At 43.2% G+C, this 71424-nt stretch overlaps 3 protein-coding genes across 7 annotated transcripts in view; 1 reads left to right on the top strand and 2 right to left on the bottom strand.

Annotated features, from left to right (window-relative positions):
* The window catches only part of LOC134496342 (paired box protein Pax-6-like), a 7124-nt gene extending 1224 nt beyond the window's left edge, over positions 1–5900 (bottom strand). The window contains exons 1-6 of the mRNA XM_063302074.1: positions 5882–5900; positions 3616–3849; positions 1536–1618; positions 1266–1425; positions 850–950; positions 579–720 (exon numbers count right to left, since the gene is read on the bottom strand). Of these exons, the coding sequence (XP_063158144.1) occupies positions 579–720; positions 850–950; positions 1266–1425; positions 1536–1618; positions 3616–3849; positions 5882–5900 (739 nt within the window). The remainder of the gene's footprint in view (positions 1–578; positions 721–849; positions 951–1265; positions 1426–1535; positions 1619–3615; positions 3850–5881) is intronic.
* A 36923-nt stretch (positions 5901–42823) lies between these two features.
* Positions 42824–54454, top strand: RCN3 (reticulocalbin 3). 3 transcript variants are annotated; one of them, XM_063300900.1, is made up of 7 exons: positions 42824–42936; positions 46051–46290; positions 48181–48374; positions 48943–49115; positions 51429–51489; positions 51741–51940; positions 54289–54454. In XM_063300900.1, the coding sequence occupies exons 1-7, from the start codon at positions 42839–42841 to the stop codon at positions 54397–54399; spliced, it is 1077 nt and encodes a 358-aa protein (XP_063156970.1). In that variant the 5' UTR covers positions 42824–42838; the 3' UTR covers positions 54400–54454. The 3 variants fall into 3 exon arrangements, with proteins under 3 accessions (XP_063156970.1, XP_063156971.1, XP_063156972.1); XM_063300901.1 differs by having other exon boundaries at positions 53536–54454; XM_063300902.1 differs by lacking the exon at positions 42824–42936 and adding an exon at positions 43013–43035.
* Positions 54455–54674: 220 nt separating this feature from the next.
* NOSIP (nitric oxide synthase interacting protein) lies at positions 54675–66451 on the bottom strand. Of its 3 annotated transcripts, none has more exons than XM_063300903.1 (9): positions 66088–66451; positions 63769–63874; positions 62797–62902; positions 61040–61121; positions 59395–59536; positions 57712–57818; positions 56666–56853; positions 56399–56507; positions 54675–54929 (listed from the first exon to the last, which is right to left on the bottom strand). In XM_063300903.1, exons 2-9 carry the CDS (start codon positions 63836–63838, stop codon positions 54858–54860), a joined length of 876 nt encoding a protein of 291 aa, XP_063156973.1. In that variant the 5' UTR covers positions 63839–63874; positions 66088–66451; the 3' UTR covers positions 54675–54857. The 3 variants fall into 3 exon arrangements, with proteins under 3 accessions (XP_063156973.1, XP_063156975.1, XP_063156974.1); XM_063300905.1 differs by having other exon boundaries at positions 66435–66450; XM_063300904.1 differs by having other exon boundaries at positions 66359–66429.
* Positions 66452–71424: the final 4973 nt, after the last annotated feature.

The following is a 71424-nucleotide window of genomic DNA, read 5'->3' as shown; positions in this document are numbered from 1 at the left end:
AACAATAATAACCATCCCTTCCCATCTAAACTGGGATGAAGTAGCAAATTTGTTTCTCAAAAGCAATTTCTCTCTTTGCCCAATTTCTTTTAGCAGACTTCGACTTTTCTTGTTCACTTCTTTTCCTTTTTATCTTTCCTGAGGCTGAAAATTGCCTTGTGGTCTCTATAAAGGAACACTCTGTCACCCAATGCGGTAGCTAAAATTATGCTTGATGAGTAAGTATTGCCCTTAATGAAAGAAAAATGAAACTAGCACATGTTTAATCATTTCTCCATGACCATGAGGCTAGAAATAGGCTTCCTATCTTTTGTTTTTAAAATACATTAAAACTAAGATTTTCAGAAATTCACCCAAGCAGACATCTTCTACCTACCCCAGGTTAAGTAAATCACTTCCCAGATTTCCATCTTCTCTGCTGGCATTTCATACATCTTTTTATTTGCTATGGCCATTATGATTGCCCAGTTCCTCCTGCCAAGTTTTCTCACTATCAGTTCTGCATAGCCCCCATACCAAGTGCTCTGCTTCCATCACGCCCCATCCCAATCCCACTTGCCGTGTGCCTATTCCATTACCGGTAGAGGTCCCACTGCTGGAGTTCAGACTATGAGAGGGGAGCTGGGAGGGCGCATATGAATCATAACTTCTCACCGACGGGCTGCCAGGGAGCATGCAGGAATAAGACGAAGTCTGGCTGGCAACAGGGGGCACTGCCTGCTAATGAGTGCCAAAGAATATGCAACAGGGAAACAAAAAAGGATATTAATATTGCTGGCGAGTCAGCATCAGTCATCTGCAAACCCCACCTGGCACTAGTCAAGAATTGTCTTGTTCCTTTTAACTCACCTGAATAGGGAGGCTGTTGTTGGCCATGGAGAAGGGGGGCAAAGGTGGAAGAGAACCATAGGTGTTGCTGAGGACACTTTCTGTATGGCCCAACATAGCACCTGAAAAAGAAGAAGAGATAGGTGATAGAGGACAGGGGAGCCATCAAGGCAGCAAATTAAGCAATAGTCCAAGAACCATTCAGCAGAATGAGGAGGTATGCCTTAAAAGCAGCTCAGCTGACTTACCAGTTTTTGCAATGAATGAATAACAGGCATTATTCTGCAAACAGGTGATCTTTTAAGTCCAAAATCTAAAAAGAGCTAACAATACCAATGTTTCCAAAGGGTACATGGCACCCTGCTGAATTATGCCTCTTAGGAAGACCCCAGGAACAGGCGGGGAATGAATGAGCTGGTTGGGGACAGGGCCCTCACCTGACCCTACAGGCTGGGGGAGTGACTGGTAGACAGCACTGCCCACAGTGCCAAGACTGCTGTTTATGATCAGGTGCCCCCCAGTGCCACCTGCTTGGCGCCTCTGGTTCCGCAGTTTCTCTTCCCGACGCCATTTAGCTCTGCGGTTGGAGAACCAGACCTGGAAAAATTAGGAAAGGGACTTGATTGCCCAAGATAACAGGGAATGCAATGTTAGATAGCCCCTACCCATTTGTCTCTTGTAAACTGCTACAAGGCCACCTCATTTACCTGGATCCGGGCTTCGGGGAGATCAATTTTTGCTGCCAAGCGTTCACGGGCAAAGACATCAGGGTAATGAGTACGCTCAAATTCTGAAGGAGATGTCAGTAGGCAGGTATCAAAATGTTGAAGACAGATCTTCCTCTTTACCTAACACTTACAGTTCTTAATCAAATAATATTTGCAAGCTCATTCACACTCTAGAAGACACCTTAGGGGTACATGCTTCCCCTTGTCACGTTGATGCTCAGATTCCAAAGTACAGTTGTTTCATATGTGATTCTCCATCCTTCTAGTACACTCATAGGGACCAGCAGCAGAATATGTATTAAAAAGATAGACTTCCTTCAATATTAGGCTATCATCTGATCACCCCAGCTCTCGGACTTCCACTGGAATTCAACAATACTGCAAATGTTATGTCCAGTGCTGCCCATTTACTGTCCACACCAGCCCTCTTCTTTCATTTTTGCTCTAGGAGCCATATCCTTTGGAAACCCTACATTCCTAAAACTATCTATTGCAGTATTTTTCAAACTGTGTGGACTTTAAGATGTGTGGACTTCAACTTCCAGAATACCCCAGCCAGAAGAGAGTTGAAGTCCACACATCTTAAAGTCGCCCAGTTTGAAAAACGCAGATCTATTGCATTCTATGCTTCTAGTACAATGCATGATTTATAAATGGCATGGCTTATAGCACATGGCAAAAAAAGCAGCTTAGTACATAGGCTGCAATACTGCTTATGCCCACCGGATGGCCACGCATGTCTTTTCCCTTCCCATCCCCATTTTGTCTTGGAGCACCTTGACATGGGATTACCCACTCTGGACTTTAAAATAATCTGACACAATTAGTAGAACCCCTCTGAACATACGCAGCTACTCTTACTTAAAAAAAAATACCAGTGTCTGGGTTTTGGAAACAAAATAAAATATGCCTCTAAACAGTAAGTCACAGTTGTTTCAAAGCAATGTCCTAACAAAGAGGTTGGAGGGAGTCAGTGAAATAACTATGTGTAATCTAGTGCTGTCTAATATTCTGTGATTCCTGTATAGCATGTCTGCCACTCTACTGAAAGGATTTCCCACAACCTTTGCCTTTGCACGGTCAACATGTAGACATCTGAGTGATTGTAAAACCTGCATCAGATGGCATCGATTCCATGGATGCAACTTTTGTTGGTGTGAGGTCTGTAATGCCCTAATTCTATTGCCTAAGAACTTTTGCCATAAGCACTAAGGATAGGATAAAAGCCTTTATTAGGATAATAGAATAGGTGATCACAAAGCAGGTCACAGCTAAGGGCCTCAGTCTGTTCTCCTTTGATAAGTTCTTCCCAAACAATCCCAGTCTCTTTGGAATGCAGGAAGTGCTTACTTGCTGCTTCAGTTTCACATTCCTAATCTCAGCATTCCTCTATCTAACTTTCTATTTCTACATGTTTGAGTTTTGCGTTCAGCACCTATTGTGCCTGAATGCTGAACTCTGACAGCTGGACAGATGCATCCTGCCTTTAGCAAAATCCTCAGATTTATTCTCTGGTATCTCCAGGTTAGAAGTAGAAAAATTCCTATGCGAAATTCCTATGCGAAGCCTTGGAGAGCCACTGCCAGCCAGTGTCAATAATACTAGCTTAGATGGGCTGATGTTCTGATGCAATCAAAGGCAACTTCCTCTGCTTCTGAGATCCTCAGGGTTCACCTGCCTGGTGACTTCAAAGGCAGTGCAACTGTGCAGCTGGCTCTCTTGAGCTGCGTGTCTGTGCCTGATGGATTGGCGATGTCTGTGATATGGCAGCCGGTACCTGGGAAGACTGTACAGCAAAAGTTACTAACCTCTTCTCACACTGTTTATTAAAGGCAAATGCCACATGCTAGCAAAGTATTACTTGTTTGTTTGAATCAGCCTCTTAGTGCACTGGCATAGAATGCAATAGGGCACATATGCATGCTGGCTGTAAAACCAATGACATCCCCCACTCCTAATTTGACAACCTCCTGTTCAAATTACCCCAGAGATGAAATTCCACCCAACTGGCCACCACACCTGGCATTAGAGAACAACCCCTGCTTCCTCCTTGCCTTACCTTTCTCCAGTGCCTCTATTTGCTCCTGGGTAAAAGAAGTTCGGTTTCTTTGCAGTTTGCGCTTCAGCTGCAAATGGATTTGGGACTCATCCAGATCTTGGCTGCTACCACCTTGGGGGTGCTCAGAATCCAAACTACTTTCCAGCTGCTGACAGCTGTCTGGGGAGGTAGAGTGGAGAACAATGTGCAGGGTAGAGTTAATAACAGCCTTCCCCAACCTGGTGCTCTTCAGATCTGCTTGACAGTGTGATGCATTGACTATGAGGCATGGGAGTTGTAGTCCTCTATGACAGTAAGTTCTCAGGTGAGAAACTGATGGTTTAGAAATTGGAGCAGAGATGGAAGGAGAGTGATCCTTTCCACGTTGCTGTTTTTACTTATTTATTTACAGTATTAGATTTATATCCTGCCTTAATTTGTACAACTCAAGGTGATGTAGTAATGTGCTCTCTTTTTGTTTGCCCCACAACAACAACACTGTGAGATAGATTGGGCTGAGAACGAGTGGCCCCAAATCACCCAGCTGGCTTTTGTGCCTAACCACTGCACCAAACTGTCTCTCCAAGCCCTCAGAAACATTTTGAACTGACTTATGGTGACTTATCACCAGCCCCAGTCTTTAAACGCTGCAGGAGCCAACCAGCGCTCCCTTCTGCTGACCAAGATGAGAGCATGAAAATTAGCATCAAGCTAGCCCCCTCCCCAGCTGTGTGTCTGTTGTGTTCAGCATCAGAAATATATGCAAAGCATGGGGGCTCAGAGTGTTCCCCCAGAGCTTCTGCTGGGGATTCGGACTCCGTGTGTTTCCTGCTGAACTGCAGCTGAGCTGGAAAGAAATGGACTCACTGCCGTAACTACCCTGCATAACTGTGCTGATGTGAAGATAGTTCACTTTCTTTGCCTGTTCTCCTATTCCAAATGGCTCCTGTCTCCTGCATAGCAGTTTGCTCTAATGAGAGAGTCGGGGCACCCTCAACCACCACTGACCAGGGTTCATGTGCTGACCAGTTTGTACAATATCTGGTGCGGAAGCATCCTGACTGCAAAAGGAAAAAAGAAAAATGTAGCCACAAGGTACTGCTTGAGTGGGGATCCATTTGAACTCCTATGTTCAAGCACAACAGCTTTCCTTCCATTCCCAACCTCTTCTTCTCTTTTCCAGACTCCCCTTTCCTCCATAAGACTAGGGTCCAGTTGAGGGATATCCTACCCAACTCATGTTCTTTTGCAAACTCACCAAACTCAGACATGAAAGAAATCTCCATAATTTTGCTCCAACTACAGATCATGAGATTTTAGTACAGAATGTAAAGCCTTGCACCATTTCAGAGACATCTAAGGAAGTTCTTGAGGCTCTTGGGATTTAAAAGAATGGACTGCTGGAAAGTCTTAAGAGAGGCATCTAGGGTCAGTGTTGGTATCCCTGAGCATTTGTTCAGCTCCACGTCAATTTTAGCATGGTCCAAGCCACAAGCAACTGGGCCAAGCCTCCATTTTAATTTCCCACAATGCTCTGCCTTCAAGTCAGAGTCAATGGGTATAGCCATCAGTAGCTTTGGGTGTGAGGGAGTTTTGGAGCATTGTGGGGAATTAAAAGGGTGGCTTGATACAACTACCCAGTGCTGCTTAGAACACCGCTGTGACCGCCCCTTGCCCGTGGTTACAAAGATTGGACTCACAGAAGGAAGATGGGCACTTTTGCTTGGGGCATGCTTGAACAACCGTATCTACAGGAAGGGACAAGGGGAGACCAACTGACAAAAGTAGCCTTGCAGCGCAAGTCCTGCTCCTTTCGTCGGTGGGCCCAATGTTGCACGCACATATAAAAAAGGGTGGATTCTGCAGGGTGATGCCACCCTTCTGCAGCAAGATCCTGCAGGCACAACTGTCCTTGAGCCTAGATGCAGCCCTGGTGATGTGAGAGCTGGTTCTCACACTGCTAAGAAGCCTACCAGCCAGTTTCCAAATAATCAACAGATACAGGCCGCCTCACCTTCCTCAAAGAGTGAAGCACCTCTCCTTCACACAGAGGAAGGACGAGAAAACAAACCAGAATCTCCCCCCCCTCCAAATTGCCTATGTATGGGTTTCTCATTTGAAAGTATATTCACTGGAATTCCTGTGCCATAGCCTTAACCTTCTTTATAGCAAATATTCTTAATCAGAACTCTGCCCGACTCTCTCTTTGAATTAACTGTTTCCAGTCAGGGTTGCTACAAGAGAAATCTGGCCTGTGGTTGCTAGGTCCCCTCAGTCCTGACCTCACGTGCTGCCCCCAGTTTCATCCCGCGATGGAAGACTGACACTCTCCTCTGGCTTCTTAGCTTGCTCCCCCCCCCCCGCCCCTGCCCTCACCCCCAGCCTTCCCTTCTTCCTGTCTGACTCTGTGGTGTGACAACTGTTTATTAATAGTTTCTAAAGAGTCAATGAATAGTGTGTGTTAAGAAATCGTTAATCCATGACTGCACACACGCCGTGGAGATAGATTCTTCGTTCTAGTTCGCTGTAGTGGGGGCAGAACCATCCTTACTCCCCCCACCCCCACCCATGACACACGACACACAAAATGTAATGCATGCATGGTGACTCGAGACCAGAAGGGACAACGAACGGGATGGAGATGGTCTCGGTCTCTCTGGCAGAAAGGGGGCAGGGGGTTGAATGGAAGAAGCCTTCATTTCCCATGCAGTTTTTGTGTATCTGATGTGTACCGTGGGAATCTTGGTCTCTTTGAGATAGGAAGGTTTCTTCCTGGTTGGCCCACAATAGAGGCTGCAGGGAACCTGGGGATGGCTGTTTGGGGACTTGGAGCCTGTGGGTAATGGATGGGTGGCAACTGGGGGTTTGGGGAACCCATAAGAGCTTAACCTTTTATCTAAGGGGAGCTCTAGCCTGAGCAATGACCTTTCTGTGCTTCTGCAAAGCCAGGCACTCGGATCTCCGCAGGCAACGCAAAGCCACAGCATCAGCCAGAGTGCCTTAATGTGAGGTGACACGGCCTTCTCCCTCCCCATGATTCTTCTAACTGTTTGCAGCCCCTGCAGCAATGAGATCCAAAAGGCCTTGTTGGTGAAGAATATTTCTGCTTGGCCCTGGCCCAGATACAGGGTTGTCACCCCCCACAACACCACCTCAACCAGCCTGCCTCTCCCCCCTGCATCCTCCCATATCCCCCTCAGTTCTATTTTTGCTGAGATATCTCTGCAAAATGCAAAGGGAGGAAACACACTTGCATACACCCAAAGGGGAAATGGGGCAGGAGGGTTGGGGTGGTGAGGTAGAGGAGAGAAGGGAAGTGCGGGGAGAGAAGGCCTTGAACTGTATCTAAAAATCAGCACAAATGGAGAAGTTGGGCGGAAGGAGGACTGCCTGCTTTTATGCCTTGGCAACCACAACAGCCAGGGCTTTCTCCATGGATGTGGGTCATATAATGGGACTGAGAACATCAGAATAGGATGTGCACACATGTGGCAGCTAACAGCCTTCCCAGACCAGTCAATTTACAAGCGTCTTGAGTAATTATTCTCAGGAACTGCAAGTTGTGTTGGCTAGGGATTCTGGTACTTCTGCTCCAGGCCCTCTGAATGTTCCAGGTTGGGCAAAACCAATCAAAGGCATCAGGAATTAGGCCACGTCCATAAGGATGTCTATCCCAGGTTCCACATGGGCAGGATTGTCTATGGGCCTCCAGGCCAGATCACACAATACAATCAATCATCAGGCATGTTTTCAAGGAAATTGATTATTCTAGCTTTTTGGGAGACAGGGATAGTCTCAAGGTGTATAGCACCTGTTAGGCTTTTTGTCACCAATTACCTTGGAAGGAAGTCAGGTGACTGGCAACATCTGGGAACAGATGTGAGAGAAGCAGGAGAGGGATTGGCAAGGGGACAGCAAAGTTCATGCTGGTATTTTTTTTCTGCTGTGTCAAGGAGGATGGAGAACATGTCAGCTCAGCTGTGGGGAAAGTCCCTTGGTGAGTGGGCAGAAGACTCAATGTAGTAACACCACTACAGCTTTTTAATTAGTTTTTGATCTGTAGATATTTCTGATTTACATTCCATTTTCCCCCCTACTTACCCACAGATAGGTAAGAGTCTTTCAGAAAGCAAAGGGGTCCTTCTGAATCTCAGCAGAGACTATGAAGGGTGCAGTGCAAAGAGCCACAGTATGTATCTACTGGGCTGTATGAACGGGAGGGGATCAAAAAAGTCAAGGCACCACAACCATACAATGAAAGCCCCACCCATTTTACATATGTAAGAAGGGAGAGAGCTTCAGTGGCATGATCATGACTGCCATCTTGACCTTTTTGACTGCTTCCATGGATAACCCTGTCTAGATACTGCTAGGTACACAATGCTCAACTCTAGTAGGCATATTAAATTATCTTACGGAGAAGGGTCCCACTACCTTCTTGTCATATGTGCTAATGCCCTTAGCTTTGATTCTGAAGTCAGCTGCTAAGGTTCATTGAGGGCCCTCTATTTCCAGCCTTAAAATATAAACTGTGTGCCCATTCATTAACACTCAGTGGACAATGTTTCAGTTCAGGGCGTAACACTCTTTTCCCCATTCACTTTGGGGTCGAAAAGAAGGTACACCTCTTTGCTGCTGCTCCCTAAAGTTTACTACCAAGAAACAAATGCTCAACTCTCTCTTGCAATGAGAACTAGCAACACACTTTACTGAAAAGTGAGCTTTGAAGAATTCTTAAGGACCAAATAATAAATTGGAGGATGTGCGAGATACCTATTACGTTGCCTCATCCATTGGATAATTAGCCCACATTATTCTAATTGAAAGTAATTTGGAGTAATTGCTTGAGGTCTGTAAGAAAATAAAATGAGTCCTCCTAATTTACTGTTACTTCCCACAGTGGCCTGTCAGTTGCTCCAGAAAACCCTTAAGCCAGGCGTGAAAGAATTTGTTCTCTTTTGTTCACTTTCAGGAAGGAGAATTCAATGATACACTGCCTTTGAAGTTTCATTTAGCATTAAGATTTCCTTTTAATTTGTGATAACCTCTGGATATTCTGATGTGACTCACCAGTGCCCTCTAGAGCATCTAGGAAGGTGATGCCGAGAAGTGTAGATCTTCCATTTTGGCAGGCAAGAAAGCCATGCTGTATCAAACCTCAGGCCTGCCCAATCTCATTGGTTATTCCACATGCCAGTCAAGCATAAGATAAGCACAAGAACCCCTTCCCAGTCATGGTTTGGCAAACTGGATTTAGAGCAGTGAGGAGCCACCTATGGCCTAATTTCTCCAAAGCCATCTCCAGCCCCATTTTTGGAGCCCCCAAAGCATCCAAGCACAGACTGTGCAAATCATGTGCTTGGGTATTCAAAGCACTTCCTTCCTCACCTCTCCATCAAACACTCCTTCTATGGAATTTGCCCAAAATAAGAACTAAGTTCTCGTGAGCTTTTTCCTCAGTTGGTAGAACAGTCAATTAGTAATCAGACAGAGTGTGATGCTGGGTGAAAAAAAGTTTTACTTGGCAGAGATAGGGACTGGGAAGCCCAGATTTTGAGGGGAAATCCAAGGGCATTCTCAGCACTGATATTTGATATGAGAAGATTTGATGGTCCTGGACAAATTCCCTTCAGAAGCTTATTTGATCAAGAGGAAGTCAGCAGCAGCACCAGATGACAGCTCAAGCTAGCATTTACATTTCTACAGTGCCTTTGATTGACTCTCCAAGGCATTTTTGTGTGCTGGTGAATGCCAAAGGATGCCCCATCCTGGAGGTGGAACAAGCAACTTTATTTAGTTGGGGAAGGCAGTGGGCTGATCTTAGCCCACCCCAGATGTTTGCTGGATAGGGTGATTAATGAGGAAATGCTTGCAGCCCCTGGAATGGCTACCATGGCCATTGCTGAGAATTCTGGAAGTCTACCCATCTAGAGGACCCCCAGGCTGGGAAGGCTGTATTTAATACCTTTTAGCTATAATAAAGCACAGAATTGACTATTTGGAAGCTGAAAAGAAGACACACCCTAGGAAAAGCAGGCTGGAGCAACAGAGAGATTCCCTTCTGCTTCTCCACTCTACATTCCCAGTCTCAAAGTTGGACACATTGAACTATCTAGCTCCTAAGAAAGCCTGAGGGAAAGGGCAATGCATCTGTCTGTCTGTCTGTCTGTGCATGCACATACAGACACATATACAGAGGAATTTCATACCAGGGTTGAGTGGTCCTGTCACCAAACTGTCTTGGTACCACTCTTGACGACTACCCCACATGCTGTTTTGTATATTCAGCATTCTGCTCTTCTCATACATGCCATCCACCCCCATGGAATGGGGCTGAAGACCAGAGGGACAGGAAGAAGGAAGGTACTGTAGAGTCAGTAGATAGAAATCCCCCGCCTGGGGGGCAGCAAGCTGCAGGGCACACCCCCTGCCTTGGATAAACCTGCAGAAAGACAGACAGACAGATAGACAGAATTAAGCAACAGTTGCTAGGTCATATTTTCAAACTCCAGATGACCCATGCTTCTTTAATCAGGAAATGCATCTTTGGTCACTAAGAAAACATTACTATTTTTACAATTTTCCTTCATGTCCACAGTAGGCCTCTAACTCTGTAAGCAAGTGCATTGTGGGTAGAAGACTCAAAGTGCCACTTAAGTATGAAAGTCATGCACTGGTAACATTAGGTCATCTCAGCCTAATCTACCTCACAGTATTGTGTGAATTAAATGATTTGTGACAGGGGAGCCATGTGCATGCTCTGAACTGTTTGAAAGAAGCTCCAGGTTGAGAAAGAGTGGGCAGAGATCAGACCAATGAACCAATAGACTGGGCTGGTCTAAGCAGCTTCGGCAGTTCCTTAGAAAGGAATGGATTCCCTTTCTGTCTTTGGTCTGAAGGTCGTGGAGTAAAACAGTAGGATATAAATCCCCTTTCCTTCATAGTCAGAAGAATTAGAAAAGGTAATTGAACTGAATTGTAGTCTGCAAATTGTATCTTTACCACTCCTTTCCCTATACCCACTCTTTATACATGGCTACTGCTTGTTCTGCTTGGTAAGTTTGTAGCTTCCCACAAAGATATACTCCACCCCGGGGACCCGTAGTTTCCTCAACCTATGAAAAGCTGTTTGCGGAAGCTTGGAAGCCCAAGCGATAGCTGTATTTACATAGTTGGGTGGGCAGTGTTGATGTTCAGTCCTTCTTCCTGGCAGCCCACACCCCATGCCATGCGGCGAATGGGCTAGCATTCCTGCCTTTGGCAGTTCTGAGTGCTAGTCAAAGCACGCACGCACACACACGCACACACACATTCCTAGCACTCAACCCGCCCCCCCCCCGCCCTTCCCAAGCTCTCTGAGTGGCCATCCCTCACCACTCTCACTCACCTTATCCCTGGCTAAATATTCAGGAGAAGACATTTGGGGTGGAAGCTCGGAGCATGAAACTTAAGAGAGAAAGGAAGGGAGCCGATCCAAGCATAAAGAGCTGGATAAAATTGGTGGATAAGTAAGAAAGAGCAAATGGAACAATGCCACACGTGAGTGAAATGTTTGTTAGTCGTGAATGCGAGAGACAAACATATATCACAGAGGTATTCTGAGATCTTACTACCTGTCTTTCCTCCTGTGCATCCATGTTTACCTACCTAGGCACTGAATAACAACAGTTGTAGCAACCTCTAAAAACTTCACTGTAGCTCCCTGCCATGATTTTTAAAAACTTGACACTCCCAGTGTGATCATGTTTTTGATGTCTTGATTTATGTTCCTAGGTCACAAACTCTACGGACAGAGGAGAAACTAGTTTGACCAGAACGTGACAACAGAAAAATGAATCTGTATCCTAAGGGCAATGTTTTCATTTGACAACGCCACTTGTACACACCTTTCCAGTAGGGAAACCTCTAGACACTTGGAATGAGTGCCTTCACTGCCTGAGGGCAAACTCAGTGTGAGGTTAAATGTGTTAATTAAGAAATGAAAATAGATGTATGGGCTTATTACAGTAAGCTCTTGAGGGCTCCAATTTTACAAGGAGGAACAGTAAATTCCTGGAGGCTCACTTCCTGGGGGAGGGAACAGCTTTCATGTTGGGTGATGGCAAAGATCTCACCAAAGGTGAACTGAATGGATCTTCCTTCATCCTCCAGCCAGAGTTATCTCACAAACTAATAGCTGTAGATAGACTAGAATGGGATAAAAATAAAGGAAGAGTGCTTTAAACCTGATAATAGTAAAAATCAGTGGTGATTCTGCTTACAAAGGAAAAGCAATGCATGACTATCACAAGGAGACCCTTTTCTGAAACAACTCATTGGAAGTTGCTTCCATGCCATTCAGGATATTGACAAGCGGCAACAGATCTTTAGGGCCTTAGGCAGCAGTCTATCTTTTCCAGCCTGAGATGTCAGGGAGAACCCAGCATTTTCTCCACACAAAGCATGTGGTCTACCATGAGCTGCAGCCTTTCTCAATAGACTGGCAGAAACGTACTGAAAATTGAACTAGGGAGATTCATATGTTATCCAGCAAGAAGACTTTCAAACGCAACTCATCTTATAAAAGATAGCATTCAAAAGTATACAGATTTCTAGCCCTGTGTTTGATATCTCTGAAGCATCAGAGATAGCTCAAACGTGACTAGTATAGGGGAATTCATAGTCACAGACCAAACTAGGAACTTCATGCTCTTTAACCATAATAATATGCAAGGTACAGAAATCTTCCAGGCACAACACATTTAACCCTAATTCTGAATTAGCGTAATATAATGCTATTAAACAACCTCCCAATAAACCATTGGTCTTAGTTCATGCACAACGTGTTAAGACAATGGCTGGGTTTCCCAACTGTTCAGTCCCTAATGGACTAGCCTGGCATGCTGTATGAGAATCCAAGTGACACATGTCAGGATATATACTGTACATGTGTCACATATCATTTTAAGTATAGATGTGTGTCATGATGGTACATGCTTCAATGCACAGAACTACACTGTGCTACACACAGCAACTCTCTTCCAGAGTTACCTGCACTGGACACATGTGGCAACATTATACTCTCATGCACAGACATGATTCAGCAAGCAGAGTATTGACTTGTTCAGAGTTGTGCTAAAGGGCAGGTGTTGTCAGAGATGATTTCTTCTCCAGTATATCACAGTTGGGAAAACATGCTAAAGTTTTCCTTTCAAATCTTTTTGCTCAACTGAAAAAAGAGCAGATGAGGCCCATCTGAAGATCTGTGCTCTTGTAAGAAGCTCTTTTTCTGGTTGCTTTGAACTTTAAAAAAAAAGGTGGGGGGAGATCCAACTACAGGTTCTTGAATAACATTGTAGGCTAGTCATTAGAAATCTAAGGCATTTTAACAAAGTTGTAAGAAAGATGTTGGGATTTTGCAGAATGCAGTTGTGAAAAAGCAAATAAGTAAAACAGGGAAATGGCATCACTGTCAGTGAATATGCAAATAATTTAAACCACATCTTAAAAAAGGACAGAAGACAAAAGAAGTCAAGTTAACAAAAAGAGGAACATACATGAATATGGTACCTTTAATTTTAGCACAACAGTGTGCCGATTAGCTTTGTGGCTACTGGGGGAAACACAGCCCTGTTCCTATTATAAAAATTCACTCTACTTCCAAATGTCTCAAACAGAATTTTTTAAATGGAAACCTTAAATTTTGCAGCACCATGACAAGTAATTAAAATTTCGTTGTACTACATAATTACAAACAGCATGTTCATCTTTAAATTAATGAGGAAAACTATTGTTAAAATGTCTCCTCTTGTTGGCAGACCATATATGAACTGCAAAAATCTGGATGACCACAAGATGTCAGCAAGGAATAAGTTAGCATTTTCTGAATTGCTTTACTGCCATCTAATGATCAACCAGACTTTTAAAGTCCAGGTTTGTTATGCCGATCCTCATGTACAACAGCAGCCTTGCAAAAACATCATACCAAAGAATAAGATGTGTGTGTTTGCTACCTAGTTCAAACATCATGTTAAGCTGTGCCTTGCTTAATCATGGTTTGCCAGATGAGCCACAAATTGACTGCTTCATTCAAAATGCGCTCCAGAAAACTGTTTACAAGCCATAATTTCTTATTATAGCTTGAACAACCACTTGCTAAACCAACCAAATGATAACTCTGCTTTAGGTGGCTGTATGAACCTAACCTGTGAGACTTTCAGCCTCAGGATTTTATTCTCTTCCCAGATAGTCAAATTCTTACATGAACCATTTCATTTGCTGTACATGCGGTCAGCATCTAACCACTGCTAGTTCACAGTATTTCAGGATACCAGCCCACATATCCAGCAACCTAGCTTTGGAATTAAAAACCATTGATCTTTCAGCAGCATTTGCTTTTGCTAAATGTATTCATTTGATTTTAATTTAAACCATTTAATTGGATGTCAAAACAGTGAGATGCCTCAGTTATTGCCTTTCTGTCTATACTACCAGTTGCCAGGTATTTTCTTCCTTGTTCTCCAACAGAACAAGGAGAACCTCAATATATAGGTTTGGAGGCCAGAAAACATAGTGATGGCCAGTAATTTAAATGGCTTGAAAAGCAGATTAGACAAGTACATGGAGAATGAAGCAATCAGTCATGAAGACTGTATGATATCCCCAGGATTCAGAGGCGCTAATGGTACTGAACAACAGCACCTGGGTGCAAATCTGGAGTAGCCTTTTGCTCTCCTGTATTGCTTTTTGAGCACTGTGGGAAATAAAATGCTGTACTAAGAGCCCATCTGCACATCCCCTTGAAGATAGGGATTGAAGATACCTTGCTAGCCGTTCTTCAAGGACACATCCTGATTACACAGCTTGTGTCATGTCCCCAACCTGGAACTGAGGCTGTCTAACTCCCATATTTATCTCATCTGATGTTAATGGTGCTTCCTATCTTCCCCTGACATAAGCCTTACAACAAACATGATTTGTGGTGCTTCAGCAGCCGATCGTGGTGATGACAGAGTCAGGGACTAGGATCAGCTCAGCTCCTATTGGCTGCTTTTCAGCTGCAGCATGCCTGATCCCTCCCCATTTTGCTTTGTATTGCTGGATTGACATGACCCCTGGCTTCTGCAGGGAGTCCCCTGCAATACATTGGCCAGCTGTTCCCAAAGCATCAGTCAGGACTTTCATGCATTGCGTATTTACACATATTCACTGTTCTTGTGAAACAGCACTAGACCACTAGACCCATCCTTTAAAAAAATCTATAGCAGGAAAGTTTGAAGACTGACATCAGGAAAAAGCTAGGTGCAGTGGTTAAGGTGCTGGATTAGAAACAGGGAGACCATGAGTTCTAGTCCATCTTCAGCCACAGAAGCTCTCTGGGTGACTTTAGGCCAGTCACTCTCTTTCAGCCCAACCCACATCGCAAGGTTATTGTTGTGGGGAAAATAGGAGGGAGGGACATTATGTACATTGCCTTGAGTTGTACAAAATAAAGGCAGGATATATATCTAATAATATATAAATACATTTTGATATGGAATGAAGATTCCACCAGTTTTCTGTTGCTCATTGCTATTGCCGTCCATCAGCTACTTCTACTGAGTAGGGGGGTGCCTTCTCTGCTGCCACTTTTCCTTATTCCATCTACCATTTTCCCCTTGCTGAAATGTCCTGGCTACTACCCATGTCATGCCTGGATGGCACTTGACCAAATACAAGTCAAGTCAAGTCAAGTCAAGTCAAATCTTACTTGGGCCCCAGCAGCAGGAAAAGGACAAACCATCAGCAGTTTCATTAAGACTGACTACTACTACTCTACACTGTGCTTCCAATGCATGCAAAAGGGAAGCAGTGAATCTTGGTGGCAAACCTGCAGTCCATACTGGTAGCCACTGTCTCACCCAACGTTAAGGAGAGCCATGGTTTCTCCTACCCAGTGATGAGAGTGATGATGCTGGTGGGAGAGAAAACAAGCCAGTTCTCTCTGACCTTAACTTGTCTTGTTTATATTTATTTATTTATCATTTAAATTTATAAAGCTGCCCACCTCACAGTGACTCTAGGCAGCAAACAGGTTAAACATAAAATCCAAATACATTACATCAGTTAAGAAAATAAGAAAATAAGAGATGGCCATAAGCCAAGGGGAACAAACCTACAGTACCACAACTATACTAAGCATTATTGCATTCAGAGGGAGACACACCCCTGACTAACCCAGAGCCTGGGGGAAAAGTCAAGCTCATTCAAAAGATAGCAAGAGCAGGGCTGGTTGAACCTCTGGGGGGATATTGTTCCAGAAGGCAGGTGCCTCAACCAAGAAAGCATACCTGCTAGTTCCTGTCAGATGGCAGTGCTTAATGGAAGGGATCTGGAGCATGCCCACTCTGTCAGGTCTTATGGGACAGGCGGAAACAGTGGGACAAAGGTAGTCCTTCAGAGAACTAAGCCCTATGCCATGAAGGGCTTTACTGGTGATAGTCAGCCCCTTCAATTGCATCCAGAAGCTCACTGGTCACCAGTGCAGCTTGTGTAGCAGAGATGTTAAATGGGTGTACTGAGACATGCCTATAACTGCTCACACTGCTGCATTCTGGACCAGCTGTAGCTTCCAAGAGGTCTTTAAGGGCAATCTCATGTTGAGTTAATTGCAATAGTCACACACAAGACGACTAAGCAGGGACTTGCAGTCAAGAGACCAGTGCAGTTGGTGCAATAGATAAGTCTAGCTAATGCTGCCACCTGCTTTTGGAGCAGGAACTGTAAGTCCAGGAGAACCCCAAACTGTGTACCAGGTCTGTCTGGAGAACAGCAGCCCCATTCAGAACTAAAGGTAGAAAATCCATGGCCCTGGAAGAGCCATGAATACACAGTCACTCAATTATGTCAGGGCTGAGCATAAGCTTGTTACTCAAGCCCTGGACAAAATATTGGCAGCATCACTTGACCTGTACTGATGATACCTGACCTTGTGTTGATGGATGACCTCATCCAGCTACTGTAGTTGTTAAACAGGAGGGGTGAGAACTTCAAGCCCTGTGGCAGCTTGTAAATCAACCTCTCCTCTCCTGCCAATGCCAGTGGGCCACAGAAGAATGAGAACCACTGCAACACTGTGCCTCTCACTCCCAATCTCCACAGTCAGTCCAGAATGATACCATGACTGATGGTATCAAAAGCTGCTGAGAGGTCAAGGAGAACCAGAATGGTTGCACCATCCAATCTCCATTCCCCCAGAGGTCATCAACAAGTGTGATCTATCCTGCCTCCATATTTTTTTCCCGGTCTGAAACCCAACTAAAAAGGTTCCAGATAGTCCATTTCCTCCAGGACCCTTTGAATTTGCAACATCACCACTTTCTCAACAATCTTCATCAACAAAGGAAGATTGGAGACTGGGCAGAAACTGTCCAGAATTGCTAGTGGTGGCCATGATGGCTTCTTGAGGAGTGGGTTCACCACTGCCTCCTTCAAGGAAGGCAAAACCAACCCTTCACTCAAAGATAAATTCTCCATCCATGTGGACGCAATCATATGTCACCTCTGAGGGAGCCTTAACCAGCCAGGAGGGACATGGACCTAACAGACAGGTAGCCCAATGACCTGTCCACTTTCTCAGGTGTTACAGGAATAAACACTTCTCAGCTAAAAGGACAAGAATGTGACTTAGTCAACTCAATCGGACTCTTCCAGTCAGAGTCCAACTCCAAGTGGATCTGAGCAACTTTATCCTAGACTATTCCTCACAGCATCCTTGAAGATGTCCTTGTAACCCCTCCCTTGCACTGAAATTGTAAGGACAGCACACTCACCAGTCTTAAACCAGAATAGAGGTGGGTTGTTGGGACAGAGCAAATTATGCCAGCATACTTTTAGTACCAACTCAAGGACTGAAGGAAAGCATGTTAAACTGGCTTTCTGGATACACTCTAACTAGATTTTTCATTTAACCTAATACATTTCTTCTTACTTCCTTGAAGAAAATTTGCTGCTGCATCCAGTCATGGGATGGTGAGGATATCCCATGAAGATATTTACCACATCTGCACAATCAGGGACAACACTCACTGCTTCACCCATAAGCACAGATTACAAAGTCTAATGAATTAAACTAATCTTTCCCAATCAGGACCCTCTAGAATACTGGGCATGAATTACTATAATTCAAAACCAGCATGGCCAAAAATCATTTTGGCTGGGAATCATTTGAATGGAAAACCAACATATCTGAGGGCCAGATGTTGGGGAAGGTTGACTGAAGAAACAGCAGAGAGAGAACATTAATACCCACTATATCACACATCCATAATTTTGGCACCTCTGCTGTTTTGCTTTGTATTTGAAATGTATATTCGGGGGAGGGGGAGGGAGAAGAGAAACAATTAGCCCTCAAGAAATATTTATTGTCGCTATTTTTGTGTATTTTGTTATGCCCCCAAACAGTGCTGCCTCAAGGTTATATGATGCCCCTAGGCCACATTGATTGATGGCACCACTTCCCACTGATGCGAAGATGTTGCATTTTTAGAATGATTTGGAAGGAGGGGCAGAATTGGTGCCCCCCTAAACTTTGGTGCCCTAGGCCAGTGCCTATTCAGCCTTAGATCAAAGCCAGCCCAGTGTCAGAGCATTTCAATCACAGAAGCAGAGATTGTCTTCCCAGCCAATCTCCAATCCAAGTACCAGCTAGGCCAATCTGTTTAATTGTAAAAATGGATTTCTATCATAGACTTTCAGACCAATTTTGGAATTACCCTTCCCTATCTCCTGTCTCCATTGTCCACATACTTAAGAGTAGGATCTGTATATGAGCAGATACGTACATAGGCAGCACTTAACTTGCATAGAAAACTTCCTGGCCTTTCTTTGGCCTCTTTTCAAGGCAGCCGATGCAGACAAGGACAAAAAGCTAATCATTTTACATATCTGAGGATCTTGCATGCAAGCAAAGCTCTCACTGAGGTACTGAATAGTCTGGGTTTGTTCTGGTGCTAAAGCATTTTCAAAGAGAGCCTGGATCAAATGTATGCCTGAATGAACCCACTAGAAATCCACGGGTAAGCCATGTGATTGATAGATAAAAAATGACAGAGGTACCTCCAGAGTTGTTACTCACACACATTCAGAAATGTTGCATCCTCCTATGTCTCTTATACTCAAGCTATTAATGCATCCATGTTCACCTGTGTAGCACCCATCACATACAGTATCAGATGCTATATAAACACGATGTACATGTACAGCAACTGCATCTCTCTCTTTTTGATGTACATTATCGCTACTTAAAAACACAATCATCAATATTACCCTGAAAGAGATGTCCCGGCAACTTGCAACTGCACTGTATGAACTATGCCACATTTTTGGATATAAATCATGCATCTTTCACTACAGGAATATATAAGCCACCTTTCTTCAATTGGGTTCACTCCAAAGGTACAATCAGCGTTGATATGTAGGATGGAGATGATGTATACTGTAGCCCACCACTTCTGGAGGACATCTGATTAGGGAAAGTTGATCTACTGAAAAGACCCACTCCATACCATGTTCAAATAATGGGGATTTTTAGAACATGTCTTTTCATGGTTCTTCTTCCAATCTGCCACCACTAGGAATCTTCCCTCCCCCCCAAATCTCTACACTTCCACTTCATAAGGATACCACAAACGTCCATATTTGTATACTTTCCTCAGCCCTGACAGCCCCACTGATCATTTTGAATTCAGACAGCCCGCATGCACATAAAGAAAGTCAGCCACAAGAGTGAACACCAGCAAGGGAGGATGCCACATCACTCTTAGAGCAATAAAAACACCACCCCAAAATGGCTGCCCTCCATACGTTCCTGCCCAGTAACTTGGGAGTAAGGAACCTTTCACATTTTGGAGGAGTAAATTTGGCAGGGAAATCACAGAAGCAGCTTATGGGTTGAAAAGGAAAGAAGCTGAGGACCAGAAATAAAGGTTGGGAAATCATACTACAATAATACTTCGAAAAAAGTGTAGCTTTTGAGGTTATGTAACATGCCAATTGCACACACATGTATCTGCTCCAAAGAACACATGGGTGGCAGTATCTCCCATGAACAAATTTCCCATAAAGGATCTCTCATTTCACTGGCTGAAGTGAATTCTGTTCTCCAAGATCAGTTATTTTAATTGAAACCACATCTCACTCCATCATCAGGTAATCCATACCCAGACACACTGTTTCACAAAATCTGGAGATGCATTTGTGTCTTAGTACTAAAAATCCCACTCCATTCTATTTCCTCCTCCCCCTCCTCCTCCTCTACGCATTGTTTTATATATCATATATATTAGCAGAATTATTATAATCATAATTACCTGGAATCCTCTGATACTGAAAATTGCAACTGAACAGAACAGGACAGAGCTTGACTAAAACTGATGCTGAGGCAATAATTGGGTAAATTAGTTATGTATGAAGTAGGTTTGATCCATCTGCAATGATTGAAAATATTGTGTTATCCAGGGAAGGAGGTACAAGTAGAAAAAGAATAGTCTCAAAGAGTCCAGTCCCAAACACAAGGGAGGCTGCTTAGATAAGCGTGTGCAAGATTGTGCCCTAATACATTAATCAAAACCCAACCTTGGGGGGTGGGGGGAGGATAGAGGAGGGGTCCATAAGGAAAAGAGAGAAAAAAAAGAAAAATATGCATATAAGCCCAGGAACATTTGTAATCTCATTCTTCATTCAAAACTTTTTGTGCAGTAAAACATGAAATGCGGTTCTAGAACAACAGATTTCTAATCCCAGTATTGCTCCACACCCACCTCTCCACCTTTGTCTCTAGGTCCCAAGCCGGGTACCTACCAGTTTACTTGAAGTCAAGTAGTCTTGTGCCAGCATAACTTTTTCAATCCTTTCCTTAGTTTCCCTGTGCCCAGTTTTAATTTTGCTCCCCTGGTGACATTTCTTGATGTGCCTGTCTTGGGGATTCTCTTTTCTTTTCCCCACTTTGTGAATCGTGGTGCTGTTGCCAACCTTCTTTGGAGAGCTGATTTCCTCCCTCCCTTTGTCTAGGCAATGCCCACCATGTTGTGCCTTGATAGGTGCCTGCTTTCTCTTGCACTTTCATGCAGGGATGCCCAGCTTAGTTCCCTGTTCCCATGCCGCCCTCAGAATCCAATATTGTTACCACTTTCACCCTTGGGCTCCTTGCCTTTACATTCATCCCCCCCCCCCCCGCTTCAAACACCTATCCTTCCTTTGTGGCAGCTTGTTGGAGGTCTCGTCATCCCCTCAAGTTTTGCCTGCTGTCTTCTGGTGCTCACCCAGAGTGTGCTCCCAAGAACAGAACCGTCGCCCCGTGCGTGCCTACTGCTCATACCCTCACTCTCTTGCTCTGGTGCTATGAATGACTTTGGGGCGGGTGTTGTTCAGGAATAAATATCATTCCTGGAAACTGAGATGGGGGGGGGGGAGGCTGGGATGTGCTGAGGGGGGAATGCAATACTGCTGTGACATTTGTGCTAAGTTGTCGTGTCAGATTTGAACTTAATTCCCTCCAATGGATCAGGGGTGGGGAGGGGGTAGAGTAGAGAGAGATGTCCCCAGTTATACAGCCATGCGTTGTTGCTTACAGAAATCATAGAGAAGGGGCTTGTCAGAGCTGGTCAGGGCTATGGGGATGGTGAGGAAGGGGAGGGGGGAAATGGGACAGATGCCACAGACAGGCATGAGATGCACCTTGTATAAAAGGCTGAAGGGGTAGAAGAAAAAGGAAAACCAGTATGCTTCTTCTAGCCCTTCCCATCTTTCCTTCCCATCTTCTTTCAGCCTTTCCCATCTTTGCCCCTTAGTTCCTGCCTTTGAGCATGATCAAGCCCCTCTCCTTTTAACCAAAGTGGCCCCAAAGACTCCAGGGTCATCTAAAGAAGCCAAGGAGTTTTCACCCTGAATTCTGCTCAAAACCTCTAGGTTCAGTGTTCCCACCACAGGAACTCAGCTTGTTGATTTCCAACTCCTGGCATGCATACTTGCCCAGTCTTCCTTTCAGACGAGACAAATGAAACCAGTTTTCACCGTAGCCCCCACTGGGATTTCCATTCTCCAACTCACACTCTACTAAACCCTACATAAAACTGGGAATGGACATCATGGTGCCTAAGTGATTTAGGATAAACAGTGAGGAAATGACCTTGATCAGAAGCAATTAAAATGGGGCTACTGATATAGGACAACTCAGCCTGAGGGAAATAGGATGTGAATAATAGAGAAAGATTACAAGCAATTAGCCTGATAGGGGATGCTTTTATACAAGGAGTAGGGGGACAGCTAGCTATCAGATGGTGCATCAAAATAATGATGCATTTATTCTCTGGGGCTTTCTCTGCAGCTTTTTAATAAGCTGCTGAATGGGATTTGTTCAACTTATTAACATCTTATTGTTTGCTTTTATTTACTTCATTCTGGTTCTTGTAAGTTGATGTGGGAGAGGTTTAGTCCTGTAGGGAAGGTCTGTATAAGGCTACCAGATCTGGGGTGCAAAAGTTCAGTTGATCCCTAGATAGCAGCAAAGACATAATTGTCTGCATCTCTGCTACCATCTAATGGTATTCTAAATCTGCAGTCCAGAGCTGGCAGCCTTAGAATGGCAAGTACATTGAAAGAAAGCAAAGGAAATGCAAACCAAACCCTGCTGAAACAGACAATAGATGGCTGACTAAATGTAGTTAAAGTCTAAAGGCAACAGAAGTTCCCACTCCAACTGCAAACAGATTTATGTAATATATTCTCTCTGAATGTGGCTATTTATGACTAATCAGCCACTGGTTTTTAAAAAAAGGAAACAAAACACTACCCTGACTTTATTTTTTCCTTTCTTCCTTTATTTAATGTAGAACTTAACTTTCTTCCAAAGAACTTCAGGTGGCATACAGGTTATCCTGACAATAATTCTGCAAGGGGTTCACTGCGGACTGAGGACTGACTCAAGGTTATTCAGTGACTTTTGTGAGTGAGGAAATCTGGACCTCACCTGTCTAGTTCAATGTTCTAATCTTGCAAATCAGTCCCACTGGGACAGAATCTACCAACTTGTATGGAAGAAAGCATATATGGTTATGAGAGCCACAGGATTGGCTCACTAAAGAATCCCATCAGACAATCTGATCTGAGAAAAAAAAAAGTGGAGATAAGTATCATAGAGTGATTCCAAATCAGGGGCAGGCAGACTTCAGATCTGCAGGATATACTTTACTTTTTTTGTAGTAACCTGAAATGCATCTAACAGAGCAGGGATAAAAGATGAGTTTATACAAAATTAAAATATTTGAATCTAGGAATTGGCTTACTGTTCCAGAACTTAATAATGCTCACAATTTTCCACTAAAATTCTTGGGTGTCCCTTGCTTTATTACAGCAGTCTAATTCTGAGGGGAAGGGATATTACTGAACTCTGTTGGTGCTATGGTTAAAACAACCTGTAATCAGAAATCCCCATGGATCTATTGCAAACCAACCTGAGATCTATCCGTAGTTCCAGATCTACCTGTGGCTTAAATTAAAGAAAGCAGACAGTTCTAGTGCTGGGAAGGGAAAGGAAGGGAAGGGGGATGCAGAGATCATCTGGTCACAACCAAATGTCCCCAGGTAGACATTCTGGCAAAAATAGCTTAGTTAAAACTGTGGGGATGGGGAAATAGAAACTCTTAGAAAGTCTAGGCGGGGTAGTGGTCTGTGGCATAACTGGGAACATCTTTGTGAAGAAGTAAGGGTATCCACATGACTTCTGAGGCAGAGAGGCTGGGGCTAAGTACATATTTCTGTTGCTGCCACAGCCGTCAATTAAAAATGCAAAACAGATTGACTCATGTGGAAGGGGGCTTGGGGGGAGCCAGGGAATGTCAGGCCCAATCTATCTGTCCAGCAAGATGTGATGGGGAGGGAGAAGGTGACATGCCAAGAGGGGTGATGCCTGTAGGGCTACATGACTGAAGTGGTTTAGCAGTGCTCCCTGCCCCACTTTTAAAAAGCAAAAGCAAACCATTGCAGATCCAAGAGTGTCAGGGCCCCCAGAGACCCCAATATCCCCCTCTCTAATCTAGTTAGTTGGATGTGAAGCCTCCTTCTTGACACCTGCAAAATGTACCCCCCCCATCACAACACAGAAGTACTGCCCTGCAACCCATAGAAATGGGGTACCAGCATATCCTCTACCGCAATCTTTGTCCTTCCTTGCTTTGCATTGGCCCCATCTCCTCTCTCTCTTCACCCCACCACAACAACCCAACTCCATCACTTCAGATTATTTCTTGCTACTGACAGGATCCTGATTTCGTTAATTGAAACGTTAAAGTAGTCTCTTTCATAGCCATGGCTTTACCCAGACTTCAGCGAATGCTTCTCAAGGCTGGCCCAGAAATAGCGGAGGAGCAAAGGGGAGGGGGGGCAAGGCAGCACAAGATTCTCAACTGCAGCCCTCAAGGCCAGAGAAAAAGATGGAATTTCAAGAGCAGCCAGTGATTTCAAGGCCCAGGAAGAGTCGGGTAAAGCAGAAGCCGCAACTAGATGAGATGGCTGCAACAGCTAGGAAGTGAATACATAAGGAGGGCCGAAGCAGTGAAGGGACAACAACTGTAGCAAATACAGCTGGGCAAAAACCTCCCTGCACATGGCATCGGACCAGATTATTTGCAGGACCACCTGCTCCTAGGATATCTGCCAGGCCCACAGGTTCCAATAGGTCCCCTCCCTGCCAGGTTATGGGGCCATGGAGGTGGCACCTTCTTGGTAGTAGCCCCTGCTTTTTTGGAGTGATCTGCCTGCCCCCCATATACAGTTGACCCCTACCCTGCAGGTCTTTAGAAAGGCAGCCAAGACCTGGCTTGTTCCCCAGGTCTTTGGGTCTGGATGAGTAGATTCCCAATTGTTGAGTTGCAGAATATTTTAGTCTAGTCACCATATTGTGGTTTTAGTTGGCTTTTTTATCTTATTTATTTATTAAATTTATATCACCGCCCATCTCCCCCAATGGGGGACTCTTTTCATATATTGTGTGGTTTATATACCTGCAATAAATAAATGATAGATAGATGATAGATGATAGATGATAGATGATAGATGATGGATGGATGGATGGATGGATGGATGGATGGATGGATGGATAGATAGATAGATAGATAGATAGATAGATAGATAGATAAGAGATAGATATTCTCACTCCATCTTTCCCCATGTCAAGGAACCTCTCAGTAAAGGCCAATGCAAAGTGGTATCTACAGTTAGTTGTCATGTGCTGAACCCCTTCCCCTTCCAGCTAGATCCCTGGCATGGATCCCATCAGTGTCAGACAGTGACAGGGCCAGACAATCCAGCACAACAGAGGTGACTGCCTCTTCACTGCCAATTTTCTATCAGAGTCCCAGCGGGGCGGGCAGATGGGTCAAAACAATAGGACTGGAAAATGTGCCTCTTGCTCCACCAGCCATCTCTAGACTCTACAGCAGAGTTTCTCAACCTTGGCAACTTTAAGATGTGTGGACTTCAACTCCCAGAATTCCCTAGCCAGCAGAGAGTTGAAATCCACACATCTTAAAGTTGCCCAGGCTAAGAAACACTGCTCTACAGTTATACAGAGCCCTTTTAGTTTATAGTTTAGTTATACAGAGACCCTTTAGAATTTTTTTTCCCATGAAGCATCTTCCAAATATGATGGGCTGCAACTTCCATCAATCTCCTGTAGTCTGGAGAGGTCTGAAATTGCAATTCACCACATCTGGAAGGTGTCAGATTGGGGGTGGGCTGTAGTGTCATAATTTGAAACATCTGAACAACCTTCTTCAGATTTCAGTAATTCCCTCCAAGCTCCTTCATTCCCAAATTAGCTGGCAAATTCAACAGTGCTTTCCACCTGGGCTATCAATTCCTCCGCTCTCTTCTTCTGCTGTTGCACAGGCCCAGTCTGATTGTATGCCTCCTCCACTGCCCCCTCCCATTTATTCCCTGCAAGAATTTGGACCTTGTCCTACTTGTGCCTAAGCAACCTAATTTCTTCTTTCTTTTCTACTAAAGCCACATCCCACTGAGGCTTCAAGGCATCCCTGTTGCCGGAAAAGGCCCCGCTTGCCTTTAGGCTGTAACTCATCCTGCCTGGGCCAACCCAGAAAACGTAGCTGAAGGCAAACACATGCAAGTGGAAAAGAAACTTTGTTTTTCCCACTTGGGACGCATCTCATCAGCCACTGCCAGGGGCCTTCGGGGAAGCTTGCCAAGAGCAAGCCAGATGGCGTCTCCCTTGTATCCCATTCTTCATGGGGATGGAATAAGAATGCAGGGCCAGATGGAGAAGAGAGACTGGAAGTAGGGAAGATGTTTAAACTAAGATGAGAAACTAGGCAGGTCAGGGAATAAAACAGATTTGGATGGTGGGCTGTGGATGCCGGGAGGTACAAATTAAAATAGAGACACAAGCAAACAAAGATGGGAATGTGGAATATTTGGCTGACAAGGCAGCGTGCCCTTGTTTTCCATTTTTGCACGAATACAATAACCCAGGGTTTCTCAACCTTAGCAACTTTAAGATGTATGGACTTCAACTACTAGAATTCCCCAGCCAGCAAGAGAATACATGAGGAGGGCCAGAGCAGTAAAGGGACAACAATAGTAGCATAGGACCAGGTTATTTACAGGACCACCTGCTCCTAGGGTATCTGCCAGACCCACAGGTTCCAATAGGACCATCCCTGAGAGAATGCCAGCTTATGGGGCTGTGGAGGTGGCACCTTCTTGGTAGTGGCCCCTGCTTTTTGGAGTGATCTGCCCCCCCCACCCCCACCCCATATACAGTTGGCCTCACATTGAACCATACACTAAACAGACCGGCTGGGTTTGCACAATATATTGGGCACTTTCCCCACTTGCACCTGACCCTGGAAAAATTGTTTGTCCCCAGTGACACTGGGACCTATAGCTGGCCTATAGACAGTGGGACCGAAAGCTGTTCCGCTGTTCACGGCGCTTCCCCCTGTTAAGTCAAGAGCCTCATGACAGCCACAGAAGCTGTTCTACCTTGCCACCCATTGTGCCAGAGGTGATGTCAGGTAAGCAGTGGGATCAGAGGGACACTTGTTGGCCGTTTCAGCTGAGATGCAAGCAGTGCAATAGCAGACAAGGCTGAATAGTGTAACACCAAAATGACCCCCTTCCCCCTCACAACATGTATGCACCTCTTGAAAGACCACAAAGGAATCTGGAAGCGTGTGCTGCTTGTGGTTCAGCCCCCTTTGTGATTCTGACCTGTTTACAAAAACAAAAAACAAAAACCCTTTAGTTCAACTTACAGCAGAATGGGTGGGAGAGAAGGGGTACAGGAAGCAGCCTAGTGGTGAGATCCCATTCTGCTGCTGTCCTTTGACTGGCAAACGTCTTTCCCACCTGCTGATGATGTGCAGAAAACATGGGCAGCAAAGCCAGCGGAACCAACCAATCGTTTTGCTTATCACATGCTGTACACACCAGATCAGAGCAGCACCATTCAGCAGTGAGTCAGAACAGAAGCAGGAGGTGTCCTGCCAATATTGTTTTCTGCTGAGCCAAGGCTGAGTAGTAGCACTTTAACTCAGTGATGCAAAAAACCTCTGAGCAAACGAACTGTGTCAGTATTGCAAAGCGTTTTGTGTGGATCCAGCCATCAGAGTAGGAAGAGAAGATTACCCAGTGACAGCTAATATTATGAGGGTTTGTACTTGGTTAAGCTGGAAAGTTTTTTTTTTAAGATGAAATATAAGCCTTTTTCCTGATGTGCCTTAAGAATCATAAAACAAAGACGAAGAGTCTGCAGTCATGACTATAATACTTCTGACACGTTTGTGTTTCTGCCCAGTAACTTTCAAGCTTGCAGTAGTGTGTGAAGAAAAAGAAACAGTGAGGAGGCACGCTTGAACTGTTGAGAGGGGACATTAACTTATTAGTCCAAAGAATGTGTTACAACCTGAAAGCTGATGAGAATGGAATGATTTCTTTAATTCCATTTCTGGAAGTGGGTCCCACTGAGTCAGGCAGAGAAGATACAGTAGCTTTTTGCAGCCCAGCTCTCAGAGCTCAGTAACGCCCCAGATTCAACCTCTGACATTTTTAGAAATGGTTGGAAAAGATTGCTGTCTGACACCTGGGGTCCAATCCATCTAGCTTGGTGTTTTCTTGAACTGAAAGGCAGGATCTGAATGAATGAATTTACAGCCTGCCTTGAGAAGATGATGCTAGACTGACCTCTTGTGGAAGAAAGTGTTACTACAGAGGCCAAGAGAATGGCAAAAAGGACCCTAACGAATCAGAGAGCTGTGTTCAGGTCAATTGGGTTCACACAGCATGCTATGCTCCAAAAACTAAACCATATAATGGCTTACCTGATGGATTGGTTCACACAGCGTACCAGTAGTCCTTGCTTAATGACCACAATCGGGACCAGAATTTTGGTTGCTAAGCAAAGCAGTCATTAAGCAAATCTTACCCAATTTTATGACCCTTTTTGTGGTGGACGTTAAGCAAATCACTGTGGGTGTTGAGAGAACCACATGGTCATTAAGTGAATCATGTGGTTCCCCATTGATTTTGCTTGCCAGAAGCTGTCCAGGAAGGTAAAAAATGGCGATCACATGACCACAGGACGCTGTGATGGTCATAAATGCGAACCAGTTGCCAAGCGCCCAAATGGTGATTACGTGACCATGCGGACTCTGCAACCATTGTAAGTGTGAGAACCGGTCATAAGTTGGTTTTTTCAGCACCATCATAAGTCCAAGCCGTCATTAAACAAATGGTTGTTAAGCAAGGACTATCTGTAATGCTTGGATTTCCAACAATGCTGAACCATGGGCTACTCACCTTATTTTTGCCTAGCCCACCACACTGTGTGAATCCAGCTGTGGTGTGCGTTATTTGTCTTCACTAAGTATTGTGGTTTATAAAATCTGGTTTAGCATCCAACACAGGGATGGCCAGTATTTGAGGGGCTGGGGCCAAAGTTAAGTCTTCCAACTTTCCAGAAGGCACAAGGAGGCATCAGCCTGTTTTTGTCGGGGGGTTTTGATCAGGGAAGAATAGGAGCAAAAGACCTTTGGGAGCCAGACTGCGCCCTTTGTCATTCTTACCAATCCCCCCTTTAAAAAAACATCCCCATCTTGTCTTTGGGGATGTTTAGGGCCTCTTGCTCCCTATCTCAGCCTTAATTTTGGAAAGAAAGTGGAAACAATTGAAAATTTAAGCAAGGCAATATTTTATTGCTAACATATAGATACATGCATAAAGTCTCTGTGACTGCCCTCCAAATTTCTAACTGCTTGCAGACTTCAGAGAGTGAAGTTAAAATATAATTGAACTTATAACTGCTGTGAAGAATATTGGAAACTCCTACTTTATACCTTTAATCTTTCTCTTTTTTATCTCCTTCTATCTTCTTTTCTTCTTGCACTTTTAGCTTTTTTCTGTTATTTCTCTTTTTCATTTTCTCTGTTCTGATTTAGTTTGTATTAGTTCTCATTATTGCTTTAAAAACTTTTAATAAAAATTATATTTAAAAAACCCGAATTTCTAAGCACCTCCTAACCTCTAACCACAGAGAGAAACCCCACAAACCAAGTGATGGCACCAGATGTGCCCCGTGACCCCTTCACAGCCTCAGACTTGTCAGTCTCCCCGTTGTGGTTTGCATGCCAACATGCCATGTGAAGTCAGCTAACTGTGGTACCTTTAGAGCTCAGCAAACAGTAGCAGCGATGTTTATGTAGGGGGTGGACAACAGGGGGGAAATCACAACAGCAACATCACACTGACATGATGCAAGTTCTGCCCCTTTTGTATGGGTGCCGTGATATCATACACAGGCACAAAAGGGGCAGAAGTTGCATCCATGCGACGGTGCTTTTATCATTCTGAGGAAAGTACGGGGTCTTGTGGATGCTGAGGTATGGTGTGTTTATGGACAAGCAAATGGTGACCTGCTGCAATGTGTAAAGCCAGCCCTAACGTTTGAGGAGAAAACATGAGAAGAGGTAGACAAGCAACAATGTCAAAGATTCATAGCCTCCAGAAACTTAATTCTAATTCAGAAAATTTGGAATGATGTTTCAAAACTCAGAGCTTTCTGCTCACAATCTAGTAGCTTCTGCTCCTTGCTGCAAATGGAGGTACACACCAAACGCACCAAGAAGAGACTTGGCACCTTACATAATACAACCAGATTCACATGTGCACTTCGTGAGGTTACTGAATTAACACATTTTTAGAGGTTGCACAGCCATAAACTGACTAAATGACCTGGGTTCCCATAATACGCTACACCACAAAGCAAAACCACCAAACAAATGAAATGCCCCAAGGTAACAACTGAAGTTAGTATATTGTGCAAATGTAGCCACTAAATGTTTGGCCCAATTACACCTGTTATGCAAACAAAGTTAGTCTATACTCTGAACTATTGCTACGATATTTTAAAAGTCCAAAATAGTTGGCCATTTTGAAGAAACAAGCATCTATGGGTTATTTTTCAAAATAACAGTTCGGGGTGAATTTATTTCTGATCTTATTCTTCTAACCGAGTTCCCAAAGAAAACTCCAAGTGACCGACATCTGTGGACTGAGAAAAGGTTTCCTTTTTGTATGCTAACTTTTGTGGGTCTAACCCGCTCTATATATCCAGACTTGCTGGATGTGTATGTGCAGAGGCAGACCAAGATACCGTCAACACAAGAGAAATACCAGATGGCAGTTACAGGCTGGTCAAAGACGCTGTTAAAAGCCAACGCAAAATGGCTGCTTTTCACACATACTAGCACCAGGTTCAAGCACACGGTCAGCCACGAAAGCTCACTGACTAACTTTGGGCCAGCCACTCTCAACATTCTTCATGGGATTGTTGCTGTAGCAAAATATTGGAGAAGAGAGTGCTATGGAAGGCCACCTTGAGCTCCTGAATGAAAGGCAGAATAGAAATGAATGCATGAATAAGTAAGTACTCAAATGAATGCTACTTTCCAAAACATTCTTATCTGTATGGAAAGAAGACGTGGAGGGGACAGTAGGGGAGAGATGGTGCTATATCTCATAAAACAGGTTTGTGGAATTTTCTTCTTTTCAACCAAGACTCTGAGGCTGGCAGCTGAATCCCTCTGCTTCTTGTCAATGGGCAGAGTCCAAAGCCTTAATATGATTCTTACCTTCTTTCCATCCAACCGCATTGGTGCAAAATGCTTTGGAGAAGGTGTCCCGTGCTCAACTCTTTTCCAGAGTATGATATGAAGGGACCTGGGGACATCCCCTTAAAGTATACCACCCCCACTCCCCCAATGATGATGTTCAAGAAGTTTTTGAAAACCTGGCTGGTCCTCTAGGCCTTGGAAATTCTATTTGATTTAAAACATGCTTTTTGTTTTTCCTGCTCTATTGTTTACTGTTCTTAATGTTGTATGTTGCCCAGTTAGGGTGGCCTATAAATCTCACAAATAAAGTACATTCAGCACTTGCTATCAGAAAAAATGCTGGCGCAGCTCAACCTTTTGAGGCCATCTATAACTTGATCCTCCTCTTTGGAGACATTATGAGGAGACCCAGCTCTCTGGAAAAGGCTCTAATGCTGGGAAAGGTGGAAGAAAAGAGAAGAAGAGGATGACCAGTAGGAAGGTGGATGGACTCAGTTACAGTGGCGATGAGTACACCATTGAGAGACTTGAAAATTAGGGATAAATTGTCATGGAGAATAGCTATGTGGTTGCTAGAAGATGAAAACAACTTGATGGCACATAACTTGATCATAGGGTCTAATATCATAGATTATTCAGGTCAACAAGTCCAACTCCCTGCTCTAAGCAGAAGCATAGATTAAAGTATCCCTACAGATGGCTGTGTAACTTCAGCATGAACACTTCCAGAGAAGGAGGGAACCCATCAGTTCTCTTAATAATTAGTTCCATTGTTCAACTGCTTTTTTTGTCTGGAAGTTTTTTCCTATCATTCAGCCAGAATCTTTAAGACCCACTTATGGCATCAGGGAAAGGGGGGAAAGGTAAACAAAAAAATCATTTTGGCAGTTGCAACCATGCAAAGCCCTGCTGCTTTCTTATGGGCATCACTTGCAACATGTGTAAAAAAAGGGGTGAGCTTCCATTGCATGGTGCCATCTTGAGTTTTTACACATACACACACACACACACACACACGCTGCAAACACCTATGAATCCATTATTTCATAGCCTGCACTTCTGTATGACATACCCTCAGGATTTGAAAAATGCTACCAGGGCCTTTCCCTACTACTGAGTTAAAAAGCCATCCACCCATCCTTGAGATTTCACAGACAAATGCTGGCATAGAACTGCTCCTTCCCATTACTGATCCTGCTCTCTCTGCATCTCTTCTGAGTCCCCACGGAATGGAATTGCCCTGATTTGTGCACGGGCCACTCATTAGAAGCCAAGAGATTGGTCTGGCTTTGCTGGTGCCTCTCTCCAACAGGTCACCGGCCATCAAGGAAAAGGTCTGCCCGTCAGACCACTGCAGCAAGCGGAGAGGGGTGGCATCTCTCTGCAGCTTTTGTCAGAATAACAAAAACAGCATTGCAGCATTGCCCCACAAGCCCTGCCCCTTTCAAGCATGCACATGCGCTGCATGTGCAAAAGGGGAAAGGCCTGCATCATGATGCAACGCGACTTGCGCTACTTTCGTCTTTTGCCACTGATGGGGAGAGGCTGATCTCACGATTTTGCCTGGTTTATCTGTCCCTCCTCCCACCTCCTGTTTGGGCATCTCCCAAGTGAAAGTAATGGGGAAAAAAAGAAACATGGAGGAAGATACCAGGTCAGAAAGAGCCCCAAAGGGGAAGGAGGCAGAGCCTGCCATGATTGTCCAGCTAGCTAGATTGATTTTATTTATTTATTTATTTATTTATTCATTCATTCATTCATTCTTCAAACTTCTATTACCACCCATCTCCCCCAAGAAAGGGGGACTCTGGGAGGTTTACAATAAAACCAAGATTAAAATCATAAAATATAAGTTACAATAAATACACCAATAAATAAAAATAAAATAAATACCACACCCAAGGGGCAACAAGATTCCTGTAATGTGGGGAGAACTGTCATGAGTAAGGATGGCGAGCAGGGGGCTCCCATCCAGGCTGTAAAGTGCATGCGTAGTACTGAGGAATTAGGTAGCCATTCAAAGAGACACAGATCAGGCCCTTTGGGGTTTATATGTCTGGGTTTTTCCCACGCTTCTTCAGTTTGTTAGGATTTTCTGTTATGTATCAGTAATAAAACACTAGAGACCTATTCCTTGTCTCAGCGTGGTTCCTGGCTGTTAGGACAGAACTGAAAATGAATAGCTCTTGGGAGTCCAGATCTCCTACTTCATGGTGGGCAGGTGAGGGGAATAAATGAAACTGACAAGTACAGGAAAACTGGAAAATAAAAAAAGACCAATCCCACATCTCTTAATGTTTTCTGGACCTTGCAGTAAGGAAAAGCAGGACCCCCACAGTTAAAGATAAAGATACAGTTCTAAATTCAAGCAAAGCATATTAGCACAAACACACCCCTCTGTCTTCCTCAGTTTGTTTATTTATGGAATTTATACAGTCAGCCAACTCAAACATTGTGACCCCAGGCAGTGTACAATAGATCAAAAATATAATAAAATAAACAATTTCTGACAAGATGCAGAAGTTTAATAGGTGACCAGGAAATCACATTCATATCCCTCTCTATTTTTATATGTATATTTTATTAGAATTTTTCAATGTAGTAAAAGTATACAAACCAAACCAAAAAAGGTAGAAAGTATAATTTTTTTATTAAGAGTTTTGAAAAAAAGATAAAAACTAACAAGAACTAATATAAAGAAAAAAGAAAGAAAGGAAAAAAGGAAAAGACAAAAGGTGCAAAAAGAAATAATGAAAAGAAATAGAAGTAGCTTCTGATTTTCTTTACAGCAAATATAAGTGCAATTGCAAAATTACCTTTTATTCTATGGTTACAAAAAGAGAAGCTCTCTTTTTTCTATTATCTCTTTTTTCTAATCATTAAAGCCATAAATCATGATCATTTTTTCTGTTTCATAAAAAAGGGTAGAAAGTAAGAAAAAGAGAAAAATGAAGGAAATGGGAAGAAAAACATACAATTATGCCTTCCACCCTTCTTTCTATCAAGTAATTATCATCTTACTTTTTTCTGCAACCTCCATGCCTTTTTAATCCCCAAATCCCAAAATTATCAATTTAATCTTTTCTACTTTCAACAAAAAGTCCATATAAAGTACCCAGTCTTTCAGAAAAGTCTTTATCGTTTTTTGTCTGGCCAAACTGGTCAGCTTTGCCATTTCTGCAAATTCAGTTAGTTTTATAATCCAGTCTCTACTGTAGGCACTTCATTACTTTCCTATCTTTTTACATACAATCATCTTGCCATAGTTACCCTATACAATATTAATTTCCCATATTTCTTTTCTAATTCCTTGTCCATAAAACCCAGTAGGAATAATTTTGGTTTCATCATGATAGTCTGCAGTATCTTTTGCATCATTGTATGGATTTGCACCCAACACTTTTTTGCTTTTTCACAAGTCCATTATGCATGATAAAAAGTCCCTTTTCCCTTTTCACACTTTCAACACTGGTTTGATGTTCCTTTATACATTTTAGACAATTTATCCAGTGTCATATACTACTGGTACATCGTTTTGTAAAAGTTCTCTCTTAAATTATAACACAATGTAAATTTAACACCAGTTCCCCACATTTTCGCCCATATGTCCATATTTATATTATAACCAAAGTTTGCAGCCAATTTCACCACACAGTCTTTAACCTGTGCATCCTCTGTTTCAAATCTTAATAATAATTTGTACATTTCAGCTATTATATGATCATTTGTACATAACTCTATTTGGAATTCAGTTTTCTTCTTAGTTCCAATTGTTCTTTTATCCATATTAAACCACTGAAAACAATGTCCTTCTGCTGCTAATTGTTCCCTTGTCTTCATCATAATTTCTTCCTTATGTAGTATTAATAAATCCTCATATGTTCACCACATTCATATCCATTTCTAGATGCAAAGCTCCAACAGGGTTGAGGGCAACTGTATGTCAGGGGGTATCAGCCTTCCTAGGTAGACCAGACAGGAAACACGAACAGATGAGCTACTTCGACTTCATTGTTAGACTACATTTACAGAATCTTGCAAGTCTGAAAGTACAAATCTCCCGCCATCCCTATTTACCACCTAACCAGTTAAGGCATTTCCCACCTAACAAGTCCTTTCTAAGTTTCTTTCTCTTTCCGTTACTCAGTTGCAGGCTCCTCCCCTTTTATCTGATCGTTCCCTAGGCAGCATCTCCCCTCCGCAATCTTCCAAGGTCATGCTCACATTCCATTATGGGGGGCGGTTATGGGGAGGATCATTCCAGAGAGTATGTGCTGCAATGGAAAAGGTACACCTGCTGGGACTCATCAGATGGCATTGTTTCAGAGAAGGGGCCCAAAATATGCCCACCCTGCGAGAGTGTGTAGAATGGGCAGATTCTGTTGTGGAGAGGTGGTCCTGCAAATAAACCAGTCCTGGGCCATATAAGGCTTTATAGTGATAACCAGTACCTTGAAGTGCAACCCAGAAGCCTATAGGAAACTAATGCACCTTGTGAAGTAGTGGCATGACATAGGTGTACCAAAGCACCTACAGCTACCCATGTCACTGCATTTTGGACCAATTGTAGCTTTCAGGTGGTCTTCAAGGGCAGCCCAATGTACAGCGTGTTGCAGTAGTCCAGATGGGGTGGATGGGGGTGACTAGGGCACAAATGACAGCAAGCAGGGCCTCCTGATTCAGGAACGGATTCAACTGGCACACAAGGTAAAGTCGTGCAAGGTGCCACCTGCTGTAATGAATGCCTATTCTAAAACACTCTCAGACTCATGAGCAGGAATGCAAAGATATCTGATTTATTAAAGAATAGTATGCAGGATCACAAAGAAAGCTGAGAATGAGAAAAGCTGCTCCAAACTGCCTCATGTAACTTTTAGCATTGGTTAGAAAGAAAGATAACTTGGTTGGATCCCCATCAAACTTGACAGAAAAGTCTTTCACCCCCACTCCTGTTGGAGTGGAACCGGTGGCTGCTTGAGTGTTTGGGCCCCAGGTTACGGTAGTTGTCACTCTGCAGAGTGGAGATTCATTCCGGAGCTGTCTCCGGCCCCGCTCCGCCGGCAGTCCGGGTGGGAGGATGGGGGATGGTTGCGTGAAGCTGGGACCTCCGTCGTGCCTCCCCTGCCCCCCCAATGATAGAGACAGGTTTCTTAACACGTACTCCATCACTTCTATTTTGGCCTCCACCACTCTTAGCCTTTCAGGGGTTTGAGATTCCTCCCTCCCTCGCGTGTTAGGCTGTCTCTCCGTTGATACCATGGTAGATTCTACGTCTGGGGTCAGCGGGAACCAATGCTTCCAGGATGCCTGGGACGTCCCTGGCTGGGGTTCTCCCATTGCATCCCAGGTGATCAACTCTGCGGGCGATTCGCTGGGTGCCGGTTGCTCTGGTTCTCCCCCATCATCAGATTCCTCCACCTCAGGGCTGGAACTCGAATCCTGCCAGAAATCTGAAGGTTCTGGGGTAAGGCTCAGTTCTCTGCTCTTGACCATCGACTCGGGCATCAAGCTAGCCAGCTCCTCAAGTCCCCCCGTCGTGAGCTTGGACTCGGCCATCGTTAACTATTTTCCCTCACAAGAAACTGATCTTGGTAGGAGCTAATGGTACAACTTTGGTGATTCTCAGCTTTATGTAATGAATGCCTATTCTAAAACACTCTCAGACTCATGAGCAGGAATGCAAAGATATCTGATTTATTAAAGAATAGTATGCAGGATCACAAAGAAAGCTGAGAATGATAAAAGCGCACCAAATGCAAACTAAAAACCCTCGGTGCAAATGAGATCCCTCCCCCGTAGAATCTTCCCAAGTTCACAATCCCAGGTGCTCTTAACAGCTTCTGATGGTCTGGGGAAAAGTCCTTGAACAGAGAACATAACCCAAACACTTTCCATTGAAATGAACATAGATACAGAGCTTGGTACAAGGTTTCACAGCAGCTCCCTCCCAAACAGAAACGCACGTCAGCGCCATGGCATGTGAAACGTTACGATGTACAGTGCACATTGAAACACTGTACTTGAACTTGAAGAGTAGCTGTGAGTCCAGGAGGACCACTGGATTGTATACTAGGTCTGTACAAGGGATGCAATCCCGCCAAAGATGGAAAATCCCCAGTTCCAGGATCCAGAGACCCAAAACCCAAAGCCACTTGGTCCTGACAGAGTTACGCTGAAGCCTGTTCTTCCCCGTCCAGATCCCCACAGCCTCCAGATACTGTGACAAGACCTCAGCAGCCTCACTTTCTCAATCAGCGTATTGATGATACTGCATCCAGTGCCAACAAATGACCTCCCCCAGAGGCTTCATGTAGATCAGTGTTCTTCAAACTTGACAACTTTAAGATGTGTGGACTTCAACTCTCAGAATTCCTGGAGAATTCTGGGAGTTGAAGTTCACACATCTTAAAGTTGCCAAGTTTGAAAAACACTGATGTAGATATTCAAAAGAAATATGATGGAAGGAGCTGCTCTCTTTTACTCTACTTGTTGAAAGCATGGGGTGGCGGGAAATGCTGTCAAAGGGAGGGGGAAAGGTGACAACTATGAAAGGAAGTCAGGAAACCAAGTGGATGTTGTAGGAGGAGAGCCTGTTAGTCTATGGTAGTAAAAATCAAGAGTCTGGTAGCATCTTTTCAGACCAACACATTTTATTAAAAGGTATAAGCTTTTGTGAGCTGTAGCTCACTGCATCAGATGTACTCCACTGTTAGTCTGAATAGGTTCTTTTCAGCTTGTTAGTCTGAGAAGATGCTATCCAATTCCTCATGATTTTAGAAAACAAGGTGCTAATCGAAAGGAGAAGATGCTGATGCTAGGGAGAGTGGAAGGCAAAAGGAAGAGGGGCCGACCAAGGGCAAGATGGATGGATGATATTCTCGTCCCTGGGGGAGCTGGGGGTGTTGACGACCGACAGGAAGCTCTGGCGTGGGCTGGTCCATGAAGTCACGAAGAGTCGGAAGCGACTAAACGAATAAACAACAACAATCGAAAGGATACCAGGAGAGAAGTGGCTGTGCTAGAAACTGGCTAGTAGGGAGCGGAGAAAGGACTCGCTCCGTCTCCCAACTTTTCCTAAACCAACTCCGATCACATCCCCTACTGGTCACCTGAAGATCTCCAAAGTCGTGGATGGTGAAGTGTAACCAGTTTTACCCACCCTGAAACTATCATTGGACGGTGTCAGAATAAGGAAGAAAGTAATTTTATACTAGTACAGATAATAACAACTTCAGGCTGTTTCTCTCACAGGCTGAGAACAAAATGAAGGTAGAGACATGCAGACCAGGAGGAAAAGTTGTATTGCCAGGCCATGATCATACCATGGTCATGTGCAAGTGGGGACAGGAACTGAGTTGTCTTTTCTTAAGGCTAAACATACCCTCGATCTCTCAGCACTGAACTTAACTCCCAAATTTTAGGTTGTAGGAGTGAGGGCTGACCTAAGACATTTTGCTGCCGCAAATGGAGCAGTACAGGGACTCCTCACTTAATTATCACAATTGAGACCGGAATTTCGGTGCAAAGTGAAGCAGTCATTAAGTGAATCTGACCTAATTTTATGACCTTTTTTTGTGGCAGTTGTTAAGCAAAGCACTGTGGGCATTAAGCAAACTGTGTGGTCATTAAGCAAATCACACAGTTCCCCATTGATTTTGCTTGCCAGAAACCGGCTAGGAAGGTTGAAAATGGCGATCACTTGACCATGGGATGCTGTGATGGTCATAAATGCAAACCAGTTGCCATACACCCGAATTGTGATCAAATGACCATGGGGACACTGCAATGGTCTTAAGTGTGAGGACTGGTCATAAGTTTGTTTTTTCAGCACCATTGTAAGTCCAAACCATCACTGACTGAATGGTTGTTAAGTGAGGACTACCTGTAAATGAGCAGTAAATTTCAAACTAAGGTGCCTAGGGTCAAGCTTACCAAGTGATGTGGACACTCAAGGCAGAAAATTCAACAAGTACCTCTCCATCTCACTAGCAGAAAATAATACAATAATGATACATTTTATTTCACTATCATACTGTAACTCCTGAAATCAAAGGCCTCCCAGTGCCTAATGATAGGATAAAGCCAACTTTTTGTTGTTTATTCGTTTAGTCGCTTCCGACTCTTAGTGACTTCATGGACCAGCCCACACCAGAGCTTCCTGTCAGTCGTCAACACCCCCAGCTCCCCCAGGGACGAGTCCGTCACCTCTAGAATATCATCCATCCATCTTGCCCTTGGTCAGCCCCTCTTCCTTTTGCCCTCCACTCTCCCTAGCATCAACATCTTCTCCAGGGTGTCCTGTCTTCTCATTATGTGGCCAAAGTATTACAGTTTTGCCTTTAATACCATTCCCTCAAGTGAGCAGTCTGGCTTTATTTCCTGGAGGATGGACTGGTTTGATCTTCTTGCAGTCCAAGGCACTCTCAGAATTTTCCTCCAACACCACAGTTCAAAAGCATCTATCTTCCTTCTCTCAGCCTTCCTTATGGTCCAGCTCTCGCAACCATATGTTACTACGGGGAACACCATTGCTTTAATTATGTGGACCGTTGTTGTCAGTGTGATGTCTCTGCTCTTGATGATTTTATCGAGATTGGTCATTGCTCTTCTCCCAAGAATTAAGCGTCTTCTGATTTCCTGACTGCAGTCAGCATCTGCAGTAATCTTTGCACCTAGAAATACAAAGTCTTTCACTGCTTCTACATTTTCTCCCTCTATTTGCCAGTTATCAATCAAGCTGGTTGCCATAATCTTGGTTTTTTTGAGGTTTAGCTGCAAGTCAGCTTTTGCACTTCCTTCTTTCACCTTCATCATAAGGCTCCTCAGTTCCTCTTCGCTTTCAGCCATCAAAGTGGTATCATCTGCATATCTGAGATTGTTAATGTTTCCTCCAGCGATTTTAACTCCAGCCTTGGATTCCTCAAGCCCAGCATGTCGCATGATGTGTTCTGCGTACAAGTTGAATAGGTAGGGTGAGAGTATACAGCCCTGCCGTACTCCTTTCCCAATCTTCAACCAGTCCGTTGTTCCATGGTCTGTTCTTTCTGTTGCTACTTAGTCGTTATACAGATTCTTCAGGAGGCAGACAAGATGACTTGGCATCCCCATACCACTAAGAACTCGCCACAATTTTTTATGGTCCACACAGTCAAAGGCTTTAGAATAGTCAATAAAACAGAAATAGATGTTTTTCTGAAACTTCCTGGCTTTTTCCATTATCCAGTGGATATTGGCAATTTGGTCCCTAGTTCGTCCGCCTTTTCTAAACCCAGCTTGTACATCTGGCAATTCTCGCTCCATGAATTGCTGAAGTCTACTTGCAGGACCTTGAGCATTACCTTACTGGCATGTGAAATGAGTGCCACTGTTCGATAGTTTGAACATTCTTTAGTGTTTCCCTTTTTTGGTATGGGGATATAAGTTGATTTTTTCCAATCTGATGGCCATTCTTGTGTTTTCCAAATTTGCTGGCATATAGCATGCATTACCTTGACAGCATCATCTTGCAAGATTTTGAACAGTTCAGCTGGGATGCCGTCGTCTCCTGCTGCCTTGTTATTAGCAATGCTTCTTAAGGCCCATTCAACCTGACTCTTCAGGATGTCTGGTTCTAGCTCACTGACCACACCATCAAAGCTATCCCCGATATTGTTATCCTTCCTATACAGGTCTTCTGTATATTCTTGCCACCTTTTCTTGATCTCTTCTTCTTCTGTTAGGTCCTTGCCATCTTTGTTTTTGATCATACCCATTTTTGCCTGGAATTTACCTCCGATGTTTCTAATTTTCTGGAAGAGGTCTCTTGTCCTTCCTATTCTATTGTCTTCTTCCATTTCCGCACATTGCTTGTTTAAAAATAATTCCTTATCTCTTCTGGCTAACCTCTGGAATTTTGCATTTAATTGGGCTTATCACTGTTGCCTTTTGCTTTCCTTCTTTCTTGGGCTACTTCTAGTGTCTCAGCAGACAGCCATTTTGCCTTCTTGGTTTTCTCTTTCTTTGGGATGTATTTTGTTGCCGCCTCCTGAACAATGTTGCGGACTTCTGTCCATAGTTCTTCTGGGACCCTATCTACTAAGTCCAGTCCCTTAAATCAATTCTTCACCTCCACTGCATATTCCTTAGGAATATTAGTGAGCTCATGTCTAGCTGATCTGTGGGTCTTCCCTAATCTCTTTAGTCTGATCCTAAATTGTGCAAGAAGAAGTTCATGATCTGAACTACAGTCAGCTCCAGGTCTTGTTTTTACCGACTGTATAGAAGTCCGCCACCTTTGGCTGCAAAGGATGTAGTCAATCTGATTTTGGTGTTGTCCATCTGGGGAAGTCCATGTATAAAGCCGTCTCTTAGGTTGTTGGAAGAGAGTGTTTGTTATGCAGAGTGAGTTGTCCTGGCAAAATTCTATCAGCCTATGTCCTGCTTCGTTTTGTTCTCCCAGGCCATGCTTACCTGTAGTTTCAGGTGTCATTTGACTGCCCACCTTAGCATTCCAGTCTCCCGTGATGAAAATAACATCTCTTTTAGGCGTGTTGTCCAGTAGGTGCTGCAGATCCTCATAGAACTGCTCTACTTCAGCTTCTTCAGCATCTGTGGTTGGGGTGCATATTTGGATCACTGTGATGTTAGATGGCTTGCCCTGAATTCGAATTGAGATCATTCTATCATTTTTTGGATTGTATCCAAGCACTGCTTTAGCCACTTTACTATTAATTATGAAGGCTACTCCATTTCTTCTGTGGTCCTCTTGTCCACAGTAGTAGATCTGGTGGTCATTTGATGTGAAGTGGCCCATTCCAGTCCATTTCAGTTCACTGACGCCCAAAATGTCTATCTTTAATCTTGACATCTCACCAATAACCACATCCAGTTTGCCCTGGCTCATAGATCTTACATTCCAGGTTCCAATGGTGTGTTGATCCTTAGAACATCGGATTCGCCGTTCACCAGCAGCATCGTCGGCCGCTAGCCGTCCTTTCGGCTTTGAGCTAGCTGCGTCATCACGTCTGGGGCTAGTTGAGCTCATCCTCTGTTCCTCCCCAGTAGCATTTTGACCATCTTCTGACCTGGGGGTCTCATCTTCCGATGGTATACCAACATATCTCTGGTTGTACTGATCCATTTAGTTTTCATGGCAAGAATACTGGGGTGGGTTGCCATTACCTTCCCCAGGGATTGCATTTAGTCTGACCTCTCTGTCATGACCTTCCCGTCTTGGGTGGCCTTCACGGTTTAGCTCATGGCATCACTGAGGTGCTCAAGCTCCAGCACCAAGACAAGGTAATGATCCTTTGCTGAAGAAAGCCAGCTTACTGGTGGCTAATTTAGGCATGATTTACTCAGCCCAATATTTTGGCTTTGCACAACACACAAAATGATAAACTAACCACACAGACAACATTCATACAGGGTAAGATGTGATTAAAACACATGAAAATGTACATGAAAAAGGGGAAGGCGGTGGGGGCAACCTCTCCTGAGTCCCTTAAGGAAGCCTGCTGTCCTCAGGTATGATGGAAGGTCTGTTCCATAAAGAACCACGACAGGAGTCAGGTCTCAAATGCTCCATAATTACTTGAATGTGGACAGGAGAGAAGGATGCCCCATCACCTTCCCCTTCAATAGCAACATTACTTGAGCACATTCTGGGAAACAGAGACACAGAAGTTGGAAAGATGGAAGCCAAAGTTTAGGCATGCCCAGGATCCACGTGTCTAAGACCCCAAATCAAAACCGATAAAATACTCCGCACAGGATCGGGGCCCGCTTCCCCCTCCCTTTTCTACATTCCTGGGAGGCCACGTTGTTTCAGCAGCGCATTTTATTTCATCCCGGCAAGACTGCCAAAAAAGGGGTGGCGGCAGATTACTGATGCACGCCAGGGTGGAGGCAGAGAGAGGTGTCCTTCTGTAGTTGGCCGTTGAGAAGAGGGGAGCGCGGAGGACCCGAGGAAGAGCCCGCCCTGCCTGCCACGCCTTCGAAGCGCTGCGGGAAAACGCTGGGAAGAACGGAACTTTGTGTCAACGTGGCGCCGACCGGCCAGTCCCGGAGCCCCTCGGCCGCGCCCCTCAGCCGACCGCGGACCCGGATTGGGTGTTGCAGAGATGAGGGGCGTGCCGAGGAGACATCGGAGGGGTGAAGATGAACTGGGGCGGCATTCCGATAGTGGGGATCGTGTACGCTGCCGCTCCTTTGGGAAGAGGTAAAAGGCGTGGGGAGATGGGCTCTCGGCAGGCAGAATCGATACTGGCCTGGGGAGAATTGATGGAAGGGGCTCTGGGACGTGCAGACCAGAGATGAGGTGAACGGAATGAGGGGAGGGGGCGGCGGCTGGCTGGCCGTGGAGAACTTAATCGGGGAAGGAAAGCTTCTTCTTTGTTAGGGACGGCAACATTGCCACTGAGGAGCCGAGTTGGGTTGCTTTTGGTTTGCAATGTAAGAAACACGAGTGGTGACCGAACGCGATTGTCGGGAGCTACGGAGTAAATCGGAGCATCCAGAGGGCTGCTGAATTATCAGGCGCTCTGTGTAGGTTGCTGGAACCGAGTGTTGTGATTTAGGATTGGAAGGAGGGCGTCTGGTGTCGATGGAAAACGAAGCAGCGTGGCCACGTGTGGGGTTTTAGGGGCTGGCTCCCTAGGGACGCTTAGGCCCTCTTTGAAACGGGCAGCAGTAACCGCCTCCTGCTGAGAAAGTTACTCGTTCGGGCCCAAGTTCCGCATCCTGACCTGTTTTCTGATTTGATTATGTGCCATCAAGCCGTTTTTGACTTCTAACGACCACATAGATAGATCTTCTCCACGATGTTTTCTGATATGGGGTGCCAGTTCCTCTTCTTTCATTTGCTTGCTGATTTAAAGATGCATTTTCCACTAAGAGTCATTATAGGGATAAAGTGTTTTAGTTCCGAATTCCACAGTGGGTGTCTTGCTGGAGCAGGAATTCCTGTCCTTCCTTAACTTCTAGCTTGAACCAGGTTAATTTGTCTTGCATCTGGAGACAATTATATGGGGAGGGGGTGTGAAATATGCATGTTTTTTTTTTCCCTGAGGGTAGCTATATTAGTTTGTTGCACCATAATCCAGTTTAAAAGCCAGCAAATGTGTGTATGGCAGAGACTGGCTGGCACTAGATTCTACTTAATGAATTATAATTATAAGCAGATATTTATCCCTACTGGGATGGTAAACAGGGAGGTCAAAGGAAAATGAAATGTAGAAAGTGCAGACAACAGTTATCTGAATAACACTGACCATTCACAAAACAATAGTTGGGTGATAACACAGACACTCAATTGTTCTGTGAATGGCCAGTGTCAATCAGGTCATTATCACTGTCTCCACTGTTCCATTTTCTTCTCAACCTCTTTGTTCACTATTTCCTGGCCTCTTCACCTTTTTATTAAGGAAGTCAGTAAAAGAAGAGTCTGGTACTTTTGGGGGAGGGGTTGTCAACAATGTGGAAGTGAGTTGTCACTGTCTTCTTCCAGAATGGTTTAAAAAAAAAAACTTTGCAGTCCAGTCTATGCCTCTAGAATTTCTGGCGCTCTCCTATCCCAAGTTAAAACAAGTTAACCAAACCTGGCCCTGTTTAGCCTGTTCAAAAACAGCCATCAGTTAGGTTCTGCCACTTGCTGTGACTGAGCAGAAAAGCTTCCACCATAATAGATTTGTTGTTCTTTAAAATGTGGAGTCCTTGGTGCTCTCTGAGCTTGGTTGTTTGCTTGCAGATGTTTCCCAACTAGGACTCACACTGATGATGTTCCCCAGTTGGGCAATGAAACATCTGCAAGCAAACAACCAAGCTCAGAGAGCACCAAGGACTCCACAGTTCAACCCTGAGCTACAGATATTATCTTCTATTGGTATTCTTTAAAATGCCACAAGACTTAATAGATTTTTCAGTTTTTATTGTAGTGGAATTGCTTGCTAAGTAGGCTTTGTGCAATGGTAGGAGACTGTTGGGTTTGATTCAGGCCCAGGATCTGTCTTTGCCATAATCCAAGTTACTTGGCACTGGAAGTGTCCTTTCTGTACTGCAGCCCAGGATGTAAAGCCGTGTTCCCTTTCTGCTGTCACTTAGTTCTTCAGTGGCTTTGTTCTGGACAGAGCGGGGACAGCTTTAATTGAGCTACTTCGGGAATTGAACATTCTGTATTTTGGGCAGCAAACTGAGAACTGGCCTAATTTGCCTCTGCTGCTGTGATTTGGTGATGTATTGCCCCTCGAAAGAGCAGGTGCAGCCCTTATTGCTAATCCCCACCTCCAAGACAGCCTTAGAGACAGGGAGAGCTTTGTGTCTGGATGAGTGGGCTAGGATGAACGGAAGTAGAATGACTAAATAGAGAATTTGGCTGGGAATGGGGGCTTGATCTTTGGTATGGAGAGAGGCCCCAGGGCAAAACCAGGTGATGGGCAACTTGCCTGTAGCATATTAAGTCAGCATCATACATGGCAGGACTATGACTGGGAGATATTGTTTCAAATCTAAAAGCAATCACAGCTGAGTAACTTCTAGTGCTGAGAACAAGTAATGTGTAAGTGCTGGATTATTTGAGACTGGGAGAACCTGCATCCAAATTCTTTCTCGGACATGGAGCTCATTTGATAACTGGGCCAATCAGAACCTTTTAGCAGCACCTAATATAGAGAGGTACTCATGATACCCTGGAATGGCATAGAGAACAACCATATAAGTAAAGCATAAATGTAATGCACATTTTTTTAAAAAGGGGAATAAAACAAATAGATATATGGGGCAAGACATTGGGCTCTGGTTTCTTGGCAAAGAGAAGAAGAAATTATGATTTTAATAGCATCAATAGAATGTCTAGAACTTTACTAAGTACAAAAGAACAGGCCCATGGAGCCCACAACATAAAATGTGATAGAGAAGAAGGTGGCGGGGGGATGGCAAAAAGGGTAAGCAGGGAACCAGGATATGGGCTGAGTGACAGCAGGACAGCTGTCTCGTGTCTTAGAGATGTGTGAGACTACATATCCATAACCCCAGATCATAGGGGATGAAGAATGTTGTCTAAGACATCTAAAGGGCACCAAGTATAATCTAGAGTGATGCATAATCTAGAGTGATGCAAAGGTAGCTTTAGGACTTGAAGGGAATTAGAGAGGTGGTGTTCTCCAAACTCTGGACAGCATAGGAGAATGGATGTCATGTTTTTACGTAGCAGGAGTTCTCAAAAACAGTAAAGGTAGGTGGAGGTGAGGAGCAAAATTTCCAGACACTTATGTAGCAGGATATATATAATGTATGTGTTGTGTGTTTTCCTTATTGATCATTTTTATTTTTCCAAGAGATATACAATGGCTTGGCAGAACACACTTTGCTATTACTATCTGTTGACTGTATGTCTCGTCTGGGCCATGGCCAAGCCACCCCCTGACAAGAAGGATCGTGTCCACCATGGTCAAAACCTCAGTGATCACCCCCATGATGACAGCCAAGACTTCCGCTATGATCATGAAGCCTTTTTGGGCAAAGAAGAAGCCAAGACATTTGACCAACTAACTCCTGAAGAGAGCAAACAGAGGCTGGGGTAAAGATGCAGTGCTGGAATTGGGCAAAGCATTTTTCATTCTAAAATTGGGAAAGGAACACCAAGTGTCTGTAGGGTACAGAAGGCAAAGGGTGGGTTGTAGTGGCTTGCACATCACTTTGCCTCTCCCTACAACTTGTAGAGCAGCTAGAAGAGTTGCAAAAGATCATACAGTCTATAAATCTGCTTAATGTATTTGAGCATAGGCAGATTTCAGAATTCAGTTTTTACTGATAGTGAGCTAATTTGAACATCACATTAAAGAATAATGTTGCCTAATTATTCTTGCTTGGCTAACCAAGAAACATGTGACCATGATCTGTTAAACTTTTTCATTCCAACTTAAGAAGGAATCAAATTAGGGATCCCAGTCTGGATGCAGAGCTAAAGAAATCAAGGAATGTGGCTTCCTGATTGGTTTAGCTCTTCCCACTGGCTGGTGAAGCCAAGTGAGAATAGTGGAATGCTATGTACAAGAATGCATGCTTGTTTCTCTAAGGGAGGATTCTAACTATGCTGGTTTATTGTGTGCAAACTGGGCTAATGTTTGGTCAATCTGGTTACACGCATATTTGAAACACCTGGATTTTATGATTGGCCTGTCATCTAAGCTTTATGTTCACCCTTGACATGGCAGTTAGCCATTTCAATTACAGGTAGTCCTCATTTAACAACCATTTGTTTGGTGGCGGTTTAGACTTACAGCGGTGTTGAAAAAAACAACTTATGACCGGTTCTTACGCTTATGACTGTTGCAGCGTCCCCGCAGTCACGTGATCACAATCTAGGCACTTGGCGACTAGTTAACATTTATGACCGTCATGGCGTCCTGTGGTCATGTGATCACCATTTTCAACCTGCCCAGCCGGCTTCTGGCAAGCAAAATCAATGTGATTTGTTTAACAACCACGTGGTTCACTTAACACCTGAGGTGATTTGCTTAATGACCACCTCAAAAAAAATCATAAAATTGGGTCAGATTCATTTAATGACTGCTTTGCTTAGCAACTAAAATTACAGTCTCAATTGTGGTTGTTAAGTGAGGACTACCTGTACGTCACCAAAAACAATCCCTCCAAACCAAAACAATAACAATGTGATTAAACAAACAACCTTAGCAAAGTGAGAAGTATTAAGCACCAACATATACTTCATCATACTGCCTTTTTTCTTCAGGAAGCTATTCTCCTGGTCAAGAGAAAGTGCTATGAAAGACTTAAAGAGTCTTTTAAAGATGGGATCATTCCGTCATTTGGGAGTCATTTCTCTAAGGCATCAAGTTTTCTTCTCATTAGAAAACTGATCCGGCAAGGAGGCATTTTGCCTGGAACTATTAAGAACTAATATGGTATAGAAGGAAGTTTTCTATTTTCTGCCTCAAGCCACCCTTTACCAGATGGGAGCTGCCTAGTCCAATCCCTTGCTCAATAGAGGATATCCAGAAATAAGGCATCTTTGATAGTGTCTATCCAGACTTTACCTGAAGATCTCCAGTGAGAGAGACGCCACAGTCTTCCTACTGCCTTCTAGGTAGCTGGCTTTGTGGTCTAACCTCCTCATCTTTACTAAGGAAACACACCTGTGTGTTGCAAAAGATTCTAGCACACATTCCAGATCAAGTGCATAATTAACACAGGGCTCTAAACTGCTCTGTTAGATCTTAATACTAGCCCTAAGAGCCCTATTGACTAACCATTCCCAGTGGTGCCCTCCAGAAGCGTTGACACTACACTTCTCAGAAATCCTAGCCCCCACTCCCAATGTGTTCCATAAATGTGTTATGGGAGGTCTGTGACATTTTTTATAGAACTTCAGACTAGGGTTGGGCAGTCCAGTAAGCTGTTCTCCTGAGTTTTCAGGCCTCTTATTTTTGCAGTAATGTCCTTGCAGAAAGATTGTGGACCGAATTGACCGAGATGGGGATGGTTTTGTGACGCAGCCTGAGTTGAAGGATTGGATCAAGCACACTCAGAACCGCTATATCTATGAGAATGTGAACAAGAACTGGAAGGACTATGACAAGGATAATGATGGCCATATCACTTGGAATGAGTTCAAAAGCACCACTTATGGGCATTATGAAGGTAAGGGGGTGGGGGAGAAAGGGAAAAATCATATGTTTATGTGGAAGGGAGATAGAAGAAATGTTAATCCAGAGGCCAGCATATATGGTAGAGTCACCTAGCCTGAAAAAAAAAGGCAGGGTAAATTGAGAAGGTGGACAGCATCTTGAAAAGTTAGGTTACTCTTACTAATTTGCCTTTTCACAATGGGTGCTTTGCTACACCCCACCACAGATTTTCAAATTGCTTAAAAAATTAGTTTCCTCTATTATAGGAATTGCTTCAGAAAAGGGACCATAAATCAGCAGTGTAACACATACTTTGTTTCCTGGGATCCTAATGACCACATGCCTTATTACAAAGACTCCGCGCTACACTTGATGCAGAGAAAGATTAGGTCATTACTCAGGATGTAGGCTTATTCTGATGGGCTGTTTCACTCATACTGTCCTTGCTCTTGTGAGTGATTCATTTTGGTCAACCAAGCTGAAACACCCTGGAAATCCTCTCCTTGCAGAAAAATAAGCTTTAATTATGTGCTGAGGTTTACTGGGGGATTCATTGATGCGCTTGTCTTTGCTTTCTTCAGGAGAAGAGTTTGGTGATCTTGAGGACAAGAATTCATACCGGAAGATGCTGGCTCGGGATGAGCGGCGATTCAAGGCAGCTGACAAAGATGGGGATATGAGTGTGACCAGAGAGGAATTCACAGCCTTTCTTCACCCTGAAGAGTTTAACCACATGAGGGACGTTATAGTGACGGTGAGGTTGGGCATATCATACTAAACAGCGCAAATTGCTCTGGTTTATCAGGCTGTATGAATCTAATCATTGTGGCCTAGTCAGCAACAGGGCTAAGGAAACCATGTCATAGCTCATTGTGTGGACCCTGCCTAGCTAAATTGGTTTCCCATACTATTCTGGGGTTTCACTCTCTTTCGCTGTAAAATTGGAATTTCAAATTTAAATAGAATCGTCTCCATTCATGGGCTATACATCTTGTTATTTCCACTTAGAATGGATAAACTGGAAACTCTACTGAGAACAGAGAACTTATACATGGAATAAGAGCAACACTAAATAGTTGCTTAGTGAATCAGTGTCTGGATCCACATACTCTGTTCTGCTATAGTTGGTTTTAACCAAAATATGGTTAAGTGATGGCCACAGTGTTCTGATTCACATAAATCCTAAGTTACAAACCACGATTTACAAACTCTGTAACTCCTATCATGCTGAGCCAAAACCAAGCAAATTACAGCTTAATATGAAGATCAGCAACCTTTTCACCTAGTGGGTATCACTGTATTATTTTACACAGTACCAGGTGAGCAAAAATATTTTAATACATAATTAAGGCATGTATCTTTAAACAATTAAAAATGCCCAAAATGTGAGAACACAGAGATCTTGTGAGATTTGCCTTATCCTGTGATTTTTTTTCATACATTCCTTGGACACCAACTACTAGTATTTGGGGCTGACCTTCAGCTTAACACAACATGTAATCCCAAGTAATATATAAAAAGCAATGCTTAGTCTAGATTCTTGCCAACCTAACTAGTGGCAAGGGATCAGAGCAGCTTTGCTTCAAAACCTCCCAAAAGTATCGGGTTGATAAGTACACTGTGACTTTCAAATGGTACATAGGCTTATGTAATGTACGGGGCTGGGCTTTATCCAGTTGAAACAAAGATGAAAGACCGAGAATGATCTGATTCCATGCTTCAGAAGAGCGTCTCAATCTTCTCAGCTGTATTCATGACAGCCTCCTCCTAGACACTTTGCCATTAAGAAATCCTGTGTTTTTCTGTGATGGATGGTGTATTTATTGGGCTGGGTGGGAAACAATTTTATTAGCTTGCAGTTAGATTTCCCTAGGGTGACACATAAAATAATAGAGCTGAAAGTGCAGCAAAGAATTTTGCACCAGCCTCAGCAGCTGTTCTTCAAGGTTTATTCTATTAAAACTTCTATTCCTGCCTTGCAGTTTCCATTTAGACTGCATTCTCTTTCTCCCTTTCCTTTAACTGTACCTTACCTCTCTTGCAAAATGTTTACATTTCTGCTTTACAAAATGTTTCAGATGGTAGTAAAGGATCTCCATGTAAAGTAAGGTAACACCTGCACATTTTGTAATCACCAAATTAAGATATTGGGCTGTTCTGACATCATAGTTTTGTATCCTCCAGAAAAATCCAGGGTTCATTTTTTACAGGGTAAAAGGTAGCAATGATCTGCTTTACACTTGCAATACGATAAGCAGGGAAGGAGATGTGGCTACTGCTACCTCAAAAGCTGAAGTGGGATGCTGATTTAAAATGTTCCCCAATGTTTTTTTTTAAAAGGAATAAAAAGGTCCCAAACCCTCTAGTATTCTGATTTCTAAACTGTGTTCATGAGTTTTAGTTGAGGTTGCATTTCCCCTTAATGCATAAGAGCAGTGTTTCTCAACCTTAGCAACTTTAAGGTGTGTGGACTTCACTCTCAGAATTCCCCAGCCAGCTTTGCTGGCTGGGGAATTCTGGAAGTTGAAGTCCACACACCTTAAAGTTGCCAGGGTTGAGAAACCCTGCATTAAGAGAGTATTCCAGTGCATTGTGTTGTGTTCAGCCTCTCCTTCCCCCCTGGATGCAAAGCTATGATCTTAGAGAAGTCTTTCCCAATTTCCTCCAAGATGATAGCACACATGGAAACAGCTGTAATGTTGTGTAAAGAGCACCTGCTTTGCAGGGAGAAAGGACCATATTCAATCCATGAGATCTGGGGGAAACCCCATCTGAGACCCTGGAGAGCCACTGCCAAGCAGAGTGTGCAGTATTGAGTATCCTCTGAGTAACCAAGGCCAGCTTAGTAACAAACATAGAAAGCAATTATGACCCACCCACATTTTCCAAGACATGACTTCCTTGTCCTGCACCAGACGTATCATACTACCAAGCATCTAGGAACAGAAATCTCCTCTTACCACAGGCACTATTTCTTGAGTGGAATGAGATTTTGGTATCTTTGTGGCACCAATCTCTGTGGAAAGATCTGCTGCACTATTAAGAGCTACTGTTTTGACTTTTTCAGGAAACCCTGGAGGACATAGATAAGAATGGAGATGGCTTTGTAGAAGTGGATGAGTATCTTGGTGAGAATATATGAGGATTCTGGCTGTATGGCATTGGATTACCCCCTATTGAGAAGCAGGCTGGTTTTGGACACAGCTGTAAGCCTTTTCTGAGCCCAGAGGGAGGAGGTTCTCAGCCCCATTCCCTCTCCCTTCCATTCCTTTGACTTGGCTTGATTAGCAGAAAGGTCCTGCTTTTCTCCAGTAGCTAGATTGGGGGGGGTGTTGAACAGGGGGTTTGTGTTATCATCTCACTTATTCTTATTGATCAGGTGACATATACACCCCTGAAACTGGGGAGCCAGAACCTAGCTGGGTGACAAGCGAACGTCAGCAATTCTTGGAACACCGAGACATCAACAAAGATGGGAAAATGGATCGGGAGGAAATTGGGCACTGGATCCTGCCCCCAGACTATGACCATGCTGAAGTGGAGTCCAAGCATCTCCTTGTTCAGTCGGACAAAGACAAGGTGAGGGCAATCCCAGCATGGGGAAGGAGGTGTAGTGCTCAGGGTAGGGCAGGAGTTGAAATAGGTGGCCCATAGATTGCGTGTGACTCGCTAGCATCTTTTTTGGCAGAGCCCAAAGTGGGTGAGTCCCCAGGAGTCAAACTTGAAGGAGAATTTACTTCAGGGAAATTTTAGCTCCAGGTCTCTTGACCTGGATATGAAAGATTTTGATCCTAAGGCTGGGTATCAATGCATTCCTTGAAGACTGCTGTCCTAGTTTGCTTGTAATTAGGGATTATCAATTTGCCCAATGCAAATTCAGGAAATAGGTCATTTTTTAATTGTGAAAGAAAACTATCTCTGGGAGTGAAGGATGGAATTTAAAACAGGGGTCCTTCATTCTTTTCCCACTTTACCTGCTTCAAATTGTGCCTGTACCCTCATTTCAAAGAGCTGGTGCAATCAGGTCAATTCTCTGGCAGAAGCTGCTTTAGATAGTCTATCAAGGAAGGGAGAAAAAGAATCGAAGCATGTGGCTCACCGGGCTTTCACTATAGCCCTGTCTACTAATATTAAGCAGGGTCTAACTAGTACTACCACAGTCACCCCAAAAATCAGTTCTTGAAAGACACTCACCCCTTCCAGTGCAACTGAAATCTGTCTACAAATGCAGTTCTAACACAATCTCTAATGAACACTTGAAAGCCTGCCCTTGACTATCTCATCCCAGTCAGTAGCACAAGGCTTTAAACACATCCAGCTTCTAGGAATCAGAGGGTATTTTCAGCTCCTCAATATCAGTCAAGACCCAAATTTCATTCTCAAGGAAGCTTTTTTTAAAAAAATGGTCATTAAGCAAGAGCATTAGAGTTAGGATTAACCGTGCATTAGAAAACCTTTTTAATGTCTGTCCTCTGCTGGAAAACTTCCTCTCTCCTGTCTGCGAGAATAGAAAGCTGAGTTTCCAAGTCGTTCTTTATTACTGTTGCATCTCTTAAAAGAAAGCAAACTCTTCTTATCTTCAGAATTAAAGCAAAACTCTGCCACTTAAAGGAAGGAGTACTTGTGCAATGTTCAGATCCCGTGGACATTTTGTACAGGACTATGACCTGCGGGTGGCTTTGTGTCACATACTGCCAATTCCTGAGATATGCAGCTGCCAAAATTTGGCTCTAGCTGTCCATTCTTTATATGAATTAGCAGAACAGAGAAACAGCAGCTCAGCATTTGCTGTCGTAGAATTTTTTTTTTTATTCTCATGGGGCGGGGGGAGGAAATACAGCCATCTCTGTAGCACCAAAAAGAACTTCAGCCCTCTAAATGAGGAAAAAGCGTAACATTTAAAATCAACTTCGTCTCTCGTGATTTGTTGTCGCATGGACTGCAACAACAGGGGCTGTTAGCAGTGATCTGGAAGCATTTGTATTTATTTTAAAACATTCCTCCTTCTCCCTGAAAAGCTAACACAAATGGCTTCAATCTGTTGTTTTAGATATAATTGACTAACAACACAGTATAAGAATGTTCAAAATAAATTATTGGGATGTAATTGGGCCCTTCTCTCCTTGCCTCCTACTTCTCTTCTCCCGCTGCCTCTCTTCCTCCCCGCATCACAGGATGATAGAATAACCAAGCAAGAGATTTTGGACAACTGGAACATGTTTGTGGGGAGCCAGGCCACCAACTATGGTGAAGACTTGACAAAGAAGCACGATGAACTGTGATTGGAGTGGGCGGGGGATGTACAACAGCGAGTTCTCCCTCAAATGGGGGTGGGAGAAGCACAAGAGAACTGCTGTCTTATTTATTGTCGGAAGGACCTGCTTAAACTTTCCTCAAAAACTAGCATAGCCGACGTTCTTGGGTGCTTTTCCCTAGGATCCATTCTTGCTCCTCTGCCGCCTCCATCTCCCCCACAGCATGGTGAACCCTTATAGAGATGTCCATGTTCAGAGAGGTTTGGGGAGGGAGATTAAATACACCTACACCTTCCTCCACCAGTGCATTTAATCTCTTCGGTAACAGTTAGGGTGTGTTCAAACCATGTTCTTAATGCACTTAAATTCTTCCCTTGCAAGCTCCACACCCTTCATCTAAGGGCAGGTAAAGAGTAGCTCCCTCAAGTTCTCCCCTTCTTTTAAGGGGACTAAGATGCCTGTTTTCTTTTCAAACACTCATCTGGGACCTGTTGAGAATAATGAAATAACCAGTTGGGTTCAAAATCTCTTCCATGTCTATTTTGCATAGGCAAAAAAAAGTTCAATACAGGATGAATGTATTTGTAAGCATTTTAGTGGTAGCCCCATACCTTGGATAAACACTGCTTGTCTGGGCTTGTAGTTCCTTCTCTGTACCTCTTCCTTCTCCAGGATGACAGACTTTCCCGGGAGGAAGTCATAGAGATGGTGCAGGAGAGCATTGAGAGCGCCAATGTGTATAAAGCAACACTTGCTCCTCTGGGGGGCCGCCAGGAGTTGTGACCTCTTAAACTGTAAAATTCTGGATTACTAATAAAACCACTTCCCACCCTCTCAAGATATTGTGCCATGGATCTGACTACAGAAGAGGCAGCAAAATTTTAGGGAAAAAGTGATTGATCCAACGGAAGAGCTTCCCCCCTCTTATAGACATGTCACAAAGTTATTAATATTAATCAAAAAGAGTCTTTGATCTTGTGAACCACACCCTCTTTTTCCTTTCCAAGGTAAAAAAAACCTGGACCGATATGACTCCTAAAAATAAGCTATTGATCACTCATTTCCCAAGTTAAAAAAATTTTCTTTCCAAAACTTCAAAACCAAACAAGCATGGTTTACAAAATTATAGGATACTTTGTCTCTCTATATATTTATATGCAATGTTGGCTCTTTTAGGCTAGGAGATGGCAACTAGCATCAGCTGGAGAAGTAGTTGTCCCTTTCTTTTCCATCTGAATGTATTAAGCTTGCATCACAGGCCGAGATTTCTTGGCTTCCAGCTCCACACCTGACCCTGCAAATCCTGTGCCACCCTAGAAGAAGAGGACACTCATAAGGAAAGAGGAATGGCAACAAGGAAAGGCCCACACTTCACAAGGCATGTGGTTGCCTTGAGATAAGGAAATTCTCACATACATTCAGAAGTATTCAGAGTCAGTATGTAGTTCCCTACCATCAGGTTTGCATATCATAAAAGGTAAAGGTAAAGGTTTCCCTTGACATTAAGTCCAGTCGTGTCCGACTCTAGGGGGCGGTGCTCATCTCTGTTTCAAAGCCGAAGAGCCGGCGTTTGTCCGTAGACACTTCCGTGGTCATGTGGCCAGCATGACTAAACGGAACGCCGTTACCTGCCCACCGAAGCAGTACCTATTAATCTACTCACATTTGCATGTTTTCGAACTGCTAGGTTGGCAGGAGCTGGGACTAGCAACGGGAGCTCACCCCGTCACGCGGATTCGAACCGCCGACCTTCCAATCGGCAAGCTCAGCAGCTCAGCAGTTTAACCCTAAATCTAGGTTAACAAAACATGGCTGCTTGTTCATGAGACTTGTGATTTTGAAACCCAACATATAGCATATATATGGTATGCTTTATACAACATGCTAAGATAATAGTTTTCTACAACACACTGAACCACAAACTTCTGTAACATTCACACACCAAATAATCCCAGAGGAAATATTTCTATATGTAACTGTGCAGGGATGGAGAACCTATCATCCTCCTGATAATACTGAACTAACTACCGCTTTCATTATCCTGGACCATTTGGTTCAAAGGAGGTGGACCTTTTTAAAGCACACACACACACACACAGATCCCTCCCTATTTTACTCTGCCTTCAACCCTTGTGAATAGGGCAAAGTCATGTCTTTTCTTCTGAATCCACATAAGAAAATTCCAATAATTGTAGCTCAATTATGACTCATCGTGGGCTATGCAATACTGCATGCCAGCGATAAGACCCTGCTATTGTTTGCATGTCATTTTTTTAACTAAAACTGGCTGAAAGCAACTTAAATCTAAAAATATTCCCCAGGTTTTAAATTATTGAGAGTAGGCAAACCATTGAGGTGGTTGTATAAAATAACTTTGTTATCAACTGAGGATAACATACCATAGTACAAGACATTTAGTAATGCTGCAGGAATCTGTGCATTGATAATCTCTATTACATCAACATGGGTTTTTGGAGCACTAGAACGTTTCCAATCATATTGCACAACACAGAATTATTCCAAAGCATAGCTGGAGAATTGCATGATGGTTATCTTTTGCAACAGAATGAGTGATGGGATTCAATGCTTAGAAGATTAAAGGAAATCCAAATTATTGAGTGACCTCCCAATATTTTAGATCAACATAAAGATTTTAAGAAGGACTACTGATCTTAGATCAGCTCTCTTTCCACAAGGTACCTTTCGAATGTACTGGAAGTACAACTACTAAAATTGCCTATTCTGGGAGCTAAAGGAGATGGGCTTTAATGATCAATCTCACCCGCTGTAAGATTATGATGTCCTTGTCAGTCAACTTCTCCCCATTCACTGGATCAACCATGTCCTTCTTGATAAGCTTCTCCACACACTCCAGAGTCACAACTGAGCCTCTTGGGGGGGGAGGGGGAAAAAAGGACAGCTCTTTTACACATAAAGCATAAGGCACAGATTCTCATGCTTGGATCCAACTACAAATTTCTTCCCATATGTAGCCTGCTAGTAAAGACCTTCTTTCCTTAGTCCAAAAAAGCCCCATCTCATTACTCACGATGGACGGAGCACAGCACAAGGGACGGAGTTTCCAAGCATGTCTCGTGTGACAGCGCACACGTAGCGGTCCTGCCGGTTGATCAGTCCAACACGATCTACACTAGGATCTACAGGGGTGAAGTGCACTGGGATCAAATCTTTCAGTTTCAGTGGTTTCCTACTCATGGGGCAGTACACATACTTGTCCTAGAATAAATGGCAGGAACAGAAATGACAAGACTAGGGTAAGCTTGGAGGCAAGACTCCTGGGTTCTTGGGGAAAGAAAAGGAAAGGTATGGATTAGATTAGAATCAATATGGAAACATATACTCTAATCCTCTCTTTAAGCTAGCACTCAAATATTCAAAACTCAGATGCTTTATTCCTAGGATCTGATATACAGAATATCAATGTCCAATGAAAAAAATCTGGAACCTGAAAACAAGCTATTCATGGCTGGAAAATCAGAATCAGTACAATTTTCTTTACGCCATGCATGGTGAATAAATTTCAGTGGTATCTTCCAGGCAGCTAGAATTCCATCCCCCCCATGATCAATCTTTAATCAGCAAATAAGGAAGTCAGATCATTTAAAGAGTCCCTTCATATATCCAAGATCATTTAAATACAGATGAAAATTTTAAAATATTTAGAGGTGAGTGGCCATTCTGATTGTAATTATGGGATCTATAGTTCAACAGATCTGGATTGCACCAGGTTGGAAAAGGCAGTATGAGCCTTTGATACTTCTCACCCAACAGCCGTAAACAAAGAAAAACAAGGCTAAACAAAAGGCTGTCTGGTTTGGGGGGGGAAAAACCGTAGATCCAAATACAGCCATTAAGTAAATACATTTAAATCAGTAGGACTTTTCCTAAGAACTCTGAAACTAAATGCTTTGTGAATATGGCACCATATTAATCCAAGATTAAGAGTTTTTATTCTTCATAGAAACCACAGCAGTGAAGCTGGTTTAGTTTTGCAGTGTAGACAAACGGCAAGACGTGCATATCCCAATAGAAGGGAATGGGTGAATCTTGAAAAGGAATGACAAAAGGACTCACTGGTTTTGGAATGGCCTTGGTCTTGGCCTCAGGCGTCAGTGAAGGGATCCAAAAGCTTGGCAGTTGTTTGGCCTTTTCTCCACTGCTGGGCCCAGGTTGAGAGTCTCCTATAATCCACAGAGAAGAACAGCGGTATTAAGGTCCACAGATTTCCAAACATGAATTGTTTGTGGGTGAGTGGGATGAGATAGCTCTGTACACCTAGGATCACTGGAATTCATCTGCATGCCCAGGGGTGCTGCTGGAATACCAGGTGCCCTTGTGCATTTTTTTTTTTAAATATTCTAGCTACATGCATATGTACTCATGCTGCTAAAACCTTTTTTTAAATATTCCAGTGGCATGCATACACATTCACACACTGTTAAAAACAAGTTTTACCTTGCAATTGGTGACCCCTCCCCCTTATGCAGTGCTCTTGTGTGGCATACAATTTGCACATTGGGTTGCAGTGGCCCCATGCATACTCAGCCTAGAACATGTCAAAGGATCCAGGAAGTACTTTTCTTGTGCATCCCACAATGTGTCCCCCATCACTACTTTAGCACTACAAAGCTCAACAAAGACAGGAATATCACAGGCATTGTTATTCCATGCTTGGGAGAAGGTTCATATCTTGTAGCAACTGCCCACATTTCCCCTGGGTGATCCATTTCACATTCAGGGGAGTGAGACAAATATTGAAAGAGAATGATAGTAGGAGAGCTAACTTGGAAGGAGGTGATGGTGGGGAGGCAGTAAAGCTGAAAAATGAAATAAAGGTAGGAAAGAGCTTTAAGAGAAAGAGCCAGAAACTTGAAGGTAGGCTAAAGAGCTATTTATGTGAAGGTTGATGAAAAGTAATGCCTCCACCTCCATAGGTTTAGTTTAAATAGGGATATTTTAATAAATAAAACAGGGAAATAATCCTTGAAACCAGCCCTTTTATTACCTGTATTTACTTCTCCACATAATTACTATCATTTGAAACACACTTCTGCCAACGACACACAAGCTTCTTAAAGCTGTCATGAAAGAACTCCACACTTTGTCTCTTCAACCATGTCCCACCAGTCTTTTCAGTCTCTTCACCTGAGTTAAACAGATGCTCACGAAGATATTCCTTCAATCTTGGGAAAAGGTGGGAGGATTGTATGGAGCACAGGGTAGGACACTGAAATCCAACTTCACAATTGCCTCTTGGGTGACTCACAAGGTGTGATGCCCAGGCTTGTCATGTTGCAGCAAATATCCTACTTGAGCTTCCAAACTTAATCATTTGTTTCAACGTTCTGACTGTTGCGATTAAGTGTTGCAAAAACAAAAAACACCCTCATTTCAAGTATTATTTGGAGCCATCGCTTTTTATTCAACCATCGTAAGAAGAGATGGCTCCCCCTGGTTTCCAGGGTTGCTCAAGCCACCACACTATGAATTACAAGCACTGCCAAAAGACAGAGAAAACTGAGTAGGAGCTCTGTGAACACTCTGTTTCCACAGGGCAAGCAGGACCGGAACAGGGAGAGTGGGAGCAATTCTTATCGAGCATGTCAGCATCTTTAAGATTTACAGGAGAGCACACACAGCACAAGAAAGAATCCACTCTTGATACACCCTTCCACAGAGGGCAAATAAGGAATTTTTCCTCCCCCTCACCACACCAGTTGCTTGGTAGTGACTGCATTCCTCTACTCTTAAACTTACCTGACTGCCGATCAAAGGGATTGAGGGGTTTGCTCACAATGCTCAACTCTTTGTCAAGGAAACTCTTCACCTGGGACTCTTTGGCAGCCTTGCTCAACTCTGCCATCTCTGCTTTCTTTTCATTCTTCTGTTTTTCATACGCCTGCAGATGCCAGAAAGAAGGCCTTTACTAAGAAATCACCTCTCCTGCGGCTCTCCTTTTCAGCATGTCAATTCTAAAGCAAAGTAATAAGCATGCTTCTGTTCTATATAAGAGGTATGTATCAAATGGGCAAAAATGAGGTGGAGAGAACAGTGCTCATTAAAAGCCAAAGAGTGGTCTAAAGGCCTAGGGAAAAAAAGACCGGTCTGTTTCATGATTTGCTTTAAGTGAGAAAAGGGTTTGAGCGAGAAGTGAAAAGCTTGATGACAATCAAATGAAGAAACTAGACTGCAGCCATGGGATGCCCAGGGTACAAGCAGCACTACTGGAGCAAATATATTTGGTGGACCCCAATAACTCAGCCTTATACTGCTACACAGCAGCACTGTGGAATCAAGATACTATATCCCCAAAGGAGTAACCAAGCCATAAGCATAAACCAAAGTTTGACTTCTAGCTGAGTAGAGATGTACTGTCTTGATAAAAGGTGCTGATCTCTTCCTGCCTACATTATTTAAACACTACTACCCTGAAAGGGGGAAAAGTCTTCCCCATGAATAGCCTCCAGAATGGGATCTGAAGATGTGCTAACCAGAATACACAAGAATCATTTGTGCCCTTTCTGTTTCTGATACTCTGCATCCAAATTTGGCCAAAAGACACAATGCCTCTGTTAAGACTTAAATCTGTTCTTTGCCTCTAGTAATAGACACAGGCCGGGAATCGATGGCCAGTAAGGTCCATGCCAACTTTTACTAAAGAAGCTCAGTCTCAGTCACTCCCTATTGTATAAGCTCATCCTCCAAACCTAGGAAGAGAATGGAGAACAGAAACCAGCTATGGAGCTCATCTGTGGCTTTCAGCCAAATCCTAAATTTATTATTTTACAATGTTCATATACTAATTTTTAGGAGAAAATTCTCAAAGCTGTTTAAAAGAACAAAATAGAATAACCACTAAAAATTATCTTTCTTTCTTCCAAACCTTGTTCCGCACCCTTTCTTGAACAGATTGTTCCTTAAATCTTGCAGCCTCATTGGTCAGATAGTATTAGCACCTCCTGGCCATCAGGCAATGATTGTAGGAGGCATTAGACAAACATTATTATCCTCTCCCAGTCACCTTTTTGCCTCAGACTGAGCCTACAGTGGGTCACAGGGAAAAGGGCCCTTCTGGGTAAAGACCACTGAGCACCAGGCCTACCAAAAGAAGACTAAAATAATTCATGTGAATTGTCACAAAGATCAAGCATCAGTCTAAGCTCCTTATAAATAATGCAGAATACCCACTAAACAAATTATAGCAAACCCACTTCAGTTAGGCCAGGTTTAATTAATTTTCATGTTACACAGCAAAGGTATTTCATGTTATTGGCATTCAATTCTTTTCTGCATCTTCTTTCATTTGCTAGCTTTTTCAGGCATAGCCTTCCAATATATTTACTGAAAAAGTTGATGTTTAGGTATGAACCCACCACCCTCCTAGCTCTCCATATTGACACACCTTCATTTGCCGGGCCATTTCCTTTTTCTGATGTAGGATATACTCCAGGATAGCTTCTTTTTCATAGAGGTACCCATCAGGGCTGGAAAGGAGAGGGGGAAAGCAAGATAAACATCACTTGTAAACCCCCAATAACCCAACTCCCAAAGCCCCCAGGCCTCTTTGACTACAGTGAGAACCATACTCAGATACTGGTTCCTATATTCAAGGATACATCTGAAAAGCCATAATGCATGTAACTAAAGGGCAAGATGGGGCACATTTTTAATGGCTGGGGGCCACCCTTAACCCTTTTGGGACAACAACAGTGACCAATGCTTTGAAGCAAATGGCTGGGGCTACAGAGTTTATTTTCCTGAGTTTTGGGGAAGAAGTTGGGAACGGGTCTTTGCTTTTAATTACACTAAGCCTATTTTGAGGCTTACATTTTAGGTTGTATGGCAAGATGGCAAGAAACCATGCCATTATAATTGGAGAGAGCTTTATGGTCTGCAAAAAAATGGCTCAGAGAACACATGATAACCACAAGAAAGAAGGAATAATGCACAGTTGCAGGGTCAGGTGAGAGATAAAACCAGCAAAACTCAGGAAGGCCAACATCTTTGTATGAATACAGGTAGTCCTCACTTAAAGACCACAATTAGGACCAGCAATTCCTTCACTAAATGATGCAGTTGTTAAGTGAAACATCATGTGAACATGCTGGTCTTATGTCACTCCCATTGTGGTTGTTAAGTGAATCACCCATGGTCATTAAGCACATCACATGACCATGACTTGTGACTTACTGCCAGCTTCTCCACTGACTTTGCTTGTCAGAAGCCAGCTGTGAAGGTCACAAATGGCGATTATGTGACCGCAGGATGCTGTGACAGTGTAAATGCATGCCAATTGCCAAGCGCCCGAATCACAATCATGTGATCGCAGGGATGCTGCAACCGTCATAAGTTCAAGGATAGTTGTAAAACTTTTTCAGTGCTGTTGTAGGTTTGAATGGTCACTAAACAGGGCAGTCGTTAACCGAGGACTACCTGTATAGATACAGATTTGACAGGGAAGAGTATTTTTTTATAGAATTATGAACAAGAGCCAGGACTGGTAATGGAGCTATGCCCCATTTCTCACTGGTCTTTGTTGCTTCCAATTTATCTTCCCCACATCATTCCCAATTCTGTAACAGTTCCCATCTTCTGTCCCATTCCCCTCCAAAAATAAATTCCTTCTTGCGCCGATAAGCAATCTGTTTATCATAACGCTGTGATACAGAAAAGAGTGCTCACAAAACATCCCATGTATAATGGATACATGAAGTATGTGATCTATGTTCCATAGCTAGATTTACATTCCCAGGGAGAGGGGTATTATGGCCCAGAGACATATTAAATTCATGTTCCAGCTTTTAACCTCAATTCCTCTATGAAACAGGATGTCATTATTTTCTGAGCAGTGGAAGGAAAAAAGTACCAACAAAATTAAGATTCTGTAGTAAGGGTGCAAAAGAGGTAGAGGCATCCCTTTTGTGACCCATAGAACACCCTCTCCAGTGTGCAGAGCCAAAAATCTGAACTGAATCCAGTTCAGCAGGTGTTATGTAGCAAATGGACAAATACATTATCTGCACTGGGAAAGGGCAATTAATTTATCTTATTTCTCTTTAGAGATTCATTACATTACTGATAAAGTAAAAAAATAATAAAAGAGCAGATCTTCAGCCTAAGACTTTGAAGTATTCAAAATGGATCCCATCTGGTATTTACGTCACAACAGGGTCCTTGCAAGGCTGCAAGGATAGGCAGCAGCAGTCGAAGTCCTTCACCGCATCTTTGCTCAAACGGACATTCTGAGTCCCGTAGCCAGAGGCAGCTGAAAAAAGGGAGGAAAGGTCATAGCAAGGGTGCAGCACTGAAAAAAGCTATCCAAATGGCTGCTCACTGCTTAGATCCAGCAGAAGGTAACAACTGACCACACTCTAACCAGAAAAGCTGAGCTGGCCGAGAACTCTGCTCAGGATGGCTCAGCTTGTTCCTATTTCAAAGCTTGTAGTTTGAATTAGTTTAAATCTGAGTTTCAGTGAAACACTGGGACTTATTAATCACACTCCAGGGGTGTGACCAAAACTCTGAACTAGCCTAGAGCTTCTCCTAATATCCAGCTAGTCATTAACAGCACAGAGGCAACCACCTCCCAATTCTGGCCTTCATTATTTCACTATGTCTTGAATTGTGAGCAGAGCCAAAGGGGTGGGGAGAAATCACCCCCAAATCTTCTGACAATCCCCTAAACCTATTTCTATAAAGACGATGGGAAGAGGGGACAATATAACTACACACAGAGGGTGCCAGAGGACAAGACCTACAGATTTCATTGAAAAACTTTTCTTCCCACTGAATAAATAATAATGGCTTTCATCAGTTCTGTTTGTAACCACTGCTAATTTACCCATACATTTCTCCAATCCTACCCAAGACATCTCTTCACACAGGAACTCTCCTGCTCTTTGGAAAGCTTTTCCTCAACGTGACTTCCTGTCATCCCCAGCCAGCATGCCAACTGATATGCTGGCAGTGGAGAACGGGGATTGTAGTTCAACACACATAGCAGATACAGGCTAAGAAAAACAGCTTTGGATTTCCAAATGCAACTCCACTATTGCAATGAGAGGGCAAGACTTCCCTCATTCCACAACCAAGGAAGTCCTGCCCATACACTTCAGTCAGTGGCCTCCTCACCTGTGTCTTTTTTCTTTTCGTGGTAGGTGTAGACAGCGCCAGCTGTACAGTTCTTGCCATGACGTGTCATGTAGCCTTAGATGGACAATCCGGGACAAAGCCAACTCTCTTCTAACAAGAAGATATTAACTCTATTTAATGAAATGCCAGATACAAAGAAGCTGATAAGGAGAAAGGAGTAGAATGTACAGAAAAGAAATATATTTATAGGATGATTAGATAAGCTGCTCCAACCTTTCCTACTAGGTGTCTAGTTCTATCCTTGTAAAAGTGTGGAGAAAACAGAACCGATTATGGTAGGTAGAACTGCATTCAAGTATTCTGCTTCTTCAAATGTCCTTATCAGTTTCTTACTATTCTACCAATTCTCAAACCTAGTAAGGAGAAACATGTCATATCCATATACTGATTTATCACAAGGTCCCATCTTTTTGGTAGCTGTATAAAAGAGATTTATCAACAGCTCCAGCTTTACTCTAGAAAAAAAGCTGCACCTTCAAGATGGCCTGACTGCTTCGTTTTGAGTGGTATCAGTTTCTACCTTTCCCTTATTTGAGAAACTCAAGTCTAGCAGCTCAATCACAAGAAATATTGAAGCACTTCATAGTCAATCTCATATGTGAAGCATCTGAAGAACAGAAAGTTGCAATCAAAGTGTGGTTTTTTATTGTTTATTAGCATGTGAGGTCAATGATTGCCATCTGGTGGACAGTTAACAATGTTTGCAACAAGCATGATGCAGATTCACACCAATAGCCTCCCATTTTCCTAGCACATATTTTCTAGTTAGACTAGTCTTCCCCACCTTGGATGCAATCCACATGTGAAGATTTCAACTCCTAGACATCTCAGCAACAGTCATGACAACCGGGGAATGCTGGGAGTTGAAGCCTACACATCTGGAAGATGCCCAGGTTGGGAAGAAAGATTTAAACAGCACTCGATCCAGAAGATCCTATTATTTAACCCTAACTGTATTAATGCATTACATTGTCATTCCTTCCACAATACAGTATGTAATATACTTTCTTTCTTTCATCTGCACAGCACTCAGCAATGTTTGCAACAAGCATGATGCAGATTCACACCAATAGCCTCCCATTTTCCTAGCACATATTTTCTAGTTAGACTAGTCTTCCCCACCTTGGATGCAATCCACATGTGAAGATTTCAACTCCTAGACATCTCAGCAACAGTCATGACAACCGGGGAATGCTGGGAGTTGAAGCCTACACATCTGGAAGATGCCCAGGTTGGGAAGAAAGATTTAAACAGCACTCGATCCAGAAGATCCTATTATTTAACCCTAACTGTATTAATGCATTACATTGTCATTCCTTCCACAATACAGTATGTAATATACTTTCTTTCTTTCATCTGCACAGCACTCAGCATTCCATGTTTCTCCAAATAAACTTATCATCCTCCATACATTTTTATTTATATCATACCAAGCTTAGATTCCTGAAAGAGAGATTCTGAGAATAAGTATATGCATACCTATCTAGAAGCAAACAGCACTGAACTCAAAGGAGCTTACATCTGCATAAAGTTTCATGCTCTTTTGATAAAGGGTTTCTGCCAACATGGTATTATATCCCTGTTTATTATTTCCACAGTGATTAAACTCCAAATATCTCTCTGTAAAAAGTAAAATTCACTTAAAAAAACATACACACATCATCCTCAGCACCCCTTATCTTTCTATAAAGTTTCTGGATTGCTTAAAAATTACTTCATTCTAACCAGTTTGTCCTTCTCCAAAGAACATTATTGCTACTAAAACTGACATACAACAAATCAAAAGAAAGTTTACAAACTTTATGAATACACCAGTCCTCACACATACAATTAAAAAATATAGAGAAATATCAGCCATATATCTGGGCTGCACAACTCTGAACAACCACAGGTTGGCAGCAATAAATTATGGGGGGGGGGGGGAAATTAACTCTTTTGCAGGCAAAATATATAGCCCAGCCATTATTTAATAAATCTTGACCCTCAACATTTCAATAATTCTGGAAAAATCGTTATGTCCTCTGAACACATACTGCAGCATTTCCCTACATTTCAGTAACGATTGCATTTAGTCCTTAAATATCCACCACCCATTATTCTGCTTTTCACATTATTTCAAGACATAGAGAGGATGCTAAGAGGACTATTTTATCTATTCTTGCTATGTTCACACAAAATGTTAACTGATGAATACTGAATCACAGTTAAATTAATTAGCTTGAGTTTGCATAACATGCTACGCCTATATTACTACACGCTAAGACTCTGAAATCAAATTAGCCAGGTTATTGTGCGAACCTAGACACAAGCCACACTTTGGTCACCGAAGCCAGCAGTCTCTTTCTGACAGGTCCCGGGAGAACCTTCCGGCTATAAGTACCAACAGGAACAGCGACAGCAGCCCGCTGTTGCACCGTTAAAAGCGGTTTGCTATGCCGAGTGGCGACAGCATGTGAAACTTTTCATGCAGTAGATGCCTGGTTGGGGCTGCAGATCAAAGTATCTCAAAAGGAGCCAGCTGAAAGGTTGGCAACCTTAACAACCATTCCTGGCCTCTAGGCACTATAACCTTTTCTGCCGCTTCTGCCTTTTAAGAAATGCTGAAAAAGACGACTGTTTTCCCCTTCTTGACCAATTCCTCCCACATAACCGGAAGCAGGAAATCTATGAGTCCGGAAGCGCTTCAAAGAACGGTACCCGGATGCGCATCAGATAAAGAGGTCCGCTGGCAAGGAAACAAGGGGTTGAGAACTTAAAGGTCTTCCGCGGGGAGGTTCTTGGTGTTAAAGGAGGGTTCAGTTTTGTGGTGTGGGTTTTTTAACGCCCTCAAGGCCTTTTCTCCAAGATCCCTTTTCAGGTGTGGAGAGGGAGATTTTGGGGGGAACTAGGAGCCTTTTCCCCTTAAAATATCTCCAAAATTATGCGTATATAGGTTCTCTCTGAAGTTGCTGTTTTCTGCTAATTGAGCTTACTTTGCTGTAATATATTTCATACTTCTGCCATTTAGATATTTAGAGCAGAGGTAGGCAAATTCTGCGACACGAATGTTTTGGGGGGCATTGGTCCTGTTGGATGGGGCTGATGGGAATTGAATGCTAAAATAGAGTGCACCATGTTCTAAGCCTTTTCCTCTCTTTAAAAAGTGCACATTTACCCTAATCTTGCTATTTCCGACCAACTTTCCCCAATCTGGTTGAAGATTGTTAGTTTGGTAGTTTGCACCAGGAAAAGCTTTTTCTTGCATTGTCAATCTTTCCTAAGTGCTTTAAAATAAAATAAATAAAAATGGGAAATGCAATTGTGTGGTATTTACCTGTCGGGGACATAACAACTACCTCCTTCCCTCAGGATTTGCAGTCCACCAAAGACCTTACAGAAGTTGCCATCTGTTACCAAACCAGGAAGGGGAGAGGGGGATAATTTTAAAATCCCTGGCAGAAACTTTGCAAGTGTACTTTAGTAAAACATACTACTAGGCTACCATCCATCCAGTGGTAATTCTTCTAATGCTGTCTGTTCAGTTCAGCTGGTCACTTCTTAGGCTGTTCTACCAGAACTAACCCCTTCAGCCCAGTTCTATTAAAATGGTGTTTTGGATCTTCCAGTTCAAAGAACCCAGAAATACAAAACTTGAACAAACCTTGTAGCTATTCTGAAACAGAAGTGGCAGCATGCTGTCCTGTATAGGGGGAAGATTTTAATAAGAAATTCCCTCATAAAACCAATGAAGCTAGATCCTTAGATATAAAAAGGATTTCACAGGGAAAAGGGAAATACAAGTAGTCCTTGCTTAGCAACTGCCTTGTACAGTGACCATTCACCATTACAACAGTGATGAAAAAGTAACTTTGTAACCAATCCTTGCATTTATGACCTTTACATTTACGACCTTCACAGGTCTGTAAAGCAGAGGAAAGCTGATCATAAGCACAGTTGTGGTTTCACTTTGCAACCGCTTTGCTTAATGACCAAGTTGCCAGTCCCAATTGTAATCACTAAAAGAGGACTACCTGTACAGGGAAAACAACTATTACCTACACAGAATACTAAATAAAATCAATATAGTCAGGAAAGCTAAACGAGGTACGTATTATACCCTAAAATCTTGAGTTCCAGCACATATTTATTGTTGAAAGGATGGTGGGAGAAACTGCTTTGGGGCATTGTGTTTGGATATTGCTAATGTAAGTACATGTTCTTGGTCCTTCCACTTGCATTGTAGTTTTCTCCTGAGCACTAATGCCTGATTTTACCAAAGGGTGGGGATGGGGGACAAAGCCAGTCTCTTTGGGGAGAATGACTGTTGCTCTGCCCAATCAGGAAAACGCTCTATGTATTCAGTAATACCATGGGTCTAGCCAGCAAATCGAAAGTCATCTAAGGAGTAAAGGCACCTTCCTAAAGACTTGATGGAATTGTAAAAGCACAATCTAGCTTTCAGCAGGTCTCCCTTTACACAGAAGAAGCCCCCTTGGGAACAAAACCTGATTTTCACCTGTTGAAACCTCACAGCATGGAATTAGTTTATCAGATCCTTTAGGGGGCACTGTGTGCCATGCCAAAACTAGGAGCTGGTCTCACCACCAAACTGAATTTTTTACCTGCCAGGTGGAAGAAATTCTGTAACAGAGTTAATGTTACTTCCCATGAAATGCACCTTTTTCATATATATAAAGACTAAGGGCTTTTCTGCATGGCAGGCTTAAGCTGCTTATCTCACATGCCACAGCCAGCTGGAAGTGGAAGCTGGTATAATGAACTGCTGTTTGAATTACAGCCCTTTCTTCTGTTTTGGCAATGGTACTGGCCAGGTGATTTGTCTGCATGGTGAATACTGTGCCCCGCAACTAGTACATTCCCCTGCTTCTTTTCTTCCCATCTGTTCAGAGACAGCAAGCACCAATTGCCTTCCCTTCCATTTGTGGACACGGTTTCCATTTATATATCTTCTGAATGAGCCCATCTTGTACTTGACACTTTAGAATTTCCCTTTCTTGCTGCATCCAGCAGCCTCCCCAGGACTGTTGAACATTCCTTGTTCATATACATCCAATGTTCTACTGATCCACCAATGGACTTATTGGGGAAGGAAAAAGCTAGCATTCACTGATCTGCTGGCAGACCCTACCAGATCTCTATTTGAGCATTGCTCTGGCTGAGAACTGCATAAGGAAAGAATGGGTGCCTCTTCCACATCTGGTGGTGCATGATGAGTGGCTGCTGATTGCCCAATATCATCCATGATTTCATCAAATTCAGAGGTTATGGGTGGATGGATTGACTAGGCAGTAGACGGGGAAGTAAAAAGCCTCTCTACCTTCCTGTCCACATACAGGGGGGTACGTTGGTTCTAGAGTCTCAAAGATATGCCATTGGCAGCCTCGGTTACACTGCAGCCTCATAAGCCATGAACACAACTTTTGGATCTATTCTATGTCTGGGATGTTGCCAACTTTCAGAGCCCTTCCTGTTCTCCCTATCAAAAGTTTCCTGTGCCTCTGCTGCCAAAGTGAGACCATGCCTTGCACATGCCTCAACACTCACTCATTCCTTGTTGTGCTTTGTTCCAGGGTGCAAGTCCAGGACTCAGCTACTAGATTCAGCAGGGCTATAAAGTTCTCCATAAGGACATGCCACATCAACTTCTCCTGGCTATCCCAGAGGCGCATGTAAACACAGGGCTTCTTCATCATTGGGTATTGGTCACTATTCTCTTTTGCTCTCCTCTGACTTACTGACTCATGTTTCCTTCTGTATCAAATCACCATACATTGAACTCACCTACATTGAACTGACCTGCATCCCATCTAATTGCCACGCCTATAGCACATTTCTTGTAGAAGCATGCTGATGCAGTGCATGCTATACTGTTGAACCCTGCCCCCTGCTAACATCTGCCTGCTTCCTGCCTACATGTATGCTACCATTCCATGCTACATATAATCAGTAACCACTGCTTGTCTTCCCACAGTGCATTGCCATTGCCCATAACCAGGCACCCCTCTCCAGCAGCTAGAAGAAGAGCAAGCAGATATGCAGAGCACAGCTGGTCCTGAGATTCTGCTGCCTTTCTGAGCTGCATTGCCACTTTGCACTGTGCTACCTCAAAAGCTCTGCAGAGGCTGGCTTGTAAGCATTTAGTGGTTGTGCCTACAGTCTGCTGCCATGTGCATTATTCACATAGCACACTACTCAGCCCATCACCAAGCACACAGCAGAGGAGGAGTCACTACATCCAGGTATTCCTCCGCCTCCACCACTATCCCCAGTACACACTCAGGAGCCTGGCACCAGGGATTGTATTAGCCTTGCTTGCTGCAGTAACACAATCATGGGCAGAGACCTTGCTGTGCAGACCCAGCCAGGTAGGCTCAAGCTTGTATAACCTGCCTGGCAATAAGTCCCAGTAGAAATAATGGAATTTAATTCTGAGTAATTATACATATGATGTGATACTATTTTATGTTTGATAATACAAGCTGCCACTGCATATTATTAGATTCTGATTGGCCATGCAAGTTAAAATTTAACATTCTATACAATAATCAGCTATTGTAGTAGCTATTACAGAAGTACCTATTTCATTATTAATATGTTCTACAACAATAAGACTGTTCTAATACAATTTTATTTTCTAATACAATTTTAGATCATAAGACCAAATTCAAATTGTTATTACTTTTATTGGCTTTTTTTTTCTTTTCCCTTTCTTACTATATTTTCTATATTCTTTTAAATCTGTATTTGTATCAGCATTTCTTTTCCTTTTTTCTTTAAAATTATGGTAATAATAAATAAAAAGTCTGTAAAAATACATTGTTGATATTTTTTATCTAAACATAAATACCAGCACAACATTTTCCCTTTATTCTTACAACTGTTATGTGCCAAGATACTAAAGCTTCAGTCTATCCACCTTAATTAGAATTTAGTTCTATCTAACACAATAGGACATTTTTCTATATGCAAAAGGACCAGGGAGTAAAAGCTGCTTGTTTTATACTGTATGTTGGAATTACTAATGCTTATCCTATAATAAATGCAATTATATCACTGGAGAATTAAGCAACTATATATTTTTAAAACTCTTATGCCTAGCTTTGCTTCAGAAGCCAGCGCTGAACTAGCTAATGAAGTACAGGTAGTTCTCGCTTAACAACCACAATTGGGACCAGAATTTCGATTGCTAAGCAAAGTGGTCATTAAGTAAATCTGACCTGATTTTACGACCTTTTTTGCAGCAGTTGTTAAGCGAATCACTGTGGGAGTTAAGCAAACTGCATGGTTTTTGCCACTTGTTTTTGCCACTTGTTTATTCTGTTAAAGGTGACAATTATGCGTCCCTGCAAGGCTTCTCTTTTAGTGCTACGCTGAAGGTCATGAGTATAGCTGTCATTTTTTTAAGCTGACCTTTAGAGGCATACTGTTTTCATGATAGAGTGGAAGAACTGCAGGAGTCTAAGAAGGGCCAAGAGTCACTTTAATAGCAAGAGATTAGCTGAATTAGTCTGAATGAGTCATCTGTTCAGTAGAAATTCACACATTTCCTACAAGTCATCCCCGCATGTCTTGTTCTCAGGAAGAGTGGTCAAGCGGTAAACATGAATATGTGAATTGGTCCGAAGTGTATCTTAT

The sequence above is a fragment of the Candoia aspera genome, chromosome 4 (genome assembly GCF_035149785.1).
Source record: "Candoia aspera isolate rCanAsp1 chromosome 4, rCanAsp1.hap2, whole genome shotgun sequence".
Classification (NCBI taxonomy): Eukaryota; Metazoa; Chordata; class Lepidosauria; order Squamata; family Boidae; genus Candoia; species Candoia aspera.
This window is presented reverse-complemented; position numbering and strand designations above follow the sequence as displayed.

Excerpts from the sequence above, each read along its gene's own strand:
- RCN3 (XM_063300900.1), top strand. The coding sequence starts at position 42,839 with ATGAGGGGCGTGCCGAGGAGACATCGGAGGGGTGAAGATGAACTGGGG. Across the intron at positions 46,291-48,180 it reads GAGAGCAAACAGAGGCTGGG|AAAGATTGTGGACCGAATTG; the intron begins GTAAAGATGCAG and ends ATGTCCTTGCAG. Across the intron at positions 51,490-51,740 it reads AGAAGTGGATGAGTATCTTG|GTGACATATACACCCCTGAA; the intron begins GTGAGAATATAT and ends CTTATTGATCAG.
- NOSIP (XM_063300903.1), bottom strand. The coding sequence starts at position 63,838 with ATGACACGTCATGGCAAGAACTGTACAGCTGGCGCTGTCTACACCTAC. Across the intron at positions 59,537-61,039 it reads AAATGGCCCGGCAAATGAAG|GCGTATGAAAAACAGAAGAA; the intron begins GTGTGTCAATAT and ends TGGCATCTGCAG. Across the intron at positions 57,819-59,394 it reads TCCCTTTGATCGGCAGTCAG|GAGACTCTCAACCTGGGCCC; the intron begins GTAAGTTTAAGA and ends TGTGGATTATAG.